The 61037-nt window shown below is 35.2% G+C and overlaps 2 protein-coding genes and 2 pseudogenes across 3 annotated transcripts; 2 read left to right on the forward strand and 2 right to left on the reverse strand.

Moving 5' to 3' along the window:
- Window positions 1-10613: 10613 nt before the first annotated feature.
- LOC142614759 (LRR receptor-like serine/threonine-protein kinase EFR) lies at window positions 10614-18509 on the reverse strand (annotated as a pseudogene).
- A 7007-nt stretch (window positions 18510-25516) lies between these two features.
- LOC142615109 (putative LRR receptor-like serine/threonine-protein kinase At3g47570) lies at window positions 25517-30028 on the forward strand. 2 transcript variants are annotated; one of them, XM_075787803.1, is made up of 3 exons: window positions 25517-28261; window positions 28482-28893; window positions 29712-30028. In XM_075787803.1, the coding sequence occupies exons 1-3, from the start codon at window positions 25567-25569 to the stop codon at window positions 29764-29766; spliced, it is 3162 nt and encodes a 1053-aa protein (XP_075643918.1). In that variant the 5' UTR covers window positions 25517-25566; the 3' UTR covers window positions 29767-30028. The 2 variants fall into 2 exon arrangements, with proteins under 2 accessions (XP_075643918.1, XP_075643920.1); XM_075787805.1 differs by having other exon boundaries at window positions 28653-28893.
- A 6136-nt stretch (window positions 30029-36164) lies between these two features.
- On the reverse strand, window positions 36165-40212 carry LOC142616782 (LRR receptor-like serine/threonine-protein kinase EFR; annotated as a pseudogene).
- A 16073-nt stretch (window positions 40213-56285) lies between these two features.
- LOC142616784 (uncharacterized) lies at window positions 56286-56897 on the forward strand. Its single transcript, XM_075789567.1, has one exon. The coding sequence runs from the start codon at window positions 56286-56288 to the stop codon at window positions 56895-56897; it is 612 nt and encodes a 203-aa protein (XP_075645682.1).
- The last annotated feature ends 4140 nt before the right edge of the window (window positions 56898-61037 follow it).

Below are 61037 nucleotides of genomic sequence, written 5' to 3' on the forward strand. Positions count from 1 at the left end.
TCTTCTCTGACTAACGCTGAGCTTACTGCGTGTGGGGACACTGCCAAATACAAGTACAACTCTTCCCCAGGTACAGACGGACTCAACAGTGGTGCCGTCATGAGATACGTCTTCAAGTCTTGGAAAGCCTGTTGACACTCGTCCGTCCATTCAAAAGCCTTCCTAAGGACTTTAAAGAATGGTAAACATTTGTCAGTAGCTTTCGACACAAACCTGTTGAGGGCGGCGACTCGTCCAGTAAGAGACTGGACTTCCTTGATATTTTTCGGTGGCTCCATGTTCAGTATTGCCTGGATTTTATTCGGATTCACCTCAATTCCCCTGTGCGACACCATAAACCCCAAAAATTAAACTGATGAAACTCTGAAAGCGCATTTGCTTGGATTTAATTTCATGTTGTACCGTCGCAATGTATCAAAAGTCTCTTGAAGGTCTTCCAGATGTTTATCCTCATCTTGGCTCTTTACCAGCATGTCGTCTACATAAACATCCACATTTCGCCCAATTTGAGGACGAAACATATGGTTAACCAGCCTTTGGTAAGTTGCCCCTGCGTTCTTTAAACCAAAAGGCATTACCTTGTAACAATACAACCCTTGGCTTGTAATGAATGAGGTCTTCTCCTGATCAGCTTCATCTATCTGGATCTGGTTGTAACCTGAGAAAGCATCCATAAAGCTAAGCACTCTGTGACCTGCCGTTGAGTCAACCAACTGGTCAATGCGTGGCAATGGGTAACTATCCTTGGGGCAAGGTTTGTTTAAATTAGTGAAGTCCATACACATTCGCCACTTGCCATTAGCCTTCTTGACCATGACCACGTTCGCCAACCAAACTGGATAATAAACCTCTCGGATGAACTCCGCGGCAACCAACTTCTGTACTTCTTCCTTGATGGCATTGTCTCGCTCAGGAGCGAAAATCCTTTTCTTCTGACGCACTGATTTTGAGTAGGGACACACATTCAGGCTATGGATAATGACGCTCGGATCAATGCCAGGCATGTCCTCATGACTCCATGCAAAGACATCGAGGCTTTTCTTCAGAAACTGAATCAAAGCGTGCTTTGCCCCCTCTTCCATGCTCGCCCCAATTCTAGTAGACTTCTCAGGCTGGTTATCGTCCAAAGGAACGTCCTCTAATGCTTCAGTGGGCTCAGCCACGACCCTTCTTCCGTCTATACTTATCGCCTGCATATGCTCGTCCATGGCCAGCATGGCTAAGTAGCATTCTCTGGCGGCCAGCTGATCTCCTTGTACCTGGCCTACTCCATGCTCGGTTGGAAATTTGATGGACAGGTGGTAGGTAGAGGTTACCGCTTTCCAGCTATTCAAAGTTGGCCTTCCAATAATTGCATTATATGACGATGCACAATCAACAACGAGGAAATTTACCTCCTTGGTTATCTGCTGCGGATACGTTCCAACGACCACCGGTAACGTGATGGTGCCCACAGGTTGCACCTTCATTCCTCCGAATCCTACCAACGGCGAGTTCACTGGTCGAAGCTGATCTCGTCCTAGCCTCATTTGTTGGAATGCGGGGTAGTAGAGAATGTCTGCAGAGCTGCCATTGTCTATCAATACCCTCCTGGTCATGTAGTCAGAGATGAGTAGGGTGATGACTATTGCGTCATCGTGTGGGTGGTGAAGTCGTCCTACCTCCTCGTCCGTGAACGTAACAGCCTGTTGGTCTACTTCCCTAGTCCTAGGAGGTCGTCCAGATAGTTGGATGTTCTGCACCGCCTTCAAGTATGTCTTCCTTGACTTGGACGACTGCGCCGTCGAGTTTCCTCCCATAATTACCCTTATCTCTCCTAGTGGGGGGCATGATGATTCTTCCACCTTGGCCTTCATTTTCTCATCTCTCTAGTCTCGTCCAAGGAAGTTCCTCAATTTTCCCTGTCTAATGAGATTTTCTATTTGCTGCTTCAAGTCAAAGCACTCGTCCTTATCATGCCCATGGTCCCTGTGAAAGCGATAGTACTTGCTCCTATTACGCTTGTTGGGGTCTCCTTTCATTTTGTCCGGCCACTTCAAGGACGGATCATCCTTGATCTGCATAAGAACCTGCTCTAGTGGCATAGTCAGGGGTGTGTATTGCTGATTCCTCGCGGAGGAACTGGCCTTCTTACCATCCTTATCTTTCCCCTCGTCTACCCGAGCTTTCTTTGGACGAGGTCCTTGATCCGAATAACGATGGTGACCCGCTTCTGAGCGTTCTGCCCTTTTTCTTTTCTTGGCTATGATAGCGTCCTCAGCGTTCATAAAATTCTGGGCCGAATGGATGAGATCGGCCATGGTCTGTGGTTCCTGCTCGTAAAGCTTATGAATGAACAAGTTAGAATTGACCCCATTGTGGAAAGCAGCCAGTAATAACTTGTCATCCATCTCGTCCACCGTCAGGGCCTCCCTATTAAACCGGGTGATAAAGGATCGCAAATTCTCATTTTCCCCTTGCTCTATGGTCAGCAGGCTGGAGGAGGAATGCTTGTGACGCTGTCCTCCAATGAAATTGTTGACAAACAACTTACTCAACTCTTCAAACGATCCCACCGAGTTTAAGGGTATCTTACCGAACCACACCCGCGCCGGTCCCTTGAGTGTGGTGGGAAAAGCTCTGCACATAATCTCGTCCGGGACTCCTTGTAGGTGCATGGTCGTCTTAAAAGTTGCAATATGATCGCAAGGGTCACGATTTCCATCATACGAGTCCAGAGATGGCATTTTGAACTTTGGAGGTAGGGGTGATTGCTGATGGAAGCCGTGAAGGGGGAGTCCGTTCGGTGAACCATATCATCCACTGGGTTCGCTCGCCTCATGTTTTCCCTCATTTCATCCATGGCTTTTCTCATCTGGTCCATCTCTTTTTCCAAGTGTGGCACCCTTCTTGAAGCGGTACCCCTTGCTTGATCTTCGGACTCAACATTTTCTCCTCCACCTTCCTGACTCGGTGCCCGTCTATCCGGGTGCCCATCTTGGTGCTGTCTCCTGAGGTTGATCTCCCTGTTCAACTCCAAGTTTTGACGCGTCAGTTCCGCCACAGCGGCGGTCATGGATTGTATATGTTGAATGGAAGGTGGTTGCACGACAGATGCTGACCTGTGATCGCGAAGGGGGTTGCTAGAAGCATCCCTACTCTCCTGGTGGCCTGGGCTTGTAGCCCTTGATCTTGTTCGAACCATTCAGCCCTTTGTCTGGGAAAGGCTAATCGTCGAAAAAAGAACAAGTATCCGAACGAAAAGAACACTGTTTTTCCCACAGACGGCGCCAACTGATGATGCTAAGAAGATCAGTAGGCTGGATGCTTCGGACTTGAAAGGACAACTTGCTCTCTCTGCGGCCTGAAGAAAAAAGAGAAGCCAATCAAAGGCGACCAGGACTGCCGGCCAAAAAACCCTCCGATGGTAAAGTTAGTTTTTCTCTCTATATTTTTGGAGTTCCAACTTTTTTGAAGTAAAATTCACATACCTTTGCCTTGTCTGAATCAGTCTTTATATTGTTCCTTCATAGACGGTTATCGAAATTGGAACCTCTCCTGGATTCAAGGGGGCTTAAACGTAACTGCCATAACCGTTTAGGAGTTGCACTTCTATTTCACAACGGATACATGACAGTTATGCGTGGGATAAAGGATTGTCACATTATATTGGGAGATTCTCCTAAGTATGATACCCTCGTCCTGGAATTCCTTCGTCGAGTGTGCCTGTTAATTCCAAGTGTAGCATCCTCGTCCACGAATCTTTATGTGGACGAGTCCTCTCGGGGCATGCTGTGCGCATCCCATGGACGAGGGATGTAGCTTCGCTATCACCCTCAGGACGGCCTTGTCCGTTACCCTCGTCCTGAGGATAACTCCTGGACGGCTGCCGAGGTGATGACCGTCCAAGGACGATCTGAGCGTTTTCATCCCACATCAGAGATCAATAACTAGAAAAACAAAAAGTAAAAGAAAAGTGAAGATAGAGATTGGAGTGGGTGTACGTGTGTGGAGGAGAAAAAACAAGAGAAAAAAAAAGAAAAAGAAAAAAAAGCAGAAGATATGTATGGATGAAAAGAAAAACTAAAGAAAGAAAGAAAAATAATATAAAGAATAAGAAATCAAAATTGAGAAATGCTACCACAATTTTTTCACAATACTTTCACAATAAATCTTAAGTGACAAATTTTTATTAGCTAATATTAGTGAGTAAAAAAATAATATCAGTGATGAGTTCAAATTAGAACTAGTAACAACTTATGACATAAGATTTTTGTTGGAGCATTTTAATATTAAATAATTAAAATGAATAAATTTTATAACATAAATGTAAAGATGTGAGAGTGAATGTGGAAGATGAGGAGTTAGTGAAAATGTTTAATCCCACATTGAAAAGGAGAGAGACTATTTTGTTCTTTTTAATTGTGGTGATTAATGGGCTAACATGAATTGTCTCAAATATTGGGCCAGATACGTGCGCAAGGGGGAGGTGAATGGTGGAGGTATTACAATATACACTAAAAAAAAATAGAGAGATTCTTGGCAAGGAAGGGTGTTCTTTCTGGTGGAGTTTTGGGCTTGAACACTTTGTGCAAAGGTTGTTCTAGCCATACGACACTTGTTGGGCTGTTGTATTTTGAGGGAGACAAGTCAGAGACGGTCTGCACCGGTTACAAAGTTTAGCCAACCAAAGGCTTGAATCTCCTTAAAATTGTTGGTGCAAACACAATGATAATAAGGAGATTCGACACATGGAGTCTACACAAGAGAAGCCGAATGAGCCTGTTGGAGTTCTTAACAAGCCATTTCGCTTTAAGGGAGCCCACTTCAAGAGGTGGAAAGGAAAGGTCCTCTTCTACTTGAGCTTTCTCAAAGTTGCCTACATCCTCATTGAGAAAAATCCGTCAAAGATTCCTACCGATGAGATGAGTGACGAAGAATATATTCTTCATCAAGAAAAAATAGATAAGTATACAAAAGATGAATATAATTGTTGCTTTTATCTATTAAATTGTCTTGCCGATCATTTCTATGATTATTATGATACAACTTACAAGTCTGCTAAAACAATTTGGAAAGCTTTACAAAGCAAGTATAATACCGAGGAGGCAGGTGCAAAGAAGTATGCTGCTAGTAGATTTTTCCATTACCAAATGGTGGATGGAAAATCGGTGGTGGATCAAGCACAAGACTTCCAAATGATTGTAGCAGAATTGAGATCCGAAGGCATAAAGATCGGAGACAATTTGGTGGTAGCTGACATAATTGACAAACTATCACAATCTTGGACGGAGTTCCAAAAGACTTTGCGGCACAAACAAAAGGAGACATCTTTGGAGACCTTGATCACACGCATTCGTGTGGAGGAGGAGGCTAGAGGACAAGATGCACTCATGACACAAGAGAGCAATGGTAATTCCACCACAAAGGTAAACCTTATTTCATCCAATAATAATATGTCCAAAAATCATTTTCCTAGAAATGGTCAATTGAAGCCAAAAAAGAAAGACGTTAAAAATAATAATAGATCACCTCAAGGAAGGAGAAACCCGAATAAAAATTACAATAAGAATCAAGGACCCCCTTCACAAGATCAATTTAATAGATCTTGTTTTGTCTGTGGTAAAAGTGGGCATATTGCTCGATTTTGCAAATTTCAGAAACGTGAATCTGTCCCGCAGGCTAACGTAATCGAAGAGCCTTTAGTGGCTATGATTACAATATGGTGCAATATGTTGAAGGGTGGTGGGCAGATTCTGGTGCTAATAGGCACATCTGCTATGACAAAAATTGGTTCAAATTGTACACTCCTTTTGAAAAAGAAAAAACTATTATGCTTGGTGACTCTAGCAAAACCAAGGTTCTTGGGAGTGGTGAGGTTGAATTGAAATTCACTTCTAGACGTGTGCTAACATTGAAAGATGTACTTTACACTCCGTCCATGAGGAAGAATTTGATGCCAAGTTTTTTGCTTAACAAGGCTGGCTTCAAGCAAACTATGGAATCTAATAATTATGTAATCACTAAAAATGAGTTATTTGTGGGCAAGGGTTATGCTTGTGATGGAATGTTTAAATTGAATGTTGAGAATAATAAAGCATCTACCAGTTCAGTTTATATGCTTTCTTCTATTAATTTTTGGCATGCTCATTTGTGTCATATAAATAGTAGATATGTGGGAATCATGAGTGGTTTAGGATTAATTCCAAGACTGTCAAAAGATTTTGAAAAATACGAAACTTGTAGTCAAGTTAAGATTACAAAAAGGCCTCATAAAAGTATTGTAAGAAATACCGAATTGCTTGAGTTAATTCACTCCGATTTATGTGAATTTGAGGGAATTTTAACTCGTGGAGGAAATAGATATATTATCACTTTTATTGATGATTTCTCAAAATATACAACTACTTATTTGTTGAAAAATAAAAGTGATGCTTTTGAAAAATTTCAAGATTTTTTAAAAGAAGTTGAAAATCAATTCGGTAGAAAAATAAAAAGAATAAGAAGTGATAGAGGCCGTGAGTATAAATCAAGTACATTCAACTCATTTGTTCAGTCTTTGGAAATTATCCATGAAACTACTGCACCATATTCACCTGCTTCTAATGGTGTGGCTGAAAGATAAAATAGAACTTTAATTGAGTTAACAAATGCCATGTTAATTGAATCTGGTGCACCTTTACATTTTTGGGGTGAAGCTATTTTAACTGCATGTCATGTTTTAAATAGGGTGCCACATAAAAAGTCACACACCACACCTTTTGAGATGTGGAAAGGACATAAGTCAAATTTGGAATATTTGAGAGTATGGGGTTGTCTTGCATATGTAAGGCTTACTAACCCTAAAATACCTAAATTAGGTATAAGAGCTACTACCTGTGCTTTTCTTAGTTATGCATTTAACAGTGCAGCCTATAGATTTTTTGATCTTGAAAACAAAATAATTTTTGAGTCCGGTGATGCAATTTTTCATGAAGAAAAATTTCCTTTCAAATTGAAAAATAGTGGGGGTAAAGAAAATATTTTGTCACAACCTAGTTCTTTTACTTCACATTTACAAAATCAAGAAAATTTTGAAATGGAACCTAGAAGGAGTAAAAGAGCTAGAGTTGAAAAGGATTTTGGTCCTAATTATTATGTTTTTAACATTGAGGAAAATCCCCAAAATTTAAAAGAGGCCTTAACATCACCTGATGCTATATTTTGGAAAGAGACTATAAATGATGAGATGGAATCTCTAATTTCTAATAAAACTTGGAAATTAGTAGATCTTCCACCGGGTTGTAAGACCATAGGTTGTAAATGGATCCTTAGAAAAAAGTTGAAACCAGATGGATCAATAGATAAGTTTAAAGCTAGACTTGTTGCAAAAGGCTTTAAACAAAAAACTGATCTTGATTTCTTTGATACTTTTTCTCTGGTAACGAGAATTACATCTATTAGATTGTTAATTGCTATTGCTGCAATTTTTAATTTGAAAATTCATCAAATGGATTTAAAAACTGCTTTTCTAAATGGGACCTAGAAGAAGAGATTTATATGGATCAACCCGAAGGCTTTGTAAAGCCTGGGCAAGAAAGCAAGGTATGTAAGCTAACTAAATCCCTATATGGCTTAAAACAAGCACCTAAACAGTGGCATGAAAAGTTTGATTCCTGCATGATTGAAAATGGTTATAAATCAAATGAATGTGATAAATGTATTTATTCTAAATCATGGAATAATTTACATGTTATTATTAGCCTCTATGTGGATGATATGTTGATTTTTGGCTCAAATATGCATGTTATAAATGAAACAAAAAAATATGCTTAAAAGCCATTTTGATATGAAAGATCTTGGTGAGGCTAATTTTATTTTGGGCATGAAAATTACAAAAATATCTGATGGAATATATCTTGATCAATCACATTATGTTGATAAAATATTGATTAAATATAATTTTCATGATCATAAAAGTGTAGCTATTCCTTTTGATTCTAGTGTTCATTTATTTCCTGTGAATAATGATGATGATATTTTTAATCAAAAGGATTATGCTAGCATCATTAGTAGTTTGCGTTATGCTACTAATTGTACTAGACCTGACATTGCATATGCAATAGGAGTGCTAAGCAGGTTTACTAGCAAGCCTAGTAAAGATCATTGGCTAGCTATTAAGCGAGTCATGAGATATTTAATTGGTACCAAAAGTTATGGTTTGTCTTATAAAAAATACCTTGCTATGATTGAAGGTTTTAGTGATGCCGATTGGAATACTTTGTCAGGTGATTCTCTTTCTACCACTGGTTATATTTCTACCTTAGGTAGTGGTGTCATTTGTTGGAAATCTAAAAAGCAAACAATAATTGCTAATTCAACAATGAAAGCTGAATTAATAGTATTAGCTTCAGCTAGTGAAGAGGCAAATTGGCTTAGAGATTTGTTATATGAAATTCCACTTTGGGAAAAGGCAATTCCACCTATATTAATTTATTGTGATAGCACTGCTGCAATTGGTAGAATTAAAAACCGTTATTACAATGGTAAATCTAGACCTATAAGAAGAAAGCACAGTACCGTGCGATCGTATTTGAGTAGTGGCATCATAACTGTGGATTATATTAAATCTAATGATAATCTTGCAGATCCATTTACCAAGGCCTTGGCAAAAGATAGAGTCTAGAATACATCGAGGGGGATGGGACTAAAGTCCATAGAATCATGAGCCATGTATGAGGATACCCAACCCAAAGACCAGAGATCCTGAGAATTGGGATGGGAAAAACGAATCATACGATGGTCGTAAGAAATGCACAATTAATTTTGTTAATTATTTATTTTGTAAATAATTTTTTAATTGTTCATCCCTATGATGTAAGTGCATTTATCCTGTAATGTGGAGAGGTTGAGTAAATAACTCTTAATGAAATTTGTAGCTCGTATGAGTGGGCTGTTAGAATTACAGGAGCACCTTTGACAAAATTTCACCTATGTGAGTGTGGGGGTGGGGCCGCTCCCTATGAGATTTGGACTTAATCTCAAATACACTCATGATACCGGGATCAGTACATGGTCGTAAAGTGCTAGCTATAAAAGCTCATGTCAACACCTAGGTTGTTATGTGTAAGCAGTGACGCTTAATTTTTCTAAAGCAGTCCTAGTTCAAGTCAGAGCATTTTAATAAGTGGGGAATTGTTAGAGCATTTTAATATTAAATAATTAAAATGAATAAATTTTATAACATAAATGTAAAGATGTGAGAGTGAATGTGGAAGATGAGGAGTTAGTGAAAATGTTTAATCCCACATTGAAAAGGAGAGAGACTATTTTGTTCTTTTTAATTGTGGTGATTGATGAGCTAACATGAAGTGTCTCAAATATTGGGCCAGATACGTGCGCAAGGTGGAGGTGAAGGATGGAGGTGTCAAATTTGGGAATGAATCAGCACCTTGGATCCTCCTACTTGACAGCTCATTCAGAATAATTACCATATCCGTTAGTGAGTAAATGACCCGAATTAATATTTCATTTTTATTATGGAAAATAATGAGCCATTAACCTACTTAATGGACTATCCGTTTGGGCCAACTCTGGCCCATCAGAATAATGGACCTAATTAATCATATTAATTTGGGTAGTAATTTCGTGAGGCCCATTGAGCCTATAAATAGACCCATTCAGACACAATCCAAGTTGCTGCAATATACACTAAAAAAAATATAGAGAGATTCTTGGCAAGGAATGGTGTTTTTTCTGGTGGAGCTTTGGGCTTGAATACTTTGTGCAGAGGTTGTTCTAGCCATACGACACTTGTTGGGCTGTTGTATCCTGGGGGAGACAAATCAAAGACAGTCTGCACTGGTTATAAAGTTTAGCCAACCAAGGGCTTGAATCTCCTTAAAATTGTTGGTGCAAACACAATGATAATTTTGTTGTAAAAGTATTGCAAAAAATTTTTGTGAAGATATCACTTCTCGTTAAAATTAGATGATCCTACAACTCACTATATCATTGCAAAAAGTGCTCCATGAGATTTTAAAAATATATATATCATCGGAAAATTTTAAAATATTACCATTGGAAGATTAAAATATATCATTGTTGGGAATTTTAAAATTTAAAAATATTACTGTTGGAAGATTAAAAAATATAATTATTGGGAATTTGAAAAATAGAGCCGTTATGAATGAATAAAGAAATATTAAAAAAGGAATAAAGAAATAATGAATAAATAATATTTTAATTAGATAGAGAAAAAGATAGAGTTTTTTGGAATGTATATTTGAAAAAGTAAGTATGTGAAAGGTAAAAGTCATTGTTCATTCTCCAAATAGTAAAAAAAATTAAGGTAACTGCGGGAGATGCTCTAATAGGATGTAAGCCAGTTCCTTGTAATCTCAATCACTCCATAGTGGAAATCAACCAAATAAAAATACATGTTTAGGTATTGTAGAAGTGTAATCGGGCTCATTGCCAATCCTATGTATAGTAGAATGAGCTTATCAAATCTCAATGGGTTCCAATCTCCATAGGATTCCCTCGCACCCTCTTCCCTAATATACTTGGACTAGCCTTATTAAGGTTAGATTATATGGTTTGGTAGATACATTACCATATTAAATCTACCAAAGATTTCAAAAAAAAAAAATTACCTATCGCTTGAACTTCGTCTGAGTAGTGTGTATACGGGATCTAAGAAAGTTTTGCCGAATTGAAAGCAACTTAACTGCAATAGCATTGATGTTCATCCTTTCTCTCGGAATTTCTGTGGAACAAGCAACTCCAATTCCAAGTATCAAAATCACGTATTCATGAATTTCGAAACTTCCATTTCAATTCCCATTACAAATGTCATTCGTCCTTCTTTCTCCCTTTTGTCTTTCCCTAAGAATAGCAGGATCTATAATGTCAATTATTTGTTTCGGAAAAGTTTCTTTGATGAAGTCACGAAGACTTAAGCTATTGTGGAACATGTTATCCGTTGGTCTTTTTCTGGTGAACATCTTTAACAATAATATACCATAACTATAAACATCACCATATATTGATCCCTTATTTTCCATTCCATACTCAGAAAATGTACATAGCATATATTATAATCGGCATACTTTCAAAACATAAAAATAAGGGAAATAAAAAAATTTAGAAGATTTAAAGAATGTTTTTCAATGGCTTGAAAAAAAAAAGATATCTAGAGATTTTCGTTATAATACATTCTATCTTTTGTTTATAATCAACATACTTTCAAAACATAAAAATAAGGGAAATAAAAAATTTAGAAGATTTAAAGAATGTTTTTCAATGGCGTGAAAAAAAAAAAGATATCTAGAAATTTTCGTTATAATACATTCTATCTTTTGTTTATAATCAGCATACTTTTAAAACATAAAAATAAGGGAACTAAAAAAAATTTAGAAGATTTAAATAATGTTTTTCAATGGCCTGAAGAAAAAAAAAAAGATATCTAGAAATTTTCGTTATAATACATCCTTAGTAACAACATATTTTCAAGCTTAAAACTATAGTAGAAAATATGGGAAAAGGAAAGCAATTAAATTTAAGAAATGTAAAATAAATTTACCTGGAGGAGTATAACCAATCGTTCCTCTAACCCCAATGGAGCTTAATTGATTAGTAGAAGAATCTTGGATAATATCATGAAGGAATCTTTCCAAGCCGAAATCACTTACATGTCCAACCATTTCATCATCGAGAAGAACATTGCTGGGCTTGAGGTCACAATGAAAAATTGGTGTTTCGCAATGATAATGAAGATAATCCAATGCACTAGCAACATCAATAGCGATATTCAACTTTTGAAGAAAACTCAACTTTCTTGGTTTTTCAAGAGCATCATTTGTTCTTGGAGTTGGATGTAACCACTCATCTAGGTTGCCATTTCCCAAAAACTCATATGCCAATGCCTTAAAATCGTGACCTTGATAGTCAACGCCCGAACATGCTGTGAGCACCTTAACAAGATTTCGGTGTCTAATGTTTCTCAAAGCCCCACACTCACCTTTGAAACTTTTGGAAGCTCCATGGCACCCTAAGTTCAGCACCTTGATAGCAACAGTATGTTTATACTGATCAAGAATACCTTTATACACTGCCTCGAAACTACCCACACCAATTAAATTAGCAGAAGAGAATCCATCAGTAGCATTCAAGAGACTTTGGTAAGACACATTCACAAGCAAATTTATAGAATCACTTGAGGTATTTTCTTTCCTTCTTTTCTTAAAGAAAAAAGAAATTGAAATGATAGGACCAAATTTGCTCCAATAATCCCGAAAAGTATTAACATCAATGTAAGAGTCAACTTTCTCTTCTTGGATTTTTTTGTTTTTGCATTTAGGAAGTTGAAAATTTGGTATGCCCCCACAAAGCTCATTATTTCCCTTAATCGAAATTGCACTTGCATTCATGAAAACTCCATTTGTTGGTAACTCACCCTCAAAATGGTTGTAAGATAGATTTAATAATTGCAAGAGATCAAAGCTCTCCAAAAATTTTGGTTCTAGAGAAATTATTTTTAGAAAGGTCAAAATGTTCAAGGCCTCTTAATGACTCCAAAGACGAAGGAACATCCCATTGGAAGAAATTTCTTCTCATAGCTAGAAATTCTAGCTTTACACAACTTTTAAGAGTTGCAGGAATTTCACCAAATAACAAGTTTTCAGAAATATCCAAATGTTCGATATTTATTAAACTCCCTATTTCCATGGGAATGACACCACTGAATTGTTTGCCAGACAAGCCAATGCTATTTGGTGAAAAAGAGAGACCAATAACTTGCGATGATATGTTACCACTAAGATTGTTATTAGAAAGATTAAAAATTAACAAATTTTGACATTGACTAAGACTTGAAGGGATGTTTCCCAGAAGATTATTGTATCCTATATACAATTCCAACAAATTTGTTAAATTTCCAAGAGAGGATGGAATATTCCCAACGAAATTGTTTTGAGATAAATCCAAAAATTGTAATTTCTGAAGATTTCCAAGTATAGAGGGAATGTTGCTTGAAAATTTGTTATTCCACATTTCTATGTCTTCCAAGTTGATCAGATTTCCTATCACACTAGGAATATTTCCAAATATTTTATTATCATTCAAATAGAAAAAGGTAAGAGTAGTTGAGATGTTGCCAATGCATTTAGGCAACTCCCCCCCAAAGTTGTTGGTATTTATCTCCAAATATCTTAGGTTGATGGCATTTGACAAAGAACAAAGAAAACTCAAGTCATTTGCTCCTCCATTTCCAAGCTGGTTTTTGGCAATGAAAAACGACCTCAATCTATTTAGCTTCTCTAAAGAAGGAAATTTTCCAACTAGTTTATTCTTGGCCAAATTTAGTATATGTAAATTTGAGGCATTTGATATTGAAGCAGGAGTAGGTCCAGTAAACTGGTTGTCGTTGATGGCAAATATTTCTAAATTTGGTAAGGTGATACCTATGTCCAACGGAAGATACCCTTGGATTTGGTTAACTCCTACATCGATCTTTCTTATTGAAGAGATATTGAAGAATGGGGGAGGAATTGTACCAGACAACTTATTTGATGCCACAACAAAGATTTCAAGTTTAATCAATTGGCCAAAAGAATCAGGGATACTCCCACTCAGGTAATTATAACCTACAGATAAGCCTATTAGAGATGGTAAGTTTCCAAAAGAAGATTGGATAATTCCTATGAAACTATTTTTATGAATGGCAAAGATTTGGAGCTTTGACAAGGTGTCAAGCTTTGTAGGGATTTCTCCAACCAGATTATTAACAGCTGCATGAAACAATATGAGGTTGGCACAACTAGATAAATTGTTAGGAATTGTTCCATTTATAGTGTTATTGTTCAATTGCAAGACTTGTAGTCTATGCAAACTGTTAGTGTATAGCTTAGACTACATTAGTCCATTGGGCTTGGCCCAGTATACTGTACTTGTAGTTTACTCGAATTACTTGTGTTGTTCACATAGAATATACAAACTATTTAGTCTTTCTCTTACACTTTATAGTCTTAACATGGTATCAGAGCCATTACTCTGACTTTCTGGTTCCTGTGGACATCTTCGACGTTCTTCCGCTACCCTCGCCTTCATCCAGTAGGCACTGTCAGAAGCGAGTCACCGTCATCACGCCCACAGTCCCTGTAACTCTTGGATCTCACTGTTCTGTTCGTCCAACAGCCAAAGCAAAGACATAGGGTGACAGAACAGCCAATCCTGAGCAAAACCGAACCAAGAATAGCATGAAAAGACTTTACACGTGCCCACATGCGCCGCTTGAATCTTCTGCCTGTCAAACACGAGCTATATGCACCACCACGTGCCACAGAAGTTCGCCACGGCTACACGCACCAGTCAATGAGACTCCACGCACCGGTCAGTGCGTCATCCGCCTACGTCAGCACACGCCAGCAGTTGACTTTCACCATTGACCATCACTGTTGACCGTTGACTTTGCGTTGACTTTTTGACCAAAGTCTAAATTTTCCAACTGGGCTTGTCTTTCTCAATTTTTCGCATAGATTTTGATTTTGAGCTCCGTTTCTGCATTTAAGGTCTATAAACCCCACTTTTTTAGTCATTTTCTTCATCATGGCTCCACAAAACGAACAAGATATCATACGTCCTATCACCATTATGTTGGATGGTCCTGCTAACTATCATGCATGGTCTCAGAATATGACTGTCTTTTTCAAGAGTGGTAAACTGTGGAGATATGCGACTGGTTCAATTCTTAAGCCAGTACCAAAACCTCCATCCAAAGCCACAACTACTGAAGATGCCTCAAAGACTGCTGTTACAGTGGATGATTATGAAGAACGCTTAGAGGAATGGGAGAGTATTCAGAGTAAGATTTTTTCTTGATTTATCAATACCTCTATTCCCTCCATTCATAATCTTCTTCCTCATCTTGAGACTGCTAGGTTACTTGGAAATTTCTGGCCGATCGCTATAATTGCATTAATGATTCAAGCCTGGAGTTCCACATTGAATCAAAGCTTTATCAAATGCGCCAAGAGACAGGTCAGTCTATTTCTGATTATTATTCTTAGACTTCTACTACGTGGGAACAACTCTTTGCTGCTGATCCTCCACTAGTGTGTTCTAAGGACATTGAACTCTTTGCCAAATATCGGGATCGCCGTAAATTTATGCACTTTATGATGGGTTTACGTGAGGATTTTGAGCCTACTAGGGCTTCTCTGCTGAGCCGGTCTCCTACTCCTTCTCTTGATGTTGCAATCAAAGAGCTCAGTTCTGAGGAGAACTGTCGGCCTACTTATCACATGTCATCATCTGATCATGTATTGGCTACACCATCTCCACAGCCTCCCGTTGCTGCTTTTACTGCTCCTCCACGAATAAACTCTGGTTGTCCTACCTCTCAGTCTTCCAAAGGTACTCGCTGTGAGTTTTGCCGTGCCAAAGGCCATGACATCTCAGTTTGTCGCAAACTGCAGAAATTTGTGCAAGAGCAGAATAAAGCTTCTCTTCCTCGGGCAGCTGCTGTATGTCCTTCAAATCCATTGGTTCTTGCATCGGTTCCTACTGAGGGGGGATCTAGATATTTTTTCATATTTGTGGATGATTTTTCTCGATATACTTGGATTTATTTGCTTCACCATAGGTCTAAACTAGTGTCTATTTACCAAACATTTCATAAAATGATTGAAACACAGTTTAATCGCACTATAAAAGTCTTTCGGTTGGATAATGCCCAAGAATATAATGATAAATCTTTCCTATCCTTTTTAGACAGTCATGGTACCTTTCCTCAGCAATCTTGTCCTTACACCTTTCAACAAAATGGTTATGCAGAACGAAAACATCGTCACATTCTTGATGTTGTCCGCACCCTTCTCATTTCTACCTCTCTTACTAAGCGCTTTTAGGGTGAGGCAGCACTCACTGCTGTGTACACCATTAATCGTATGACTACTCCTCTCTTCGGGTTTTTGGTTGTGCTTGCTTTGTCTCTCTTCCTCTTCATGAATGAACAAAGCTCCAGTCTCATGCTCGTCTCTGTTGTTTCCTTGGTTATGGTATCTCTCAAAAGGTATTTCGCTGCTATGATCCCATTTCTCATCGCCTTCGTGTCTCCCGTCATGTTGAGTTTTGGGAACATCGTCCTTTCATGAGTCTTCAGCAGTTTCCTGCATCCTCTTCCTCAGAGTCTCCCATTTTTACCGATCTTTTCCTCCCTCTCTATCCTGAACTTGTGGAGGATTCTTCTACATTGGCTGCCTCTCCAGATGACTCATCTCCAGTTCCGTCCCCAGCATATGACCCGCCTGTCCTGGATCCTGTGGCACCACCCTCTCTTAAGTCTCTTGTTGGTCCTAAACTTCGTAGTTCCACCCAAGTAAGCATTCCTCCTCCTTATCTCACTAATTATCACTGCTCTTTTTCTCTTGCCACCCTCTATGAACCTCACACCTATCGTGAGGCCCATACTGACCCTCTTTGGTAGCAAGCTATAAACGAAGAACTAGATGCCCTTCATAAGAATGAAACTTGGGATATAGTTGATTTGCCTCCTGGTCAGTCTGTAGCAGGTTGTAGGTGGGTTTATAAGATTAAGACCAAGGCTGATGGATCTGTTGAACGATACAAGACTCACCTCATTGCTAAGGGCTTTACTCAGGAGTATGGCTTTGACTATGAGGAAAAATTTGCTCCTGTTACTCGCCTTACATCTGTCAAATGTCTCATTGATGTGGCTGATGTTCGTCGTTGGCCTCTTTATCAAATGGATGTGAAGAATGCTTTCCTCAACGAAGACCTCCAAGAAGAAGTGTACATGCAACCACCCCCTGGCTATCCACACTCCGGCAGTCAAGTTTGTCACCTTCACCTTGCTCTTTATGGCCTCAAGCAAGCTCCTCGAGCTTGGTTTGAAAAGTTTAGCTCAATTGTTGCTCAGCGGGGTTTCACTTCGAGTCCTCATGACACTGCTCTTTTTGTCCAAAGATCCTCTGCTGGTATCACTCTTATTCTTCTTTATGTTGATGATATGATTATTACTGGAGATGATTCTGTAGGTATCCACTCTCTTCAACTCTTCCTTAGTCAACATTTTGAGATGAAAGATCTAGGCACTCTCAGCTATTTTCTTGGGCTTGAGGTTACCTTATCCTCTGATGGATACTATCTTTCCCAAGCTAAATATGCTTTTGATCTACTCTCTAAAGCTAGTATCACCGACAGCAAGACTGTTTCCACTCCCTTGGAATACAATGCAAAGCTCACACCCTTGGATGGTGAACCTATATCTGATACTACTCGCTATCGTTAGTTTGTTGGTAGTCTGATCTATCTCGCTGTTACTCGTCCGAATATCTCACATGCCGTGGGTATGGTTAGTAAGTTCATGGATGCCTCTCGTTCTTTCCACCATGCTGCAGTTCTTTGGATTCTCCGATATGTCAAGGGCACACTTTATCATGGTCTCCACTACTCCTCTCGATCTTCTCTCGAGCTTCATGCTTATTCAGATGCAGACTGGGCAGGTGATTCGACTGATCGATGCTTTATTACAGGTTTATGTTTCCTGTGGGGTACTTCTCTTGTCTCATGGCGTAGCAAGAAGCAAGATGTGGTTTCCCGTTCCAAGACTGAGGCTGAGTATCGTGCCCTTGCCGACACCACTTGCGAGCTTGTTTGGCTTCGCTAGCTCTTGGCTGACATGGATGCTCCACAGCCCATTGCCACTCCTCTTTATTGTGACAATCATAGTGCCATCTATATTACTCATAATGATGTCTTCTATGAATGCAATTGAGATTGACTGCCACATCACTCGCTAGCATCTCAAGAAAGGCAATCTCAAGTTGTTCTCCATCTCCTCTGCTGACCAGCCTGCTGATATCTTTACCAAGACTCACCCGTCTGGTCGTCTTCGAGATTTTATATCCAAACTCCAATTGACTCCCTTCTTGCCACCTCAAGTTTGAGGGGGGATGTTAGTGTATAGCTTAGACTAGATTAGCCCATTGGGCTTGGCCCAGTATGTTGTACTAGTAGTTTACTCATATTACTTGTACTGCACACATACCTAGCCTATATAAGGCTCTCTATTGTACATTATTGTTCACATAGAATATACAGGCTATTCAGTCTTTCTCTTACACTTTATATTCTTAACACAAACGGCCAATTTCTTGAGGAATTTCATTATAAAAGCTATTGTTTTCAAGTTTTAGCTTCCGCAAAAAACTTAAATTTTCAATATTTGGGGATATAGAGCCTACCAATTTCTGAGATTGCAGGCCCAACATAGTGACCCTTTGATGTCGACGACCACAGGAAACACCTTTCCAATGGCAAAAATGGATGCTATCATTCCAAGAGCTCATGACCCTGAGAGAATCCTTACTAATCTTGGCTTTGAAGTCGAGCAATGCCAACCGGTCAGTCTCATTATTCTCACCAAGCACAGAGGTGAGAAAAAAGCCAAAGCGGCAGAGAACGATAAACGTCTGCATGGAAAAAGATGATTATGGTGGTGCTAAAATCAGGTGTGAACAAGGCCCCATGCAATGTGGTTAAAAAGGCTTTTGTTTAACTAAGATGACGGTTTATCAAATTTTGAAATTGATGTGTACAGGAGAAAATGGGCTTTTGCCTTTTTTATTTTTTTTATTTTTTTAATATCCAACAAAATGCCCCATGTTTGAAATTAATTAGGAAAATGCCCCAGTTTTGAAACTCGATTTTCTAAAAATCGAGTTTCAAATATAGAACTCGATTTTTGGAACATCGAGTCATAGTGAACGTGGACTTAGAATTTTTTTTTTCTTCTAGAACTCGAGTTTCATGAACTCAAGTTCCATGTAAAATACTCGAGTTCATGGAACTTGAGTTCCACTTGAATTTTTTCAAGGAACTCGAGTACTTCACATGGAACTTGAGTTCCTTGAATGGAACTCAAGTTCCAGAATTTTTTTTTTTAATTTTCAATTTGCTATAACTCGATTGTCCAAAAATTGAGTTTTAAATTGAAACTCGATTTTTAAAAAATTGAGTTTCAAAACAGGAGCATTTCCCTACATAGTTTTAGATATGGGACATTTTGCTGGATATTAATAAATAAATAAAAAAGGAAAAGCCTCTTTTCTCTTATGTGTATATATGGTTGTTTTGTAGCTGAAAAAGAACAAATTTATAGCAAGGGAAAGAAGACAAGTAGTCCAAGATATAGTGATGTTCGGACCCACTTCTAAATTGAATAAAAGAACCAAACAAATAACCGTGTGGGACAATATTAGAGACTGTAACAAGGAACCGCGTGGACAATAATTAGGTATATCAAATTGGGGCTCTTAGAAAAGAATGTTACTGTAATTGTTCTAGAACAAAATTTAGTTACAGAATTAGTTGTAACTTGAAGTTATAATCTTACTTAATAAAATAAGCTGACGACATGTTAGAGATTTGGCCACCCTATCAAAGTGACTAAAAGCAATAACTTTAAATTTCAATTGCTAAAATCGTTTGTGGTCTAAAATTTAGGAACCAAATGATGCATTTAAAAGGCTTATTTTTTAGGTAACACAGTTCAAATCAATAAAAGTTAGATTGGAGCCAATACTCGGGATTCTGTCATTCATGCATGGGTCCATGTTTTATGCCCGAATTACACTCACAACCAATGAAGTCAGTACCGTTTCATACCGGCCGGTATAGCCAGAATTTTTCGTACCGGTGAACAATTCGGTACTGATAGACCCTAATTTCGTTTCATTTTAAATACCGGACTATTCCGATTTGTACCGGCCTTTCTGGCGAATTTCGGTCATTCCGGCCGAAAAATGCATTCCGGCCCGAAATGTAATTCCTCTACAACTTGAGAGAGAGAGAGAAAGAAAGAAAGAAGAAAGCATAGCTCAAGCACAGAGTGGCCAGACCAGCAGGTGCATCGTTTGATTGAGGAGAAGCAACTTGCAAGAGAGAAATTAATCTGTGAGGGAAAGACAGAAGTAGATCTTAGTGAGATTATGGGCTAGTTTTAAATCTTTTGATGAGAAAAGTATGTGTGAGAGACTAGAGAGAGAATGAAAAAAGCAGATTTGTGAGGGAGAAGAAATGAAGGAGAACGTGGGCTACTATACAAATAAGATTCAATCTGAAAATATTTGTGTATGGGAATTAAAGAGAAATGCCATAGTAATAAAAGAAGTACATAAATAAACAAAAAAGATAAAGTTGACTAGACAGGACGTGGAGGAAAAATAAAATAGAGATTTTGTGTGTGTGTGTGTGTGTATATATATATACATACACTACGTCCATAATATTTTTACAATATTTTTACAATAAATCACAGGTGGTTAGTTGTTGTTGGTTCAAAATTAAACCTAACGCTAATATTACTTTTTTGTCCCAACAATAACAACAAGTAACAACCTGCCATGTAGGATTTGTTGTAAAAATATTGTGAAAATATTGTGGACATATCATTTCTCATATATATATATATATATATATATATATATATATATATATATATATATATGAGAAATGATATGTCCACAATATTTTCACAATATTTTTACAACAAATAATAGCGGTAAACCCGAAACGGTATATCGGTATTGACTGGTACCCAAAATATATCGTATCGGTGGCCAAACCGATACAGCCTCCGGTACAGTATTGACTTCCTTGCTCACAACTTTCTAGTCTGAGTCGACCAATCCTGACTCCCATGCATCGTGAGATATTGGTTCATGCATGGGGCCCTTAAGGGAAAAAAGAGAGAACCACAAAGACCTAGACCATGTGAATGCTTTCACCGAAGTCTTTAAACACGGAAAACTTTAACCAATTCTGATTCAATAATTAGATGGACTTTAAGAATAATTAGTTGTTTTGAGAATAAACACAAATAAATAAAGAGAAAGAAAGAGATTTCTAATAAACTTTATGTACAATTTATAATTTTACCATACAATAATGAGGAATGACCTATAGGTTATAGAATTTAGAAGATTATGAAATTTAGAGCTTCTATTTGAAGGTTAAATTATTTAATTTAATTGGATTCATTGAAACGCAAAATACTTTTATTATGTCATCTTTGATCAATTTTTAACATCTAAGAGTCCTTTATCAATTTGATTACTAAAAACGTGAAACAACTTCAAAGCATTGTATCACTGTTATATGTCAAATACTATAAACTAATAATAAAAATCAATTAAAGCTCTTTGTCACAAAAACTCTATGAGTGCGTTTGGTTGGAGTGAATAGTGGGTAGATGGAAAATAAATGAAAGAAAAGTAGAGAGAAAATGGTTGAAGTTGCTTGGTTGAGGAGGGAAAATGGGAGAGATTTTAGTGGAGCCTTGAAGTTGCTTGCTTGTTCTTTTCATTTTCTTCATTTTCCTATTTTTGTTTTATGTTTTCGTCTATTTCTTCTTCTACTACTTTTCGTTGTTCCCTTCTTCTTCTTCTTCTTTCATTTTTTTTTTTCTTTTTCCTTCTTCTTTCTTGTGCGGGTGTTCATCTTTCTTCTTCTTTTTTTTGGCTACTTATCATTCCTTGTTTTTCATTCTCTTTTTTTTTTTTTTCTTATTCTGGGTTATTGTGTTCATCTTTTTTTTTTTTAATGAAGTTCTCATTAACGCTCAATTTTTTAATAAAAATATAATTATGTGTTATTTTTTTTTATCTAATAGGGGATATGAGTAAATTTATATAAATTCTATTTATTCTCCTATTTTTTTCTCAACCAAATAAGAAAGTTTTTCATCCCTTTAATTTTCCACCCCAACAAAACACAAATGAAAAAAAACTAAAATCTTTTCTAACCTCATACTTTTCCATCCTCCAACCAAATTGACCTTACAAGGCTTTGTATGTGTTTGTGGTGTTTTTTTTTTTTTTTTTTTTCAATACTTTGAATATATAATCTGGGCTTGAGATATTGGTTGTCCATTAGCCCACGTTGTACATCTAGCAAGGCCCTTTCTTTCCCTTCCAATCATTTTGGATTTGTGGCATAGCAAACCAACAAGACCGTTGCGTGTCTGTACATTTGCCAGCCCAAATGGGCCTCATTACCTCCCTTTTGGGCTTGAGGATTCAAGCTCATTTGTAGTTGGACTGAAATGGAAAAAAAATTGACCAAAGACCAAAATGGACCGAATGAGCCGAAATGAACCAAATAAAGCAATATGTGGGCAGAATGGACTGAAGCATTTGAAATAAGGGGGGACAAGGTAGAGTCTCCAGAACCATTCTAAAATCTGCTATTTGATGCGCAGGCCTCATCCTCTTTCCTGGTTGGACCCCTCAAAATGTATTTGGTGTTATCCAAATTGTGGCATGAATGTGACTCTTAGAGTAATTCTTGATTGTTAAATCTATATCCTCCTTCCGAAGCATATCTAATCCTACACTCAAACCTTCTTCACGCCTGGTACAATTTTGATATAATGTTTGCGTTTTGACTGACCTCGCAATATTATGTCATGTAAGCTTTTTAAATCTCACAAATTTACACATTATTATAATATATAGTTTTAATTGAATTTAACTTCTATTCTAATTTAGAAGTTCCATTTTTTTGAATAATTAATAGTTGTAGGGGAGGGGGGAGATTTGAAACTTGAATGCTCATGAGAAAATACTATATGAACTATGAGACTTTTGACTTTAAAGTTTAAATTCTCCATTAAAATTTCATATATAAACACAACAGTAATAAATGTCTAATGCTAAAATATATAATTTTATATACAAACACAATCATAATAAATGCATATTAATAACTACCAAAGTTTATATATATATATATATATATATATATATATATATATATATTAAAAAATAGTAATACTTATTAGAACACACACGAAAATAATAATACTAGCGTTTTGAACCGGATTTATAATACATTACATAACCAGAATACAACTACAAAATGGTCTAACATTTGTAGTTGTAAACTAGGGTTATAAATAGCAAACACTAGACCCACACAACTAATATGAGATAAACATTTTTTTTTTTTAGTAAACAGTAATAGTTATTAGAACACACACAAAAATAGTAATACTAATGTACTCTGGTTATGTAATGTATTATAAACCCTGATTTAAAAGTTTTTACATTTGAAATTCCATCTTTAGAAAAAAAATAAAATAAAAGAAATAAAAAGATCATATTATATAAAAATTTTATATACATTACTCAGGTTACTGACTAGTTATAATAATACAATGTGCACCTTTCGTTAATATTCATTCTAAATTATCATTAACCCACCAAATATGAATTTTTATTAAACGAAAACATGCATAAAATGAGATTGTCATTTTTAAGAGATTCTTTTTTATTTACTAGTAGAGGGTGAAGGGATTAGAAATTTAGAACCCTATATGTACATAACGAAATAAGTCCCTTAACATCAATAAGTTGATTTACAGGAATCTTGCCATATTAGACCCCTTAACATTATTATAATAATCAATGACCTAGGTTGTAAGTCTTTACTCAAAGCTATTGCTTAAAAAAGTCTTTACTCAAATCAATAACTATAATGTTCTTTTACCAAAGTTAATGTTCCATAATACTAATATTTTCCAATTTTCCAAAACCTCCACTACTAGATTCCCCTATCTGAGCCCGGGCTTCAATTATTCTAACGTTGAAAGTTGACACACTCAGCCCTTTCAAATTACGGCATTGGCAATTGTTCACTGGTACAGGTACACCATTTTCAAATTACTCACGATAGTTTGACATTGCCTCATACGCCAACTCAAAAGTTTATGGGATTTTCATGATATTTCATGAGTAATGAGTGGAATAGTCTATCCAAAATTAACATGATTTCAATTCATTATATGATTTTTTTTCTTTCTATAATGAGTATCTAACTGAATTTTAACCCCTAATAATACTTGCAATTTTGTATTGGATCCGAACATCACTCAAATTTTGTATCTAACTTCGGTGTATTGCTTACCACCAAAATAAAAGAATCTTTAAATTGACAATTATATGATTTTATTTTATTGAAATCCTTGAAACATTTCTCTTTAATTTCTTCCTCAATGGTCTCTACAGCATGATGTATAATAATCCAGCTCTCAAATCCCTTTCTTTCATATTATCCACAAACACAAAATTCCCTTTCTTCATAAAAAATCTAAAAGTTTAGTGGAGGAAAGCTTAGCAAGGATCATTGAAATTAATTTTGGTGGCAAAGATTTCAAACATATCTAGATTACCCTCTGCAACAGTGGGAATAGTGATAATATCTTCCATCTGTGTCACTTTGAATGATCATTCAGAGAAAATATTGGGACATTAATTACGTTAGCTGAATCAGTAATAGACCGAGGAATATTGTTCAGTGAATAGCAACACCAAAAAAAAAAAAGAAAAAAGAAAAAAGATGTGGGGGTTGGAAATTCAGATGATTAAGATTCTTCATGGTGACATCTCTCATGGTACACCAGTGTGTGATAGCGAGAAACCAAAGCCAGACTTATAGCATGAAAAAGAAGACCTGTCGTTGTTACACCAACTCCGCTACAGATTTACACGAAGAAATAACTTGATTAGATGACACACCTGAAAGGAAGAAGGTAGAGAACTTATGGCATGACAAAGAAGACCTGCTGTTACACCAACTCTGGATTTTTAGAAAGTTATAAATCGTGCAGGGGACAATTTGACCAAACTGGGTATACTGGAACAGTTTGCCGCAGAAATGAGAAAACGTTTCACTACCAAAAAGAAAAAAGAACTGGCTTTAAATTTACACCTTTGCTTTCGTACTAACTTGGCTTTATTCTGAAAAATGCAAAAACAGAACATAGTAATAAGTAATAACCATTGTAATAAACAAGACCGACTCGACACAAATTGAAATTCAAGGTGATAACTTTTAAGTGAAACGTTTTTCATATATAAACTTCAATGAGATGATAGTTATTTAATTTTAACTTTCTATCTTATAAATTCATATAAAATTTAGAAACCAAAACAATATTTTAATCAAAAAAATTATAATAAGAAGTTAATTACTTATTATTTAATTGTTATTTGCCAAAATAAATGTCTTATTTTAAATTTTAAAGGAATTAAAAAAATATTACCATCATAACACTTGTGAAAATTTTTTATTTCTAGTACTCCTATAAAAATATTTTTTAAAAAACAAATAGACTTTTATTAACTCGCCAATCATGACACTCTAAGAACATAAATTTCTTCACAATTTTTTTCTCGCACCTATTGAAATGATACGTTGACCTTAAATATCAAAACCCGCGTCACTAACTCTACAACTTGTTGTCAATCCCATCATGGGACTTTTACAAAAGCTAGGGCAGAGTTTTCTAATTCCGTCTACAATTTGAGACTTTGAGGTTCAAGATGCCTCTTACGTTAATATCAATCTTATTCTTGCAATTTTGGATTACTGGGTCTGAACATCACTCAAGTTCTTGCACTAATTTCATCCTTTCCCGTGCTATATATTTGCTTCTTCTTTAGCTGTTATACAGCCAAATTAGCCCTCTCAAGACAACATAAAGTTGTAACATTCCAAAAAATATACCCAACCTTACCACATTACATGGGGATTTCTTCAAGCCTGAGTTCAGCTCCACCATCCTCATCTTTTTGCATGCATGCTGTTTTTCTTCTCGGATGGTTTGGCTTGTTACTCACCTCGGTGGTCAGCGGGAATAATGAGACGGACCGGTTGGCATTGCTTGAGTTCAAAGCCAAGATAATCCATGATCCTCTCAGGTTTATGAGTTCTTGGAATAATAGCATCCACTTTTGTCAATGGCAAGGGGTTACATGTGGCCGCCGACACCAAAGGGTCACCGTATTGAACTTGCAATCTCTAGAACTGGTAGGCTCTATATCTCCATATGTTGGGAATTTAAGTTTTTTGAGGAATCTAAGCTTACAAAACAACAAACTTCATAATGAAATCCCTCCAGAAATTGGTCATTTGACTAGATTGCTAGCCTTAGAGCTGTACAATAACACAATACAGGGGGAAATTCCAAGCAATTTATCTGGTTGCAACAACCTTGTCGCCCTTCGTGTTGGTTATAACCAATTGGTAGGAGAAATTCCTACTACGCTTACCTCCTTGACAAAGCTCCAATTCTTTTCTATTCATATGAATAATCTTACAGGAACTGTCTCACCTTTTTTCGGGAACTTATCATTTTTACAAGGATTTTCTGCAACTTATAACAATTTGGGTGGGAGTATCCCTAATTCTTTTGGTCAATTGATGAAACTTTCATTTTTTAGTGTGCAGAATAATAGGTTTTCTGGAACCATTCCTCGCTTAATGTACAATCTCTCTTCTTTATTGACTTTTTCTGTATCTGGAAATCAAATCCAGGGGTCTCTTCCATTCGACATTGGTATCACTCTACCAAATATCGAAGTATTTATCTTTGCTGACAACCAATTTACTGGATCTATCCCTGTTTCAATATCTAATGCCACAAATCTAGATACATTTGAAATGGGAATTAATAAACTAAGTGGAAAAGTTCCTTCTTTGAAGAAGCTAAATAGATTGACATTTTTAAGCCTTTTCCTCAACCATCTTGGAAGTGGGGAAACAGATGACTTGAGTTTTCTCTGTTCTTTGACAAATACTACTTATCTCACCCTTTTGGATATAAATGGCAACAACTTTGGGGGGAAGTTGCCTAAATGCATTGGCAACTTCTCAACTACTCTTTCTGCTTTTTATCTAGATAATAATAAAATATCAAAAAACATTCCTGCTGAGATAGGAAATCTAATCAACTTGGAGGACTTGCGGACTTGGAACAATAAATTATCAGGTAATATTCCCTTTGAAATTGGAATTCTTCATAAGTTACAATATTTAGATTTATCCCAAAACAAATTTTCTGGAAACATTCCATCCTCCCTTGGAAATTTAACAGCTTTGACAATTTTGAATTTAGGAAATAATAACCTTCAAGGCAGCATCCCTTTAAGCCTAGGTCAGTGCCAAAATTTGCTAAGATTTTATCTTAATAATAACAATCTTAGTGGTACCATAGCCTCGGAAGTTATTGCTCTCTCAGTCTCCCTCATTATTCTAGACTTGAAAGCCAACCAATTGACAGGTGTCCTTCCCATAGAAGTAGGAAATTTAAAAAATTTAGAACAATTAGACATTTCTGAAAACATGATGTTTGGTACAATCCCAACAACTCTTGGAAGTTGTTTAACGCTAGAATTTCTAGCCATGAGAAGAAACTTCTTCCAAGGAGTCATTCCTTCATCTTTGGAATCATTGAGAGGTATTAAAGTTCTAGATGTATCGAACAATAATTTGTCTGGTAATATTCCAAAATTTTTGGAGTTTTGGGATTTGCAAATATTGAATCTCTCTTACAACCAGTTTGAGGGTGAGGTACCAACAAAGGGAGTTTTCAAAAACATGAGTGCAACTTTGCTTAAGGCAAATGATAAACTCTGTGGAGGCATACCTGAGTTTCAACTTCCTAAATGCAAATACTTAAATTCCAAGAAGAGGAAGATGACCCTTACCTTGAAGATAATAATCTCAACAGCTTCTGGGCTTTTTGGAGTAACTTTGATTTTGTTGCTTCTATTTCTTTATTCTTCACTAAAGAAAAGGAATGGAAGTACCTCAAGTGATTCAAATTTGAATGTATCTTACCAAAGTCTCCTAAATGCAACCAATGGATTCTCTTCTACTAATTTAATTGGTGTGGGTAGTTTTGGGTCCGTTTATAAAGGAATTCTTGATCAAGGTAGACATACGGTTGCCATCAAGGTGCTTAACCTTTTGCGTCATGGAGCTTCCAAAAGTTTCGTGGCCGAGTGTGAAATTCTAAGAAACATCAGACATCGAAATCTTGTAAAGGTACTCACAATATGTTCCGGTATTGATTATCAAGGTCGTGATTTTAAAGCTTTGGTATATGAGTTCTTAGGAAATGGCAACCTAGATGAGTGGTTACATACAACTCCAAGAACAAATGAGGCTGTTGAGGAACCAAGGAAGTTGAGTTTTTTCCAAAGACTGAATATCGCCATTGATGTTGCTAGTGCATTGGATTATCTTCATCATCATTGTCAGACGCCAATTGTTCATTGTGACCTCAAGCCAAGCAATATTCTTCTCGATGATGAAATGGTTGCACATGTAGGCGACTTTGGCTTGGCAAAATTCCTTCATGATGCTACCCAAGATTGTTCTACTAATCAATCAAGTTCCATTGGGGTTAGAGGAACAATTGGTTATACTCCTCCAGGTATATATTTAACATTTCTTAAGTTTTTTTTCCCTTCCCTGCCACGGTTCTTTACTATAGTTTCAAGCATGAAAAGAAAGATTTAGAAAGGATGTATTATATCTAGAAAATAGAATATGGTATATTCTTTAAAGTTGTTAGATTTTTTTCTTTCCCCACTTTTAATTGTATGAAAACATGCCTATATTATAATTTTATTTTATTTTTTTTGCAATTGCAGAGTATGGTATGGGAAATGAAGTTTCAATATATGGTGATGTCTATAGTTATGGCATGTTATTGTTAGAGACGTTCACAGGAAAAAGGCCAACTGATAGTATTTACCAAGATATCTTAAGCCTTCATGACTTTGTTAAAGCAGCTTTGCCTGAACATATCATTGACATTGTAGATCCTTTTCTTCTTTGGGAAAGACAAGAGGAAGAGCCAAGGAATGACACCCAAAATGAGGATCCAAATGGAAGTTTCAACATTCAAGAATGCTTGATTTCGGTACTTGAAATTGGAGTTGCTTGTTCCACACAATATCCAAGAGAAAGAATGAATATCAATGTTGTTGTAGTTCAGCTGCATAAAATTCGAGAAAACATTCTTAAAACTAGCGTACACAATGCAACGACTTCAAGCTACAGGTAAATTTTGTTTTCTCATTGGGATATAGAATTTGGTAATGTATCCACCCAGACCACATGATCTAACTTAATGAGGCAAATCCAAATATTGTTTATGGGAAGATGGGGATAAGGAATCATATAGTGATTAGAAGGCCACATTCTTTCATATTAGCGCTTTTTTTTTTTCGTAGCAAAACTGAGAAGAATGAAGCCACTTACAAATTGATATGGTCATTCAGCTATACATGCTACATAGGATTAGGAATGAGCCCAATTAATACCTAAATGTGTCTTTTGTCCTAAATAAATAGCTTGTTTAAAAGAAATTTCAAGAACAAAAAATCCAAAGCGGCCTAAAATGCTTTGTCATTTGGGTGATATCCACTATTGGAACGATTGAGATCACAAAATTAACTAATTTGTTGGACAATCATTTTTTTCTCAAAAGAAAAAGAAAATAAATTAATTTTTTGCTTTTTTATTTATTTATAGAACTTATGGCACCCACTCTACAATGATTTGACAGTAAAATTTTTCAGTTAAACTAACTAAAATTCACATCTTGCTTGTTTATAATTCTAAATCTTTTTTTTAATGTGTTAATTCTAAATCTCCTAAATAAATGGATTGCCAATTCCATAAATATAAAATGAGTTGAGATTTGATAATTGCACAAATTTGTTTAATTGTACTATGAATTTTCTTAAGGTAAAATAAAAGTTGATACTTAATTTACAAATTAAGTTGTTTCAACTGCTTGGAAAGACCGCACTCACCACATCATCATTATTTGAAATCCAAAGCTTAGTATTGTATTGGAATTTATCTTTTTACAGCGGAGATGCACAGGTGCACATGGCTGATGACTTATCATGGAGATTGCCATCATAGTTTGCCAAGTTCATGATTTGTGACATTGGATTTGGAGCAAATAATTTGTAGCACCCTAGTTTTTTAATTCAGCACTTTTTTCTTCTTCTATCAAGTTAGTATCCCCCAGTAATATATTGTAAGTCATTCTCAGTCTCCACAACTGACTGGGTCAGTTGGTGATTTTTTTTTTTTTTTTTGAGAATCAACGGGTCTGTTGGTGATGAATGTTATAAATTATGATGTTATAGTTTATAAATTATATAATAAAGTTTCTCCCTGTTTGCCATAATTTACATGCTCCGAGTTTGAATAAAATTAATAACAAAACTCTGCAAAATAAAATTGATAACAGGCTGCCAGGACAGCTTTTGAAGCATTGCATATAACCTAGTGTAGATTAAAAAGTTGTACAGGCAAAATCAACAACTCAAGAAAATTTTGAGAGACTAAATTGTATTTTAACAAAAATATGCGAGACAATTCTTGTGGGATGATCTCAACTTTTGGTTGATGCTTGGGAGACGGTATATAATGTAACCGATGTACATATAATACCCCTTTTATATGAGGATGAGTTTGACGCTTATGAGGTCCACTCTCACATGAAAGGGACAATATATATACCCATTACACAATATTCTTTTTCAATGCTTGGTGTGTTATGTTCCTTAGACAATTTTTATTTAATATGATTTTCTCTTTCCACAAAATAGAAAATTGCCTCCTTTAATTTTTTATTTTAATTAATTTATCCTCCTTCAGTTTTCTTTTTTTTTATACCTCTCTCTCACTAATTAATGGATCAAATAAGCCCATGGGCCCCATCTGCAAACCTACTCATAACTGACCCGGCCCAGTATTCCAATTAGAATTTCAAAAAAAAAAAAAACCCAAGCCTAGAACCAACTGCGAATCCGAATGGGTGAAGAAGAACCAAGGTGAATGCGAAACCCACCAAAAAGTATAAATGCCAGTATTAGTCTAAAATGAACCCGAAAAGATATTGGGTTGTACGAGCATGGAGCATGGAGCATGCATATGTGTTTCTGGTAGCACAATAAAAAATTGAAAATTTTTTTATTAAAAAAAAACTGGTTTTTTTTTTTTTTTTTTGAGATAGTTTCAACCTATGACGTCCGCTCTTGATAATAACTATTTATCATCAACTAAAACAACAATTAGTTTTTAGTATAAACGGGAATTAAACCTTAAATCTCTTATTTAACTATTATAAATTTTACCAGTTGAACTAACTGAAACTCACAAAAATATTTTTTGTTATTTAAGTTAAAATATTGGTCAATGTACTTAGACTAATATTTAGGCTTATAAAATATGTGGATTTTCAATTTGGTGTGGATAAACATAAAAATCAATAAATTTATACTTAAATAAATTTGAATAGTAGTAATCCTAAAACAGTACACCAATATCAAATTATTTTGTTCTCTTGACCAAACCAAAATGACCTCTGGTACGAAATTAACCCCCTTGGAAGAGTATGATTTCATAGTACATAAGAAGGGATGTGTCATTTCAAATAATCTCTAGGGAAGGTCGATGTGATTTGGCAAATATTAAATGAATTTGGATTTCATAACTCCACAAATTGGCTTTCTTGCATTTTGAATTTCTTAAACGTGTAAAACAAAAATTCATTATTTTTTTTCACCATTTTTGGGGCTGCTTAGCAATGTTTTAATATTGTCGCAAAATGCATTATTGTTGAGTATACATGTGTATGTAAAGTCACACATTAAATAATAATAATAAGAATAAGAATATGTGATTAAAATAATATAGTTAGATAAAAACTCTTAAGTTTTAGCTTTTGGGTTAAGTGTCGTTCCTATATATTACTCTAATCTCTAAACAAAAGAGTGTCTCCAAGTAGGGCCAGCCTAGGCTTAGGCCAATTAGGCCATTGCCTAGGGCCCCCTTACTAGAGAAGGCCCCAAATTTGGGGCCAAAATTTTTTTTTTATTAATTTTTTATATATAAATATTTTTGGGAGATATCAAAACAGTTTAGTTTACATTTTTTATCACTATTAAGAAGTCTCAAAGAATTAAATAATACTAGAGATAGAGATAAGAAAATTTTAAATAAATATATCTTATAAATAGACGTGTTACTAATCATAAGTAATTCAAATAGGAAAATGTTAAAAATACTATAAATTTTACTACATAACTTTTATCTATTTAATTAATTTTATACAAGATAGAAATTATACTCTAGCCTAATCTAAGTGTATACGTGTGCGAAACTTTCTTTTAGTGACTTAAATCTCGGCTATTACCCCCCACACTTTATAAGAAGTTGTACTTGTGGAGTGATCACTGCATCAAGGGTGCGCGGTGGTCTCCATAACTTTTATAATTTGATATGATAATGAATATGATAGGTAGATTTCAACAAACTATATATTTAATGCATTTTATAATGAATAATTGTGATTGGTGATATATTTTTGTAATTCTCATGTTGTAAATTTTATAATATTTCTAGTATTTTTGTAATCCTCATGTTGATCACATTTCTTACAACACTAGTTTGTAATAAAAATTTTATAACTTTAGCATTTTTCTCCACAAAAAAAAATCATATTAAAGAGTAAAAAGAATGGATTTTAAAAAAATTAGTATATAAAATGCTAGTTAAATATTATTTAAGTGATAACATAAAGGCCCCATTTGAAAATTTCATATTAAGCCTCTGAAACGTTTGGGCCAGCCCTGTCTCCAAGATGTTCGCTTTCTAGTAAGTGGTTTTAGAGCTTAGGGTAGTGCACAGCAAGGTGGCAAGGTTAACAACGGCCCCTTTCATAGTTGAGGATAAGGTGTGTATACTTGGAGCGCACACAAGTGTGGTGTGAGATTTCAATGGACATATATGTGTGGGCTAGTCCCAAGGATGGGCGTTTAAGGTTGACACTTGGTTCTCATTGATGATGAGCTAGTGAAGGAAAAGCTCATACATAAGGAGGAAAAGCTAGTAGGACTTGTTTGTGGCTCATAGAAAGGCAATAGTTAAAATAACATAATTAAGCCTAAATTCATAGATTGGAGTTTTGAAGTTAGTGGTATCGTTATATGATATATTAATCTCTCAACAAAGGAGTCTGCTCAAGGTGTTCTCTCCCCAACATGCATCATCATATTAATTTTTAAAGAGCACAGGGATAAAGTGTTGTGACAGCAAATTTTTTCTATTAGTTTGTTGTGCAAAAGGACATCTAGAAGTAAGAAACCAAGAATTTACATAGTTCGGCGATAGCCTACATCTACAAGCAAGTGAATTTACTACATCAAAGTGAAATTACGAAATATTTACATATTCAAAAGGTACTCACAAATTATATATATATATATATATATATATATATATATATATATATTTATGTATGTATTATACCTTGATGAGAATTCTCTCAAGCCATAATGCCTTAAGTGTTAAACAAAAATTAGAGCCCAATCGAAAAACTTAAAAATCAAAATCAAAATACATATTACCCCAAGCTACCTCCAAATATACCAAGAATCAACTAATAATCTTGAAGATGGTGCCAAACTCAAATTAGCTCATCCAAACGAACAAAGTGTATGTTATCCCAAGTTACCTCCAAATGCTCTAATAGAAGCCAAATGCACCTGTATTCTCAAGCAGTGTTGGCCTTCATAATAAGTCATCGGTCATGTCCACCATGACCTATGAAGGGACGATAAATTTTTAATTAGAATAATAAGCTTCAAAATTCTTTTTAAGACAAAATTTGACTACAAAAATGGTTGTAACATAAGGCTACAACTTCCAATAAGAAAATTAATATGGCTGCATATTTTGAAAATCTAACTGTTGAATTACATATTATTTATATCTTAATACATATGTCAAATTAAATGCCAATCAAATGTTTTTTATCTATTAAATCCTTTAATTTATTTTTTATGCATAATTTTAGATTACAAAAACTTGAAATTTAAATATTTGATTAACAACATGGCTATTAATCGTTGATCGTCTGAAAAATTTGCAAACATGAAAGATATAATCTAATTGTAGATTTATCAAAATTTGCATCTAACAAAAAGATATCAAGTGAATTTGTTAGTTTTTTACTACAACCTAGTTTGCAGACAAATTTTATTCATTCTTTTTATGACTATGCATGGAGTGAGGGTTTTTTCTACAGTAACAAGAATTTAAATGACATTCTTTTAACTCATTACATACAACTTAGTAATTTTAGTATCAATATATTTTTAAATTTTTTTTTTTTTAACCTTTGAAGGCTAATCTGTGTCGTAATATATATGAAATCCCATCTCATTCAATTATTATGGAACCGGCAATCCATTTACTTGAAAGATATTTAGAATATAAAAAAGCAATGTTTTTATAAGGTTGAATTTAATCAACCATGTGTTGGCTTTATTTCATGCTAGATTTGCTTATAACTCAGCATGTAGAAACCCTATATTTAGGTGGAAATAATGTAAGGGTTGTGTGTGAGAGAATGTGAAGAAACTCAAGTTGTGTGCATTCAAGAGAAGTCTCGCGACTGGATCTCGCAACTGGCTTGCAACTGGCAAGTCGCCAAAGTGGCACACGTATGAAGCATGCAAGGAACTGAAGGGTCATGACAGCTGGAGTACTACTGGACAAAATGTACAGTCTGGCCAGGCCATTAGCTCGAGACTCAAACTTGCGACTCGTTCCAGTTATGAGGTCAAGTCACCAAAATGCCATGTTTTGCTAAAAACTAACTTTTCATATTCTATCTCATACCCTACTATAAATACCCTTATACCCATGAAATGTAAGGTGCTAAAAAAAGAGTCTATTGAGAGAAAAACCCTAAGAGAGGTTTCTACAACACACCCACCCTATTAGAGAGAGCTACTCATTCGTAGAGAGAAATATTTTGTAGTCTCTTCTCATTCCTTCTCCCGTTATTATACCCATTGAGAGGAAATTTGTACCCAAACACTACCTACACCCATTTAGAGTGTTAAGCTTTTTTGGAGCTTGGGAAGCATTGGAAGATGCTAAAGATGGCGGATGCAATATAGAGCTTATTGCAGGATCTAGAAAGCTAGAGAAGACATGGTTAGGCTTAACCAATTGGTAGCAGGAGCTTGGAGGGCTCAAGTACATTGGGTAGACTAGGCTTGAAGGGTCTTTTGTTATTCATGTACTCCAACTTCATTCTCTAGTGGATCATTTCACTGCTTGGAAGGCGGCGGAGAGGTTTTTCTTCGGTTTCTTCTTCAATAACACGTGTCGGTGTTATCCTTGTGTATGCATCTCTCTTCCCTTATTCTTTAACCATTATTTACTGCTATGTTTGTGATTTATTTTGTGTTAGAACTTTCAATTTCTACAACAAATTATTTGACTTAGTAGTCTTTACATGTCTGTGTCAAAAATTCAATACATCTGGCAATAATTTAAGCTTGTGTCAATAATGGAGACCTCTGTCTACAGTAATAGAATACAAGCCAATTCCTTGTGATTTACGATCAATTCAGTAGTGAAAATCAACCAAATGAAAATGAATTTTTGGTCCATTTTGGATTATATGTGTGTGTGTGTGTGTGTGTCTGTGTGTGTGTGTGTGTGTGTTTAGCAAAATGATTGGACTCAATTCCAATCCTATGTATAGCAGAATGAGCTTCTCAAATTTCAAATAGCTCCAATCTTCTCAATTTTGATAGATTAAAAAAAATATTAACACCAACTTGGGTAGACTAGGCTTGGAGGGTCTTTTGTTATTCATGTACTCCAACTTCATTCTCTAGTGGATCATTTCACCGCTTGGAGGGCGGCGGAGAGGTTTTTCTTCGGTTTCTTCTTCAATAACACGTGTCGGTGTTATCCTTGTGTATGCATCTCTCTTCCCTTATTCTTTAACCATTATTTACTGCTGTGTTTGTGATTTATTTTGTGTTAGAACTTTCAATTTCTACAATAGATTATTTGACTTAGTAGTCTTTACATGTCTGTGTCAAAAATTCAATACATCTGGCAATAATTTAAGCTTGTGTCAATAATGGAGACCTCTATCTACAGTAATAGAATACAAGCCAATTCCTTGTGATTTACGATCAATTCAGTAGTGGAAATCAACCAAATGAAAATGAATTTTTGGTCCATTTTGGATTGTGTGTGTGTGTGTGTGTGTGTGTGTGTATTTAGCAAAATGATTGGACTCAATTCCAATCCTATGTATAGCAGAACGAGCTTCTCAAATTTCAAGTAGCTCCAATCTTCTCAATTTGATAGATTAAAAAAAATATTAACACGAAGGCCTGTGGCTTTCTAATCACAAGATGATTCCCTCTTCCCTATCAAATTTGGACTGACCTTTACCGAATTATATCTACCAAAGATTAAAAATTTAAAAAGGAAAATTACTTGTCGCTGAACTCTTTGTCTGTGTGTACAATTCTAAGAAGGCTTTGCCGAATTGAATGCAACTTGACTACAACAACACTGATGTTCATTCTTTTTCTTGGACATTCTTTGGAACAAGCAAGTCCAATTCCAAGTATCAAAGTCAAGCATTCTTGAATTTTGAGACTCCCATTTTGATTCTCATTGCAAGTGTCATTCATCCTTCTTTTACCCTCATCTTTTTGGGAGAAGAGTAGGATCTATAATGTCAATTATTCTTTCTGGGAGATTTGCTTTGACAAAGTCACAAAGATTTAAGCTATCGTGGAAAATGTCATCAATGGGTCATTTTCTAGTGAACATCTCGCATAATAATATACCGTAACTATAAACATCACCATATATTGATACCTCGTTTCCCATACCATATTCTACAAGTGCACATAACATATATTGCAGTAGGCATAATTTCATAGCATGAAAAGAGGTCAAAATGGGCTTTTACCCCTTTCTCACAATCTTTTCAGCAAAATGCCCTATGTCTGAAACTACTTAGGAAAATGCCACTGTTTTGAACCTCGATTTTCTAAAAATCAAGTTCCAAATGTAAAATTTGATTTTTGGAACATTGAGTTATAGCAAATGTGGACTTTAGAAATTTTTTTTTTTGGACCTCGAGTTCCATGAAATCTTGTTCCATGTAAAGTACTCGAGTTCATGGAACTCGAATTCCACTTGAATTTTTTCAAGGAACTCAAGTTCTAGAATTTTTTTTTTTTAATTCTTAGTTCGCTATAACTCGATTGTCCAAACATGGGTATTTCCTTAAATAGTTTCAAATATAGGGCATTTTGCTAAAAAGTTTTGGCGAAAGGGCAAATGCCCATTTTCTCCGATTAAAAGAAGGGAAAGAATGTGTGTGTGTGTGTGTGTGTGTGTGTGTGTGTGTGTGTGTGTGTGTGTGTAGACATACACACACATAAAAGGAGTTTCGAAGGATGTTTTTCAATGGCATAAAATAAAAATCAAGAAAAAAAAATCTAGAAAATTTGTTATAATGCTTTATATCTTTTATGGTAGAAAATATAGGAAAAAGAAAAGCAATTTAATTTTAGAAATGTAAATTATATTTACCTGGAGGAGTATAACCGATAGTTCCTTTAACCCCAATGGAGCTTGATTGATTAGTAGAAAAACTGTGGACGATATCATGAAGGAATCTTGCCAAGCTGAAGTCACTTACATGTCCAATCATTTCCTCATCAAGAAGAACATTGCTAGGCTTGAGGTCACAATGAACAATTGGTGTGTCACAATGACTATGAAGATAATCCAATGCACTAGCAACATCAAGGCGATATTCAATCTTTGAAGAAGACTTAGCTTCCTTTGTTTCACAAGAGCCTCATTTTCTCTTGGAGTTGGTTGTAACCACTCATCTAGATTGCCATTTTCTAAGAACTAACATGCCAATGCCTTAAAATTGTGACCTTGATAGTCAATACTTGAGCATGCTATGAGCACCTTTACAAGATTTTGGTGTCTAATGTTTCTTAGAGCCTCACACTCAGCGTTGAAAATTTTGGAAGCCCCATTACACCCTAAGTTCATTACCTTGATAACAACAATATGCTTATACTGATCAAGAATACCTTTATACACTGACCCAAAACTACCCACACTAATTAAATTAGCAGAAGAGAATCCATCAGTAGCATTTAAGAGACTTTGGTAAGATACATTCACAAGCAAATTTATTGAATCACTTGAGGTATTTTCTTTCCTTTTTTTCTCCTAAAGAACAAAGAAATTTAAATGATAAGACCAAATTTGCTCCAATAAGCCCGAATCTAGAGATTATTATTAACTTCAATGTAAGAGTCAACTTTCTGTTTTCGGATTTTTTTTTTTTTTTTTTTGCATTTAGGAAGTTGAAACTTTGGTATGCCCTCACAAAGCTCATCATTTCCCTTAAGCAAAATTGCACTTGCATTCTTGAAAACTCCATTTGTTGGTACCTCGCCATCAAAATGGTTGATCATAGATTTAATAATTGCAAGAAATCAAAGGTCTCCAATTTTTGGAATCTTTTCAAAAAAATTATTGTCAGAAAGGTCAAAATGTGTAAGGCATCTTAACGACTCCAAAGATGAAGGAATTTCATGGCTAGAAATTCTAGCTTTACACAACTTTTAAGAGTTGTAGGAATTTCACCAAACAACAAGTTTTCAAAAATATCCAAATGTTCTAAAATTTTCAAATTTCCTATTTCCACGGGAAGGGCACCAGTGAATTGATTGCTAGACAAGTCAAGGCTATTTGGTGAAAATGAAAGACCAATAACTTGTGAGGATATGATACTACCAAGATTGTTACGGGGAAGATGAAAAGTTATCAAATTTTGGCATTGACTTAGACTTGAAGGGATGCTTCCCGGAAGATTATTGTCTCCTAAATACAACTCCAACAAATTTGTTAAATTTCCAAGAGAGGATGGAATGTTCCCAATGAAATTGTTTTGAGATAAATCCAAGTATAATGGGGATGTTACTTGAAAATTTATTGCTCCACATTTCTATATCCTCTAGGTTGATTAGATTCCCTATCACACTAGGAATATTTCCAGATATTTTATTATTATTCAAATAGAAAAAGGTAAGACTAGTTGAGATGTTGCCAATACATTTAGGCAACTCCCTCCCAAAGTTGTTGGAATTTATCTCCAAATCTTTTAGGTTGGTAGCATTTGACAAAGAACAAAGAAAACTCAAGTCATTTGCTCCTCCATTTCCAAGCTGGTTTTCAACAATGGAAAACAACCTCACTCTATTTAGCTTCTCTAAAGAAGGAACTTTTCCAGTTAGTTTATTCCTGGCCAAATTTAGTATATGTGAATTCGAGGCACTAGATATTGAAATAGGGATAGATCCAATAAACTGGTTGTTGCCGATGGTAATGTTTCTAAATTTGGTAGAGTGATACCTATGTCCGATGGAAGATGTCCTTGGATTTGGTTAACTCCTACATCAATCTTTGTTATTGAAGAGATATTAAAGAATATGGGAGGAGTTATACCAGACAACCTATTTGAACCCACAGCAAAGATGTTAAGTTTGGTCAATTGGCCAAAAGAATTAGGGAAACTCCCACCCAAGTTATTATAAGCTACAGAAAAACCTTCTAGAGATGATAAGTTTCCACAAGAAGGTGGGATAATTCTTGTCAGAATTATGATTAAGTGATTAAACTCACCATTTCCTAACAACTTAAGCTTTTGGGACAGTGGGTAATTTAACACGGTATCAGAACAGGAGATCCTGAGTTCAATCATTATCTTCACTCTACCTCCTATTTAAAATGTTAAATTCCCACTTGTTGGGCTCCCACTTACTAAGAGGAAGTTTAGGCCCACAAATGAGGGGGAGTGTTAGAATTATAATTAAGTGATTAAACTCACCATTTTCTAACAGCTTAAACTTTTGGGACAGTTGATAATTTAACAATTCCTGTCAAACTATTTTTATGAATAGCAAAGATTTGGAGCTTTGACAAGGTGCCAAGCTTTGTGGGGATTTCTCCAACCAGATTATTAACAGCCGCATGAAACACTCTGAGGTTGGCACAACTGGATAAATTGCTAGGAATTGTTCAAGTTATTATGTTATTGTTCAATAGCAAAACTTGTAATCTATGCAAACGACCAATTTCTGGAAGGATTTCATTATAAAAACTATTGTTTTGAAGGTTTAGCTTCCACAAAAAACTTAAATTTCCAACATTTGAGGATATAGATTGGAGGTCCAACACAGTGACTCTCTGATGTCAGCGACCACAGGAAACACCTCGCCATTGACAAAAGTGTTTGCTATCGTTCCAAGAACTCATAACCCCAAGCGGGTTGTCAATTATCTTGGCTTTGAACTCAAGCAATGCCAACTGGTCTCTGTCACTATTCTTGCCAACCACAGAGGTGAGAAACAAGCCAAAGCACCAGAGGAGAATAAACGTGTTCATGAAAAAAGATGAGAATGGTGGAGCTGAACTCAAGCGTGAAAAAAGCCCCATGCAATGTGTTTGAAAATGCTTTTGTTTAACGAAAATGTTGAAATGGTTGTGTATGGTTGTTTTGCAGTTGAAGAAGAAACAAATTTATAACATGGGGAATTGAAGAAGACAATTACTAGCGCAAGAATAAGTGATGTTCGGTTCAGACCCACTCCAAAATGTTAAAAATAATTTGGAGGTAATATAATAATTTTACTAATATTCCTTTTCTTTTCTTTTCTTTTTAGAATACTGTAAAATATTCCATTTGTATTAGTCAGAGCTTGTAATAAACGGTGAGCGCTTTGATCATATTTATTGGTCGAACTCTGAATTTAAAGAGTAGAAAAATTAGATAAGCAACACTAGCGAGCCAGTGCCAGTCCCAGCAATTCTTTCCGTTGATTTCCAAAACTTAAATAAGCAACAATTGATGGTTAAAACTAACGATCGCATGCAAGTCACATGATCATGAAAATTTAAAGAATTCAATTTTTGATAATCATATGATCACTTGCAGGTGATCCTTAAAAAGCAAAAACAAAAACCGTCAATCAAAGCTTAAACATGACATTTTATTCCAAAGTTGCTTACTTAAAGAAACATCAATTCTAAACAAACCCCACAAATGTGTTGTATAATTGAACATCCCACCATTTATTTCAAGTGTCACCATCGGTTTAATGTGAAAATATAGTGAGCCACAATTTAATTAAACATCTTGTTGACGACATTAACACCAAAAAATAGAAATCTTCTAAAAATGTTTTTTCAAAAGTGAAAAAACATAATTGTGTATTTGGTATGTATGTATTTTTTTTTTTTTAAAAGTGATGACATGTAGTCTAATTAGTGGGACTTACAATTTTTAAAATATTTACAAAAGTGTCATTGAACAATATTATTTGAAAACTAAAAACTGGTAAGAGGGATTTTCTAAATTCAGTGTTTAAACACTCTAAAATGAGGAACATAACTCAAATACTCCTAAAAAACCACTCCTACCAAACATGTTATTTTTTTGGGCTCACGGTTTTTAGTATTTAAACACTAAATACTGTTGTTTGAATTACATTACCAAACAACACTTTACATCTTTGAATTGAGTATCTCTCTCTCTCTCTCATGGCTGAAATAAGCTGATAGGCCCCCAATCTGCAAACCTACACTAGCCAAGCCTAATTCGAACATGGACTTAAAACGCTCACTACACTCTTTTACAGGGAAGAATGTTTTTACGTCCCTTGGGATCATCCCATGCCATGCATCCACGACTCACCAAATTTGAAGCTCCTATGTAAGAACTTAATGGTATGCTTACCATCCTTAAAGATGGCAATATTCTGGCATTGGTGTGCAAAGTGAATGGAGATAAAGCAAAATTAGATCTCAAGTCCCTTGCATCAATTGCATAGTGGCCCATATGATCATGAAGATTGGCTATTTTCGTAGAATGGGCTTACTCAAGAATGAATAATTATGGAGAACCGAACTTCTTGGACCTCAAGTCTAATGAAGGCAACATCTAGGGTGTCATGGGAATTCCTGCACGGCCCTATCGTGTGAAGGAGGAAAAATAGTTTTTGAAGGCCATGGTTAATTACTACTAAGTTTCAGAAGATAGATTTGAAATTTACCACTACTTTGAAAGAGAAATGTAAATAAGAGATTATAAGAATAGTGGGTGATGGCTTTAATTGTTTTCTTCTTTTTTATTTTTCAGTACCAATTGTAAAAACACACAAACCTCTCCAAGAAAACAAGAAACACACAGAGAAAGCAGAGCTGAAAATCAAGATATTATTGACAAAGAATACAATACAAGAGTGAGCAGGGGCGGAGGCATGTAAAATATATATACAATTATTTTTATGTTTTCAAAATTTAGTCTACAAAAATAAGAGTTACCCCCCCCCCCCCCCCCCCAAATATTTGAATTAGTCCAATAATGCTCTTAAAAAAAATAATGGGTCTAAAAGTTATAAAGATATAATTTTATTTTTTGCAATTTTATTTTTTATTGTAAAATGTGCTTTTATATCTGTTAAATATTTGATAAAATTTGGTATCAAACATGTTTGAATCTATCTTTTTCAACCCATTATGTGACAATTAACAAGTCATTGACTCATTAAAAAAAATTGTCACTAAAACTACACATGAAATATGTCTTTAGTTGTCATATAATGAGTTAAAGTAAGGTAGTTTTAAATATTTTTGGAGCCTAACTTATTCCTCCAAGTTTTGGATCATTCATGTATTTAAAAATTTCATTAGTTCAATTAAAAGATTTTTTACTTACGTTAGCATAAAATTTGATAATTTGTAATTAAAACTTTTTAAGAATTTAACTATAAAAATGGAAAAAATGAATTTTATTTTATGAAAGATCGCCGTAAAAAATAATTTTGATTGAAAATACTAAGCTTTTTTTTTTTTTTGAGTGTGTGTATATATATAACTTATTGTGGGTACTAAGGATTTTCACCTCTCGGGCCAAGGGCTTTTTGTCTTGTAACCTTGTTTGGCTTGACACCTTGTATCCCACATCGAAGAGAACTCCTCCCACTTTCTCACTTATAAGCTTGCGCCGAAGAGAGGAGTGTATCCTCACAGGCAGAAACCTCCTCATAGGATTTGACCTCCTTCACCAGATACCTAGCCTCAGATGGTCCTCAAAAGGCCTCTTGCATAAACAACACCTTCTCACAAGGACCCAGGTACCACATTTGTTTTCAATAAACCCCTTTGACTCCTTGAAAGCCCAGATCATCAGCGAATGTTGTGTAGCCACCCACTCAGAATTCCTCCTCAAAAACCCAAATCCTCTGTGGAAAAACCCGTCCTTTTTCATAACCCTTTCCTTCAAAAAGAATGAAGATGTTAACCCTACAAAAGCTAGTCATAGAGGTATGAACCCAGAACACTTGTCCCTAGCTAAGCAGGAGTTAGCTACCCTTCTCTCAGAAAACCTCATTGAACCCACAACTTCTCCATGGGCATGTGAAGCCTTCTATGTTAACAAGTATGCAGAACAAGTTCGAGGAAAGCTCAGATTGGTAATCAACTACCAAGATCTTAATCATTTCCTTGCTGATGACAAGTTTCCACTGCCAAACAAAAGTGCTCTTTTCCAGCATCTTTCCAATGCCAAAGTATTTTCAAAGTTTGATCTCAAAGCAGGATTTTGGCAACTTGGAATCCATCCAGAAGAAAGATACAAGACAACTTTTTGCATTCCAGACCACCATTATCAATGGACGGTAATGCTTTTTGGCCTAAAAAATGCTCCATCCCAGTTCCAAAAAGCAATGGTAACTCTTTTCCAACCACTGTTGTCAAATGCATTGATCTATGTAGATGATATCCTCCTATTCTTAAAAGATGCAGAATCCCATGAAAAATTGCTTACTGAATTTTACAATTTAGTGAAAGCTCAAGGGATAATGCTTTCAGAAAAGAAAATGGTCATAGGAGTATCCTCTATTGATTTCTTGGGAGTAAACATTTCAGATGGAAAGTACACCCTGTAGCCTCACATAGCAGTCTCTCTTAGTGAATTTTTCAGATACACTCACCAGCACCAAACAGATCCAGCAGTTTCTTGGAATTGTTAATTACATGTCAGACTTCATTCCAAAAATTTCTAGACACAGAGATTGTTTATCCAAGTTATTGAAAAAATCTCCTCCAGCATGGAATTCAGTTCATACAGAAGCAGTTCAACAATTGAAAAAATTAGCAGAAAAGCTTCCCCCTTTGCAGATCCCAGGAATAGGAAGAAGGGCCTGAGGATGAGGATGGATCTGTTATTGGGTATACACATAAGGGTGGAAGAATTATTGTGGTATGGAGGCTTTAGCAGTTTTGTGTTGCATGTGTGAGGATAATGAAACTGATGGTACACTCCTCTCTTTGGCGCAAGCTTATAAGTAAGAAAGTGGGAGGAGTTTTCTTCGATGTGAGATACAAGGTGTCAAGCCAAATAAGGTTACAAGGCAAAAAGCCCTTGGCCCGAGAGGTGAAAATCCTTAGTACCCACACTTATCAAATAAAAAAGTGTGTGTATATATAATAAAAAATCGTGCATGTGCGTATATATATGTGTGTGGAAGTTGTCTTGATAAATATATTAACGTCGCAACTTGGTCCCCAAACAAAAATTCCTAGCTCCAACCCTAATGGTCTGTTTGGATGTTTAAAAATGGAGGGGGAGTAGAGTAGAGGGAGGGGGAGTAATTGAATTCCCTTGTTTAGAAGTTTTTTAAAGAAAGAGGGGGAGGGATTTGGAGGGGTTTCAAATACCTCTAACCCCTCATTTTTAATTCCCCCAAATTGGAGAGATTTGGAGGGAGAGTAGAGGAGATAAGTTATTGATCAAATGAATTTCCCAATTCACCCTTTCTAAATTTATGAAATTACAAACCAATTATATAAATAATATTTGTTTGTTTCCTGAGAAAATTTAAGCATTGACTTTCTGTTTGTTTCCTAAGAAAAAAAAATGCACATAGTCCAAGTCTTCTTCTTCATCAATCGAAAAATCCACCAATCCTGATATTCCTCGTGAAAGCCAAAACCTCATCGGTGATCCCGATGCCATCAAAACCATGCTCCTCCAACCCGATTTTGATTCCATCTCTGATCTGAATGAACAACAAATCCAGAGACCCACAATGAACAACAAACAACAAACCCAGAGACCCACAATGAACAACAAACCCATTTTAATCTCAACAACAAAGTAAATACACAGAGAGAGACAGAGAGCCACGATGCACCTGATCGAAGCCATGATTGCGGCTCGGATCTCTTGCGACGTGGTGGTTCATCTACGCCACCGGGTCCATCAGCCCCGCCGTCAAGCTCAACCGTGGCGGCACCGATATCGCTTTCAATTGAGCTTGTGGGCTCCACCATGCGAAGAAGCCTGAGGCGTCTCGGTTTTGCTACGGAAATGGATTCGATGGCAGATGAAGGAGTTCGTCAAACTCATCTGGTTTCGACAAGGATGATTCCACCGGCAAAACCACATCGGCGGCGATCGCAGCAGGAGTCTCCGGAGGAGGAATCTCTGACTCCGTGCACTGCTCGATAGAGTTCATCAACGCCCACTCGGATTCACTGCTGGTCATCAGACCCGAATTGAAATGCCACCGGTGCCGAACCAGAAGGAATCGGCGATTTCGTCGACCGAAAATTCTTCGCCGTCCGATTCGTTGCACTATGCAAAGCCATTTTTACCAAGCTATTACTATATAAGTAGGTAGTTGAAAATCTTGTAATGAAAAAAAAATGTTAATAATAAAGAAGAAAAAAATATTTAAGAGTTGAAATCCTGAAATTTTCTTTTTTCTTTTTTCTTGGCATCCAAACAGCAAAAGAACAAATAAAAACAAAAAAAAACAAAAAAAGATTAATTTTGCTTTATTAATTAGATTAAAAAAAATCAAATAGGGGTAAATTTGTCTATTTAAATCATTTTACCTCATTTCTATCATAATTTTTAGAACATCTAAATAAGAGGGAGGACTAATTACTCCCTTCCCCTTACTAATTTTAAAAACATCCAAACAAGGTGGAGGATAATTATTCCTCTCTACTCTCCTCCCCACTACTCTCCTCTCCTCTCCTCTCCTCTATTCCCCTCTACTCTCCTCCCTCTCTAAACTTCCAAACAGGCCATAAGTGAGTAACTAATAGAAGAGAGAGAGAGCGAGAAGATGGAGACAGTTATAGCAAATAAAACACACGTGTAATAACTGAATTATACACGTGAGATAACTGACTCTCACACATGACTGAAGGTTAACACAATACAAAGACGACACCGTTTGTATTAATGAGAAACGACGACATTTGGCTTTAGACGTGACGATACAGTTTTGGGAGTTACAGTTGGAACAGTATCCCACCATCCTCATTTGAATTTTCTGGTTCTGAGTTATCGTTGGTGCTCTGACTACTTTCACCAATGCCTAGTTGGTTTATAGAAGTACTTTCTTACTTATTATTAAATTTCAGGATTTGTTTTGTTGTTAATTGGCAGTAAGGATGTTAGATTCCAATTACTTAAGATTTTTTTGGTGCTTAACAAGCAGGCTTTGTCATTTGCTTATAACTCTATGTCACTGTGTTTTTTTATAGCTAAAGCCTAAACCATCATAGGCCATGGTGGCTTGGTGGTAGTACCAATTGTGGGCCGTGGTTTTGTCTCTCCGACCACCGTGATGTCAAAACTACTTAGACACGGACGTGTCACTCAAGTCACATTTAGCAATTCCATCGTGTTCAGTATGCCAACTAATATAGTCAATATTATATAATTGCATTCATGATCTAGAAGATTTTGTATCTTTGATATATAATTTTTTTTCACAACGGATAGGTTTTAAATTGATTGATTAATTGATCTTAGCTAACACAACCACCGGTCCATTGAAACTAAAGGTCCAAAACAAAACCTATTCTGATCTTTGAATTGCAATTAAAATTAAACCTCTAAAGTCAATGTCGGCCTTGCTTCGGAGCTTGATTTTTTTGTCAAAAGTGGATCCACCTCGGCAGGGCATAATGATGCCATTTGTCAAATCCTAAAGAATTATGTGATAATCAAGTAAAGCAAAATTGAATTACGTGATAATCAATTAAAGTAAAATTGTTTCCTATATATATTGTACACATGACTAAGTAACCATGTAAGACATCTTTCTTTGATCTCACCCTAATGATGATTAACAAATTGCCAATGAGATACACCATCTCGCAAACGAAGGTAGGAGACAACGGTGGCAGCACAAGCAAATAACTTAATAGCAATAAGCTCCTTGTCCTCTAATTCTTGGTTCTATTGTTTTACTTGGAGTTGGGAAATCTTGGCATAACTTAACAGCACTAGAGCCTAAACAAAAACTACAATTTTGCTCAAACAACAAGCAGGGAATGCTGAACAGGATGTGTAAGTCTAAACAACATGTATAGAAAGCCAAAGCAACAACTACAAGCAATCCAAAAAGAATACCCAAAGTCCAAAAATGGATGCAGACAAATCTAAAGCTTCTAAAGGAACCAAAAACAACAGTTTCAAGACTCACAAAAATTCAATAGTAATAGAAAGAAACCAGAATCTTTCAACAACAACATAAATACCAGAATATTAGCTATTTAGACTTACCTTTGCATCAAAGTTATCATCAATAAGAATATTAGCTACCTTGATGTCATGGTGTATGATCTTAGGCTAACCTGAAGAACATTTAGCTCCAAAGGAGAGTGAAACTATAACCAAAAAATATTGTTATTGTTTGCAATGTAAAGATAGAACATAAAGGAAACTCACAGTCCTCATGTAGATATGCCAACTAGAAAATATTGTTATTGTTTATTTAATTGGGATTAAAACTTAGTTTAATTGAGTTGCATCATTGGATGAAGCTATATTGCTTTGTCATTAATTATAAGTGTTGTAATATAAGTAGTGTTAACAACCTTATTTAGTTTCTAATTTTATTTTCTTTGGTTTGCAATAAAATACCACCATACATGGTAGATCAAATGACTTTAGCCATAGATGTTACTGCCTCATGAATGAAAATATGAAATATATACTACAATTCAATTTTTAATACTTCTATGATCTATCTCAATATATATTTCTCCTCAAAAGTTTACAGATATCCAAGAAATTCTAACTTAATTATGATGCTAAATCATAATTATCAATGATACAACTCAATTAAACTAAGTTTTAATCCCAACTCACAATCCTAACTATCCTATCAATCTGTCATTGCAGTTACAATACAATCTTTAGTCACTGAGTGCATGTATAACTTACCAATGAATCAAAAATAACAGTTCCAATTTTTGGCGCACAGTCAAAATCTCACCCTAGCTTGCTGAACTGAACCTCAAAATCCAATACCAATTCAAACACCCCCAAAAAAAAAACACAATAAATTAACCAAATAGATCTCAGAAAATTAACCAAAAACACAATAAATTAATACCAATTCAAATAACCAATGAATTAAATAAATTCATAAAATCACATAACCCAAAAAAAAAACCTAAATCGAGAGAGAGGGAGAGTACCTTTAGATTGGGAGATGGAGATGGAACATTCCCTGCACCGAGAAGGAAACCGAGAAGCACCGATAAAAAAAAACAAAAAAACAAAAAAAATGAAGGAAAGTTAAAATGAAACTTACCAGAAATGAGTGAAACCGATGAGTGGGTTAGTCTCCGGCAAGTGGGTTAGCTCGGATTGAAAGCTTCGGCGGTGAGTGCGAAGACGAAGTGACGGCGGCGGCGACAAAGATGAAGTGACGTCGGCGGAGATGGAAATGAAAGTGAGGGTTTTGGAGAGAGTGAGAGTTTGGAGAGAGTGAAAGTGAATAAGTGGGAAAATGAAAACCTAATAAGAGGGAAGACGAAAAAAAACAGAGGGAAAGGAAAATTTTGGGGCTGGAGATTTAAAGGTCTATAGCGGTGATCCAACCCGCTGCTAAAACTAAGAAAAAGCACCGCAAAAAGGAGTCCCTACTGCAGTGGTCATGCAAAACGCCGCTACAACTCGCATATTGCGGCTTTTTTCTCTACCGCTGCTATAGTATCTACTCAAAATGATATATTTATTGCAGCAGGTTTTTAGAGCGCCGCTATATCTCAGTTACCCCCACTAAAACATATATATTGCAGTGGTTTTATGTCCCACCGCTGTAGGACGCCGCAAAAGACCATACCTATAGCAGTGGTCCCAAAAAACGCCGCAATATGCAACATATAGTGGCATTTTTTGCACCCGCCGCAAAAAAACCGCCACAATAGTACAGATTTATTGTAGTATAAATAGCCATATTAGCCCTCTTTCTCTCTGGACAACACACAAATGTACCGTTTCAACACATAGCCAATTACCAACATTTTAGCTAAACAAAGTTGAACCATATTCCATGGGACTTTCACCACCCTCATCTTTTTACGTGTATGCTTTTATTCTTCTTTGGTGCTTTTGCCTGTTTCTCACCTCTGTAACTAGTGGGAATTATTTGACAAACCAATTGGCATTGCTTCAGTTCAAAGCCAAGATAGCTCATGGCCCTTTTGGGATAAACTGAAATAGGATCTGAAACGGTATTCATAATATAGTTTCATTCTAGTGGTAAACCGAAATTGGATCTAAAACGATACTCATAATATAATTTTAACAAAATAAAAATAAAAATAAAAATAAAACGAGGTTGTTATTTTTAAGCAAAATTTTTTATGCCAATTCGCTATTCGAGGGTTAAAGAATTAGAACCCTTAATGTACTTGACAAAATAAACCTTTTAACATTAACCAATTAAACTTTAAGACTCTTGGCATTAGACCCCTTAAAATAATTATTATTAGAGTCTCGTTAACATGTGCATTTAGTGAATTTTTTAATAGTCAATTTTAGAAAAATTTTAATATTATTTTCATAAGAAATATATAATAAAAAAAACTATCAAAATAATTAATTCCTTTTTTCTTTCCCATAAAAAGTTTCTAAAATATTTTCTAAATCACATAGTTCATTAACAAATTCTTTAAAAATACCCTAAATAAGACTCATTATAGTAATATAAACGTAAGTCTTAAGTCTAGACTTAAAATTGTTGCCCAAAAAAGTTTTTACCCAAATCAATAACTATAATGGACTTTGACCAAAGTTAGTTCTCCATACTACTAATATTTACCAATTTTTCAAAACCTCCACCACTAACTTTCCCATCTGAGCCCAGGCTTCAATTATTCTAACGTTGAAAGTTGACACACTTCAGCACTTTCAAATTACTGCATTAGCTCTTCCCAAAAAAAAAATAAAAAATTACTGCATTAGCAATTGACGTTGCCGCATACATCATAAGTTGGTGTATGCCCAGTGTTACCACATTCAATCCACCACATTATGAGATTATAGGATTTTAATGAGTAAAACAGTTGAAAATAATGGAAACCCCAAAACAGTGTACCGATATTTATCGGTATTGAAATTTTTCATTCTAATGGATAAACCGAAATAAGATATGAAGTGGTACTCATAATAGAATTTTGACCAAAAACATAAATAAAACATGGTTGGTATTTTTAAGCAATTTTTTTTTTATGACAATTCACTAGTCGAGGGATAAAGAATTAGAACCCTTGATGTACGAAATAGACCATTTAACATTAACCAACTAAACTTTAAGACTCTTGGCATTAGACCCCTTAAAATTATTATAAGAGTCCCATAAACGGGTGCATTTAGTGAATTTTTTAATAGTCAATTTTAAAAAAATTTTGATATCACTTTTTGAGGTAATATAAAAAACTATCAAAAGAATCAATTACTTTTTTCTTTCCCATAAAAAATTTCTAAAATATTTTCTAAATCAAATAGTTCATGAACGAATACTTTAAAAATACCCGTTAATAAAACTCATTATAGTAATATAAACGTAAGTTGTAAGGCTTGACTTAAAATTGTTGCCCAAAAAAGTCTACTCAAATCAATAACTATAATGGACTTTGACCAAACTAGTGCTCTCCATACTACTAATATTTACCAAATTTTCAAAACCTCCACCACTAGATTTCCCATCTGAGCCCAGGCTTCAATTATTCTAGCCTTGAAAGTTGATTTTTTTGATAATCAGTCTTGACTTAAAATTGTTGCCCAAAAAAGTATTTACTCAACTCAATAACTATAATGGACTTTTACCAAAGTTAGTGCTCCATAATAATACTAATATTTACCAATTTTCCAAAACCTCCTCTACTAGATTCCCCCATCTGAGCCCAGGCTTCAATTATTCTAACGTTGAAAGTTGACACACTTCAGCACTACTTTCAAATTACTGCATTAGCTCTTCTCATAAATAAAAAAATTACTTGCATTAGCAATTGTCGTTGCCGCGTAAGTCATAAGTTGACGTATACCCAGTGTTATCACATTCAATCCACCATTTTATGTAATTATGGGATTTTCCTGATATTTCATGAGTAATGAGTAAAATACTTTGTTCAAAGTTGACGTGATATATGCATTCCCGTCCCTTAAGATTTAAAAAAATAAATAAATAAAATTTCTTCCCTTCACATGTATCTGATCAAACTCTATTAAATTGATGTTAAAAATGTTGCAAACTAACACGTCCTTTGCTTAAGGGCAGGTTTTGAAAATTGTCATCCTTTTGAAAATCTACTTTCTTTATTTTACATAACCACTTTTTTTATTAAAAAAATTTCTCATTAAGTATTAGTATTTCTTTAACAGTTTTTTTATTACTCTTCCAAATCAAGGATCTTTAAACCGTGGAGAATAAATAGCTAGATATACCAAACTTGTTTCTCAAAAAACAAAAAAGCTAGAGATACCAACTTGGGAGTTGGGATGCTGGAAACGTTAGTTAACTATTAATACTAAACATAGTAATAATAAACAACCAAAAAAAATTATGGGACATTAATTACGTTTGCTGTATGAGAAACGGACAATAATTGTGGAATTTTCATTCAAAAAAAAAATGTGGTGTCTTGATGTTTGGAATGGTTAAGATTTTCCATGGAAACATCTCTAAGCGTGTGATAGTGATCAAACCAAGAGGAAGAAGCCACAGAACTTTACATGCCCAACCCCAGATTTTTCAAAAATTATGTTTAGTATATATGTATGCCCAAAAAATTGAAAATGTACCCCAAAATTTATACCTTTGACACCCTCCTTCAAAAATATTTAAAAATTGACCCATTTGACCCAAAAATAAAAATTATCTGCCGGTTCATCCCTTGTCTGTTTGCCCCATGAATAACAAAAAAAATCTCTAGTCAAAACAAACCCTATTGTCCCAAGAATAACGTCTAGATAAACCAAAGTTAAAAACAAAATAGAACATAAATCCAATCTAAACAAACCCATAGCCCAAGAATAACAAGAAACTAAAATATTTTCTTTTGATTTTTTCAACCAAAAAAAAAAAAAAAAAAAGAAACAGATAATTCAAAAGCCAATATTGATGATGTAGACTTGCTAATCTCTAGTGTTGAAGTCCTAAAATTTTAAAATCCTCAAACAAAATTTCAAAACAATTACCACCAATGAAATTAGTATTAGTTTATTGCAACATGATCTCTAGATGCATCTACAAATATTGGATTGTAATGTATTAAGATGATAAAATTTAAAGAGTCCTCAAAAAAATAAAAATAAAAATTGTTTATACTTCAGCCCCCTTAAGCTCAAATCCTGGTTCTATCCCAGTTTAATATCATTCTTAGCTTAATTCTGTAAAACAAGTAATAAATAACAACTAGTAATGAACATGTTGAACTTCAAGGTAAAACTCAAAATTACTTATTTAATTCCTGGAGGCTGAGTTTCACCAATCATCAACTTTTTTTTTTTCTTTAAGTATAACGAACCTCGGTTTAAATCAATGAAAGTCCTACTTATGATCCGTCATGCATGAATGGTACTATGTTTCCCATGCCGAAATTGATTGATGGTTCAAGTCAATCAATCCTGACTCTCCCATCATTGTTAGGTTGGTTCATGCAAACTACATAATTAAGCCATTAAGGGTCAAGAGGGTTTAGAATTTCTAATCTTCGCTTATTATGGAATAACGTTTTTGAGTAAATGACCCACAGGGAACCAAGTTAGGGGTTGCCAACAGAATTCAAACATGACGATGCTTCTTAATTTTATGCCCAAGAACCATCTTTGGGGCCGGTTAGCACTGCTCTAATATTGTCTTAAATGGCATTATTATTAAGTATACATGTTTGAGTGAAATCTCACATTAAATACTTATAAGAATGAGAAGTTAAAATAATACAGTTGATTCCAAACTCTTAAGTTTAAGATTTTGGGTTAAGTAATGTCCCTATATATTACATTATTAACCTATCAACAAGGAGTCTTCCAATATGTTCTCTCACTAGGTGTAGAGCTGCGGGCAATGTGTAGCAATTCAAGGTGACAAGGTTAACAGAGGCCCCTTTCATAGTTGGGGACAAGGTGCGTATACTTGAAACACACCCAAGTGAGCATCGCACAACTGTTGCGTAAGGTTTCGATGGACATAGATGTGTGGACCAATTCCATGGATGAGCGTTTGGGGTTGACATGTGGTTCCTATGGATGATAAGCTAGTGAAGGACTAAATTGTATTTTAACCAAAAAAAAATGTGAGACATTAATTAATTACTTTCGATGAATTAGAAATAGAAACTTGTGGAATTTTCATTCACAATCAAAAAAGAAAAAGAAAAAGAAAGATGTGGTCTCTTGATGTTAGCGTATTATCAGGGTTGGAATCATGGAAGGGTTAAGATTCTCCATGGAAATATCTATAACTCTTCACAAGGGTGTGATAGTACGAACCTAGAGGAAGAAGCCAGAGGACTTAAAGAATTAGAACCCTTGATGTACATAATGAAAAAAACCTTTTTAAACTAAACTCAAGACTCTTGGCATTAGACCCTTTAAAATTATTATAAAAGTCACGTTAACTGGTGTATTTAATGAATTTTTTAATAGTCAATTTTAGGAAAATTTTAATACCACTTTTATAGGAAATATAAAAAAACTATCATAAGAATCAATTAGTTTTTTCTTTCCTATAAAAAGTTTCTAAAATATTTTCTAAATCAAATAGTTCATTAACAATACCTTAAAAATACCGTTAATAAGACTCATTATAGTAATATAGACGTACGTAAGTTGTAAGTCTTGACTTAAAATTGTTGCCCATATCAATAACTATAATGGACTTTGACCAAAGTTGGTGCTCCATAATATTTTCCAATTTTTTTTCCAAAACCTCCACTACTAGATTCCCCCATCTGAGCCCAGGCTTCAATTATTCTAACCTTGAAAGTTGATTTTTTTGATAATAATACTAATATTTTCCAATTTTCCAGAACCTCCCCTACTAGATTCCCCCATCTGAGCGCTTCAATTATTCTGACGTTGAAAGTTGAATACTACAGCACTTTCAAATTACCGCGTTAGCAATTGACGTTGCCGCATACGTCATTAGTTGACGTATACCCAGTGTGTTTGGCATATTTCATTCCTAAATTATTCGCTTACAACTTTTTGGTCCGAGTAAACCAATCCTGACTACCAAGCATCGTAAATTGTTTCATTCCAGCTACATGTAGGGCCATTAAGGACCTTACGTTCAATATATAATGGGAAAACGTTTAATGGTAATGACTAAACACTAAACAGGGAAAAAAAAAAAGAGACCACCAAGACCTGGACCATGTTAATGTTGTTCCCAAGTCTTTAAACACGGAAAACTTCAACCATTTCTGATTCAATTAGACTGAACTTTTTAAGACTAATTAGTGATAAATTGAATGTACATTAGAACCCGAATATTTTCAAGCCTAAAGTATTTGACCAAAGGGGGACAAGGTGTCCTTGATTTTAGTCTCAATCAAGGATATGATTAGGCTAGAATCAATCTCTATAACCATGATCTAAAATCTGCTATTTCATTAAAATCTTGTGTAGGAGCCAGATGTAGAAGTTCCCAAGAGAATGGTGGTTGTGCCGTGTCAAGACCCCCGTAGAACCATTAGGTCCCACAAAATGACTTTTGTGTTAACCAAAATTGTGGCATCAATGTGAACATCAGTAACTCTTGAATTTTACCCCCAAATAATTCTTGCAATTTTGGAGTGGGTCCGAACATCACATTGCACTGATTCTCTCCTTTCTCTTGCTATAAATTTGCTTCTTGAAGTGCAAAATAGCCATATCAGCCCTCTTCCTCTCTGGACAACACACAGATGTACCGTTTCAACACATAGCCGATTACCAACACTTTAGCTAAACAAAGTTCCTTGAACCATATTCCATGGGACTTTCACCACCCTCATCTTTCCACATGCATACTTTTATTCTTCTTTGGTGCTTTTGCCTGTTTCTCACCTCTGTAAGTAGCGGGAATAATGTGACAGACCATGTTGGATATTTTTATAAAAAATACCATATTTATTTTAATACTCATTTATGTGAATTGAGAAAATCAATTATCCCTTAATGTCAGATACGTTACTTGCTAAATTTTGAAAATTCAAAATTTGAATAGCTATTGTCAATGGTTTTAATTAGAAAATCTCTGAAAATTAATGTGAATTTTAATACCATATATTGCCAATTTTTAGTATACTTTCCTTTATAAACTTTTGCTTTAAAACGTTTCTTTTAATATATTTAATAGTAACGTTATAGATAGAAAGTTTCAAACATTGTACAACTATATATTTATATAATTTACCGTTGATGAATTATAGCATTATATAGTACTTTCCATTCTTGGTTGTAATTATTGTGTATAGTCAAAATTTCAAAGGAAATTATTACTTAGTATTTAAAGGACAGCCACGTAGGGCTGTCATTTTTAAAAGGCATCTTGACACTAAAAAGACAAACTTGTTTTGTCTATTAACTTGCCTCAACGTACAAACTTTGAAGGAAAAAAAAAGTTTTGACCGGTTTATATATATATATAAAGAGAGCTATTAACTCAAGCATTGATTTCAATATTTTTATGATCATTTAAAGTTTTAAAAATAGCAAACATTTTTATTTTTGGCTAAGGACAAGCAACGTGTCTAGCTATATATATATATATATATGAAAAGAAATAAAAGTCTCAGATACATTTTTATTTTTGAATTACAAAGCTGCAAACTTTTCAAAAACAATTTTTTTTTCTAAACACTTACCATCTTTTGCTTCTTACTACTCACAAAAAATATTTTATCTTTTACAAAATTTTCTGGGAAAATAAAGTACTATAGAGAGCTTATATCCTACGAGCAGTGTAGGCTCGCAAGGATAATCAACAAAGGTGGCTGGGCTATTGTATCTTGGGGACAACGAGCAGAAACTATTTGTTTAACTATATCGGATATACTGTAGATGACACGATTTATCTTAAGACAGTGACTTGGTCCACGCCTCATCTCTGCCACCTCTTTTTGGTAAAATCAAATTGTGTAATTTTCAAGGAAAATTCAGGTATTATCTCTCCTTTATTTCCAACAATTTGAGACAAATCGTTATGGAGAACACAAAATCATCCTTGAAAAATGGTAATGTTATGTCTAATTCCTCTAGAGCGGGTGATCTTAATAAGTCATTCCGCTTCCGGGGTGTTAACTTTAAGAGGTGGAGACAAAAGACTTTATTTTATCTTACTCTCTTGAATGTGGCTTATGTGTTAACTAAGAAAAAACCAAAGAAAAAGAAATCTGAACAATTGACTAAAGAAGATCTTTCTCAACATGAAAAAGATGTTAAGAAATGGGATAAGGATCATCTTTACTGTAGAAATTATTTACTTAATTATCTTTCTGATGATTTGTATGATTATTATGATCAAGCTTACAAATCAGCCAAAAAGATATGGAAGGCATTGAATCAAAAATATGATACAGAGGAAGCTAGATCCAAGAAATATGCATGTAGTCGATTTTTCAGATTTCAAATAGTTGAAGGCAAGTCCGTGGTGGAACAATCCTATGAACTCCAAATGATTGCACAAGATGTTCGATCTGAAGGCATTCGTGTAGATGAACAAATGCAAGTTTCAGCCATCATTGACAAGCTGCCTGAATCTTGGAAGGAGTTTGCCAAAGTTCTGAGACACAAGCAAAAGGAACTCTCCATTTAATCCATTATCACCCGTTTGAGAGTGGAGGAAGAGACAAGAAACCAAGACAAAGCTGTTGAACTTCATGGAGCAAATGGTCCTAAGGTAAATTTTATCTCTTCAAATGAAAACATGCCAAAAGCCAATGCAAAAAATAATGACCATGTAAGGCCTAAGAAAAGGAACTTCAAACATAGGCCAATTGAAAATCAACCTCAATAATGGCAACCATCCTAAGCATGCTCCAAATAATGGCAACCACACTAATAATAGCAATTATGCATGTTTTGTATGTGGAAAGCCTGGACATTCAGCTAGAAATTGTCGTTTTCGAAAACATGGGCCTATGGCTCAAGCCAATGTCATTGAAGAGCCTCTTGTGGCTATGGTTACCGAGATTAATATTCTCGATGGCTTAGGAGAGTGGTGGATTGATTCTGGGGCAACCAAACATGTTTGTTACGATAAAAACTGGTTCAAGACCTATACCATCTTGGATGAGAAAAAGAAAATTATGCTTGGTGATTCTCATACCATTGATGTTGTGGGTATTGGAGGGGTGCTTCTCAAATTTACTTCTGGGAGAGAAGTCACTCTCAAAGATGTCTTTCATGTTCCTAATATTAGAAAGAATCTAGTTTCTAGTTTTTTGTTGAATAAGGATGGTTTCAAACAAGTCTTTGAGGCTGATCAATATGTACTCTCTAAAAAGGGAATGTTTGTTGGCAAAGGCTATGTTTGTGATGACATGTTTAAACTTAATGTTGAGATGAATGAAAATTCAAGTTTTGCTTATATTGTTTCTTGTGTGAATGTTTGGCATGGTAGATTATGTCATATCAATAATAAATATATGAAAAATATGAGTGGTTTAAGTTTAATTCCTAAACTTGAAAATGAACTTGAAAAATGTGAAATTCGTGGCATGACTAAAATTACTCAAAAGCCTCATAAATCAATTGAAAGAAATATTGAATTACTAGAGCTTATCCATAGTGATATTTGTGAATTTGAAGGACACTTGACACATGGAGGCAATCGGTATTTTATAACCTTTATAGATGATTTTTCAAAAAGCGACAAACACACTTGAAGATGGTGCCAAACAAACAAAGTGTGTATTATCTCAAGTTACCTCCAAATGCGCCAATAGGCACCAAATGTGCCTGAATTCTAAAGCAGTGCTGGTCTTCATAATTTTTTTTTTTCGAGAATAAACGGCAAGTGTTGGCCTTCATAATTAATCATCGGTCTTGTGCACCTATGGTGAGGGAAGATAAATTTTTAATTAGAATAATAAGCTTCAAAATTCTTTTTAAACTATGCAAGGAGTCAAGTTTTTTCTACTGTAAAAAGAATTTAAAAGACGTTCTTTAACTCATTACCTACAACTTAGTTATTTAAGTATCAAATTTTTTTATACCTTTGAGAAAATTCACAATGCAGGAAAGCTCATTTTAATTTTTTTTGCCATCTCATTCAATTAATATGGAATTGGCAATCCATTCACTGTAAAGATAATTAGAATATAAAAAATCAATGTTTTTACAACAAATTTGAAATTCAAGATTTCTCCAACAAATTATTTAACTTTGTAGACTTTTCATGTCTGTGTCAGAAATTCAAAACACATGGCTATAATTTAAGCTTATTTAAGAGGAAAAAGCATCTTATAAGACACTCTCTTCAGCTCAGCTTAAAAATCTGGTGGGACTAACCAATAAATCAGTGAAACGTGTAAAAAAAATCCAACTCAACATTACCTCTCAAAATTTTAATCGCCCACCAAAGTATTCCAAAATTTTCCTCTTTTTTTCCATCCTGTTCCTATTTTCATTTATCTCTCTCCGATTTCTCCGTCTTCTCTCCACTCACTATGTCGTTGTCTCCAGTGATTCCGACGATCTGTTTTCCCAGATTTTCTCATCGGTCTTGTTCTTCGCCACGAGCGCCATGGCTTTACCTTTGCTTTTTAGCTGTTGACCGTACCACCATCATCGGTTTTTGCCCTCAAATCTGCCTCCATTCTCACCGTAAACTATAAAAGGTACCCATTTCCCATTTATTTTTCTTCTAGCTTCATTTGTGATTCAAATTGATTTCTTGTGGAACGTTTTGAGAGTTCAATAATAAGTGTAAATAATAAATCCCAGTTAAGTGTGCGTGTGTCAATGGCCAGGAACCGGTGGGTTCCTGGCGGCATTTCTTGGGTTGGTGCGTGCCGACAGGAAATGTCTGTTTGATATTGTAAGTTTGTGTTTGGTATTTTTTTTTTGGGGGGGGTGGGGGTGTGATTTATAGGCATTTTTTTTAACGAGCCTGATTAATTGGATTTAGTTAGGTTGTTATTTGCTGAATTGGGTTTATTTATTTTTTTATGAACCGGGTAGTTTCTATTGGAAAACAGAGAGAATTCTGAAGAAGTGAAATTCTATTTCATTGAAGAATTGAATTAATCTTATACAACCAGATACGTACATATATATACATCAAATCCCTCCACTTAGTAACTAACCACTTAGTAACTAACTAATTAATCAGCTAACAGAAATAACAAACTAATACACGTGCCTATCACATGCTGAGTTAAATACATATACAACTAAACTACATGTCGTTTCTGTTATTATCTAGTATATATATACATCAAATCCCTCCACTTAGTAACTAACCACTTAGTAACTAACTAATTAATCAGCTAACAGAAATAACAAACTAATACACGTGCCTATCATATGCTGAGTTAAATACATATACAACTAAACTACATGCCGTTTCTGTTATTATCTAGTATTGTCTATTACTGTCGTTTCCTTTACAAACTGAAACTGAATCTCTGGAACAGAAACTTTGCTTCTTATCTGTGCTCTTGATTTTGCTCCTCTTAGTTCCATTACTTCCTTTAGCATCTTTACACCCCCCCTCAAGTGGAAGAGGGGCATGAATATTGACCATATTCAACTTGGAAACAAGAAAGGAAAATTGTTGAGCATTCAAGGCTTTGGTTAACAGATCTGCAATTTGAGAATTGGTCCTAACATGTAGCATTCTAACATACCCTTCCAAGACCTTATCTCTGACTAGGTGACAGTCAATCTCTATATGCTTTGTTCTTTCATGGAAAACAGGATTTGCAGCAATGTGAAGGGCTGCCTGACTATCACAGAACAGGAGGGCTGCTTGAGGGTGTTTGATCTGAAAATCATGAAGAACATATAAAAGCCAAATGACCTCACATACTGCTACTGCCATTAACCTGTACTCAGACTCTGCTGAAGACCTTGAGACTGTTTGTTGTTTCTTTGACTTCCATGAAATCAAAGACTCACCAAGGAAGATGCAAAACCAGTGACAGGTCTCCTAGTGTCAGGGCAGGAGGCCCAATCTGCATCAGCAAAAGCCTTCAAATGCAGCTCTGATTTGCTTGAGAAAAATAACCCTTGGCCTGGTGAGCTCTTTAGATATTGCAAGACCTTATGAGCTGCTTGCAAATGAGGCTCTCTAGGGTGTGCCATGAACTGGCTGAGTCTATTCACAGCAAAAGTTATGTCAGGCCTGGTTATTGTCAAGTATAGCAACCTTCCTATCAATCTTCTGTAGGAGCTTGGATCTTGCAACTCCTTCCCTTCATACTTACTAAGTTTGAGATTCTGATCCATAGGTATTTTGGCTGGTTTACAACCTAGCATGCCAGCATCATCCAACACCTCAAGTGTGTACTTTCTTTGGCATAAATTGATACCATTAGTAGTCCTTGCAACTTCAAGACCTAAGAAAAACTTTAAATCACCCAAATCCTTTAGCTTGAACTGTTGATCCAACAAAATCTTCAAGTCATCAACTGCTTGCTTGTTATCACTAGCAATCAATATGTCATCAACATAAACTAATAGAGCAATAAAGGAAGTAGAGGTCTTCTTAATGAAAAGGGAGTAATCAGCCTTGGACTGTGTAAATCCAAGAATAACCAATGCAGCAGAAAATTTGGCAAACCACTGCCTTGAAGCTTGTTTTAGTCCATATAAGGACTTAGTAAGTTTGCAAACTAGCCCCCCTTTGCTGTGGAAGCCTGGTGGGAGATCCATATAGACTTCTTCCTTCAATTCACCATGAAGGAAGGCATTATTCACATCAAGCTGACAAAGATACCAGCCTTGCACA

Source organism: Castanea sativa, chromosome 11 (assembly GCF_040712315.1).
Source record: "Castanea sativa cultivar Marrone di Chiusa Pesio chromosome 11, ASM4071231v1".
Lineage (NCBI taxonomy): Eukaryota > Viridiplantae > Streptophyta > Magnoliopsida > Fagales > Fagaceae > Castanea > Castanea sativa.

Coding starts and splice junctions, on each gene's coding strand:
- LOC142615109 (XM_075787803.1), top strand. CDS start 25,567: ATGGGGATTTCTTCAAGCCTGAGTTCAGCTCCACCATCCTCATCTTTT. Junction 28,262..28,481: donor AATTGGTTATACTCCTCCAG/GTATATATTTAA, acceptor TTGCAATTGCAG/AGTATGGTATGGGAAATGAA. Junction 28,894..29,711: donor GCAACGACTTCAAGCTACAG/GTAAATTTTGTT, acceptor ATCTTTTTACAG/CGGAGATGCACAGGTGCACA.
- LOC142616784 (XM_075789567.1), top strand. CDS start 56,286: ATGGAGAACACAAAATCATCCTTGAAAAATGGTAATGTTATGTCTAAT.